Raw genomic sequence first — 71,606 nt, 5'->3', positions numbered from 1 at the left:
GTAGTAAAATAACACGAAGCTATTCTTTCCGTTCGATCCATCATAGAGTTCGTACTAGAATAACACCTTAAGATACATATCAACCAAGACCCTAATGTCACCTAGATACTCCATTGTCACCTCAAGTATCCGTGGGCATGATTATACGATATGCATCACATAATCTCAGAATCATCTATTCAACCAACAAATAGAACTTCAAAGAGTGCCCCAAAGTTTCTACCGGAGAGTCAAAACGTGTGCCAACCCCTATGCATAGGTTCCCAATGTCACAAACCCACAAGTTGATCACAGCAAATAGACACGTGCAAGACATACATCAAGTGTTCTCAAATACTCAATTCGATAAGATAACTCCAAAGGGGAAACTCAATTCATTACAAGAGGGAGAGGGGGAAGAACATCATAAGATCCAACTATAGTAGCAAAGCCCATGGTACATCGAGATCAAGACATCTCAAGAACACGAGAGAGAGAGATCAAACACATAGCTACTGGTACATACCCTCAGCCCCGAGGGAGAACTACTCCCTCCTCGTCATGGAGATCGTCGGGATGATGAAGATGGCCACCGGAGATGGATTCCCCCTCCGGCAGGGTGCTGGAACGGGCTCCAGATTGGTTTTTGGTGGCTACAGAGGCTTGCGGTGGCGGAACTCCCGATCTAGGTTTCTTTTCGGGGGTTTCTGAATTTATAGGAATTTATGGCGGTGGAATTACGTCGGTTGGGCCCACGAGGAGGTCACAAGCCTGGTAGGCGCCGCCTAGGGGGGTGGTGGCAGCGTGAGGGCTTGTGACTCCCTCGTGGCTCTTCTGGCCTTCTTCCAAAGCTTCGAGGGTCTCTTTTGGTCCAAAAAATCATCGTAAAGTTTCATTCCATTTGGACTCCGTCTGAAAAAGGGTCAAAAACACGGAAAAAACAGAAACTGGCACTTGGCACTGAGTTAATAGGTTAGTCCCAAAAAAGATATAAAATAGCATATTCATGCATATAAAACATCCAAAGTTGACAAGATAATAGCATGGAACCATCAAAAATTATAGATACGTTGGAGACGTATCATGGCGCACCCGCAATCCAACGGCCAGGTGGAAAGGGCAAATGGCCTGATCCTGGCTGGCATCAAGCCAAGACTGGTGCCGCCACTAGTTAGGTCAGCCGGCTGCTGGATCAAAGAGCTGCCGGTTGTGTTGTGGAGCCTCCACACCACGCCGAACCGGTCAACCGGCTTCATACCATTCTTCCTGGTATATGGGTCCGAGGCAGTCATCCGCACGGATGTTGAGCTCAACTCTCCTCGGGTCACCCTGTACACGGAGACGGAAGCGGAGGAGGCAAGAGAAGATGGAGTCGATCTACTCGAACAGGCATGGGAGCTGGCTTTGAGCCGGACGGCTATATATCAACAGAAGCTAAGGTACTACCATGGCAAGAAGATCAGGCCCCTCTCTTTTAGAGAGGGGGACTTGGTGGTCAGAAGAATCCAGCAAACAGCCGGCCAACACAAGCTCTCCTCCCCGTGGGAGGGACCTTTCATCGTCAGCAGGGAGTTGCATAACAGTGCATACTATCTGATAGACGCCCAGAAGCCAAGGAAGCGCAAGAGAGATGACTCCGGCCAAGAAACGGAGCATCCATGGAACGCGACATTGCTTCGCCCGTTCTATTGCTAGAACACAAGAGAAAAAATCATGTACGTATGTATGTTCTTCCCTTTTTGGGACTTTTAATGAATGCAATGGGTTTTTCAAGTTGGTGCTTGAGGCACACCTCTTTCGGATTCATCGCAAGAGTTATTCACTCGTTTGTGAGTTCCCCGATCTGGCTCTACGAGCTCGGGGGCTTGCTAGCCAGCCCGAACAACTTCCTTAGTTGTAGGTGAAAGTATAGTGTATGCCAGGTCGAACCCTTACCGCCTCGCACAAGCTACAGTCCGGCTCCCAGTTGTCCGTCGAACGAGACCGTGGTAGGGAAGGCAGGTTACATGAAAAGTTCGACTACAAAGAAGGTTGCCGGCTTGGGTCGGTTTGATCGCTTTCGATCTTACTTTCTAGCCGGCCTCTGCTGGCTCGCTTTTGAGTCTAAGAGTCTCGATGGCTTCGAAAAATCTAGATCTAATGTTTTAAAAGGTAGAAGCCCCGTCCCAGTCACAGACCGGCTCCCGGCTGGCGGGGCGGATGCTAGAAAAAACAAAGGAGTTGGATGAAAAGGAGCCAAAAGGGAATAGAAAGATAAAAATGCGAGTCAGCAAGCACAACGCTAACAAATACAATGTAGAATAAGATAGCATATATCACATTTAAAGCATTCAAAGGCCCACGACCGAAGTTCATTACAATAAAAACACCCCTAGTGGGTGGAACTGTTGGACTGACAACAAAATGAAGAGAAAAAACGAAAAGGGCAAGCTAGTGGGTGGCGGCTCCGTCTGTGGCCCCAGCAGTAGCTCCTGAAGTGGTGGCTTCACCATCGCCGGCTACGCCTGAGGTAGAAACGCCGTCTCCGCCTCGGGCACCTCCGGCACCGTCCTTCATGGTCGAGTCCGCGTAGGCCTCGCTGCTGGAGTCGGCGACTTCCTCCTCAAGGGCCGCCTCGGCAGAGCTGCCTTCGACGTTGTAGGGCTGCAGATGGAACAGGTCCTCAGGGACCACGTTGCCGTCTGCGTCACGCTCCAAGCCAAATTCGTCCCGGGCGGCGAAGGAGGCGATGCTGCTAGCTCTCACCTGTAGCTGGTCCTCCAGGGCCACCAGCTCCCCCTCCGAGTTGGCGCGTTGTGCTGCGAGCTTGCCCAAGTCCAGGTTTTGATACCAGGACTTGGCCAGGCGGAGTGCCATGTATGCTCCAGCGCACGCGGCTGATGCGCGCCAGGCGTCGAGGCGAGAGTTGTCGGCCTCAAGCCCGCGGGATAGCCGGCTCATGGACGCCGGCTCCACCGCATCATGCCACAGCGCCTTCACCATCTCCAATCTCGTGCCTTGGAGCCGCTCCAGGGAGCGCGCCAGCTCGTGCAGGCAGGCCTTGGCGCCAGTGGCTATCTCCTCCATGGACCAGCCGGCGTTGGCGTCCACTTCTTCGCCAGCGGCACGACGCTCTTCACGGCTGGTCTCTACAGCCGTTTCTACTGCCTCCCGTGTCCCGGGGAAGAACCCTTGGGGATGGGGTGTGGTATGAAGGGGGGTAGGGGAAACGCCAGCAAAAATGAAGATCAAATCAAGACAAAAAAGACTCATGGTTGAAGTGGATGCCAGTTTCACGGGCCTCCTCTAGGGCCTCGCGATCCCGTGCCGTGCTCTCTTGAGCCAGGAGGGTGAGCTCGCCCAGGAGGGCCTGGGCCGCCTCGGTCTCCTTCGCCCGATGAGCCCGCACCTCGGTCAAGACAACGTCCTTCTCCTTCAGGGCGGCGTCCTTACGCTTCGCCTTCTCAAGATGGACCTTCTCTAGGCGCTCCAGATCGGCGGTGTGGGAGGAATCCTTCTACTGCAGGGCGGCACACAGCTGCTCCAACTCCGCTTGGTGAGCCGCCTCACGGTCCTTCTTCTCTGTCTGGAGAAGATCCAGTTGTAGGTGGAGCTGCTTGTCCGCCTCGCGCAGTGCATCTCGCTCCGAGACGGTTGCGTCCAGCCGGCTCTGAAGGTCACCGGCTCAGCCTTCGTCCCCCTGGATCCGGACCAGCAGCGTGTTGTACGCCTGCACCTGGGCGTCATGGAGTTCCTACGAATATCACAAGCAAAGAATGAGATTCGGCCTGGCTAACTCTGAGTCGGCCCAATTCTCGGGGGCTACACCTAGTGGGTGCGCTGGCGCGCCCCCACTAAAAAAGAAACTACGAGCAAGCAACAATGAGATTCGGCCCGGCTAACTCTCAGCCGGCCCGATTCTCGGGGGCTACACCCAGTGGGTGCGCAGGCGCGCCCCCACTGATGCAAGAACAAGGAGGAAAAGCCAAATCGAAGCAAATGAAAAGAAAAAGGCTTGAAAACTTATTGTGGTTCGTCCCTCGAGGCGATCCAAGTCGCATTTGGCCATCACGGCCGCATGCGACACCTTCTCGCGGCTGCGGGAGAATTCTGCCACCAGCACCGGGATGCCGCTGAGTTCGGTGCCTCGGACACAGCTGCACGTTCGGCGTTCGCCACGCGCCGGTTCTTCATGGGCCGGCTCTCGAAGATAGGGCCGACTCTGGGCACGGACGGGCCGCTATTGGCTACGAGTATGGTGCCGTCTCTCGACAGTGGGCCCACAGCTGGCTCCCTGGACCTCTTGGTCGGCGCCATCTCCGCGGCCGGAGGTGGACTTGCCGCTTCCTATACCTCCATCATCGTCTCCGGCGCCTCCATTGTCATCTTCGGCGCGCAGTCTACATCAGCTTCAGGCGCGTCGGGGATCACATCAAGATCTGCTGGCGTGGAGGGTGCCGGCTCGGCGGTCTTGGCTGTCCTAGCCCCCTTGGTGCGGTTCAGAGCCGGCTTGCTAGCCGGATTCTCCACGCGTGTCCCCAAGGCGGAGTCGTGCCTCGTCTTTTACCGCCTCTCCTTGGCGGGCTTCTCAGCCCAGCTGGGTTGGGGTTGGGTTTCGGCCATCTTCCGAGCCACTTCCTCCCATCGGTTGTTCGAATCCTCGCCCAGCACCTTCTTGGCAGCGTCAGCAGCAGCCCAGGTGGCTCGCTCGGCGGCGGAGGCAGTATCCTCCTCCACTTCTTCGGCATCCCTACCAAATTCAAACCAATAAGGGAATAACCTTCACGCAAGAATCCAAAATGGGGGGAAGATGACCCCCGACCCAGCGACGACGGGCACTGGCCTCGTGCCGACGGTGGCTCGCTGTTTCTTAGCGCCGCCACCTCGACCTCCGACCGGAGGTCCTATTGCGGCGTGCTTGGGAGCCGGCTTGGCAGCGGCGACCCTCTTGCCCTTCTGCCGGGCCGCCTCTCCCTGCGTCGCCGTCTCGCTAGCGTTTCGACGAGCTCGTGTCAAGTGAAGGCTGGAGACCTCCTCCAGATCTTCTTGGTCCTCCCCGAAGGTTGCATCGTGCAGAGGAGGTGGCGTTTTGTCATCATCCGTCCAATCAAGAAGAGTAGACTTAAGATGCTCAACAGGCGGCTCAGAGCCCTTCGACTCCACTGCGTCTTCCATGTCCGCGGAGGTAGATACCCGTGGCTCCACCAGTCCTTCATCCTCTATTTCAGTCAGGTGTGACGCATCCACATCGGCCGCCAGCGGCTGATAATTTTGCAGGCGCTCAAACAGTTGGAGGGCGGAGTCGGCATCCGGCTCAGAAAGCGAAAGGTGCATACAAGATAAGAAAAGAAGATCTCGGGAAACGCTTACCACCGGAGCCGGATGGTTTCGATCATGGGGGGCCATGCCCCATTCCCACTCTCCGCCCTCGTCCATGTTGGCGGATGAGATCAGGTTCACGTTCCGGGCCACCGCGTCGGCTCGAAAATTCTTGGTGGAGAGACGGCAGGGGTCGTGCCGGCTGTTGGGGAACGTTGCATGGGAAACAAAAATTTCCTATGCACACGAAGACCTATCATGGAGATGTTCATCTACGAGAGGAGATTAGATCCACATACCCTTGTATATCGCTAAGCGGGAAGCGTTAAGAAACTTGGTTGATGTAGTGGTACAACTTCGTGATTCAAATCACCGTCGTCCCACGATCCGTCCCATGATCCATTCCGATCTAGCGCCAAACCGACGACACCTCTGCGTTCAGCACACGTACAACTGGATGACGATCTCGGCCTTCTTGATCCAGCAAAAGAGACGGAGAAGTAGATGAGTTCTCCGACAGCGTGACGGCGCGCCGGTGGTGGTGATGATCTACTCCTACAGGGCTCCGTCCGAGCTTCGTAGAAATCCGATCTAGAGGAAGAACTACGTGGTATAGGTTTGAGTTGCACGTGGAAAAGTTGTGTCTCAAAAAGCCCTAAACCACCAATATATATAGGAGGAGGGGAGGGGCTAGCATTGGGGCTCAAGGGAGCCCCAAGGGCGCCGACCGAGTGGGAGGAGGTGGACTCCCACCCCAATTCGGTTTGGGGGAAGGAGTCCCCTCCTTCCTTCCCACCTCCCTCTTTCCTTGTTTTTTCTTTTCTTTTGGTTTTTTCCACCTGTGGCGCCATGGCCCTCTTGGGCTGGCCTCACCAGCCCACTAAGGGATGGTGAGCCACCCTAGGGTCACTGGTCTCACTCCCGGGTGGGTGGGCCCCTCCAGGCGAATACCCGAAACCCATTCGTCACTCTCGGTAATGCCCGAAAACTTTCTGGTGACCAAATGAAACCATCCTATATATCAATCTTCATTTACAGACCATTCCAGAAACCCTCGCAACGTCTGTGATCTCATCCAGGACTCCGAATAACCTTTGGTCACCAACACATATAACTCAACTATACTAAAACATCATCGAACCTTAAGTGTGCAGACCCTGCGGGTTCGAGAACTATGCAGACATGACCTGAGACACTCCTCGGTCAATATCCAATAGCGGGACCTGGATGTCCATATTGGATCCTACATATTCTACGAAGATCTTATCGGTTGAACCTCTATGCCAAGGATTCATATAATCCCTTATATCATTCCCTTTCTCTTTCGGTATGTTACTTGCCCGAGATTTGATCGTCGGTATCCGTATACCTATTTCAATCTCGTTACCGGCAAGTCTCTTTACTTGTTCCATAATACAAGATCCCGTGAATTACAGTTGAGTCACATTGCTTGCAAGGCTTGTATGTGATGTTGTATTACCGAGTGGGCCCCGAGATACCTCTCCGTCACACGGGGTGACAAACCCAGTCTTGATCCATGCTAACTCAACGGACACCTTCGGAGATACCTGTAGAGCATCTTTATAGTCACCCAGTAACATTGTGACATTTGATACACACAAGGTATTCCTCTGGTGTCAGTGAGTTACATGATCTCATGGTCATAGGAATGAATACTTGACACACAGAAAACAATAGCAATAAAATGACACGATCACATGCTACGTTCATAGTTTGGGTCTAGTCCATCACATGATTCTCCTAATGATGTGATCCAGTTATCAAGTGACAACACTTGCGTATGGTCAGAAAACCTTAACCATTGTTGATCAACTGGCTAGCCAACTAGAGGCTTGCTAGGGACATTGTTTTGTCTATGTATCCACACATGTATCTATGCTTTCATTCAATACAATTATAGCATGGATAATAAACGGTTATCTTGAAAGAGAAAATATAATAATAACTATTTTATCATTGCCTCTAGGGCATATTTCCAACACTGGCCGCCCATCTGGCATATCAGATGCGGCCGCCACTTCAGAGGCAGGACCCGGTATGATACCATGGTGGCGAGCAGGTCACGGGCCAAAAGGCCCCAAATCTTCAAGTTGTCGAGGTGGGCGCATATTTGCGCCACCTCGACGATTGGCTTCGGAAGCGTCGCCTTCCAGTTCAGCTTCACCGTCGGTGGAGTGATGGCGAAGGGGGGCAGGTTGATGTAGTCGTGGGAGGGGTCGACGTTCTTCATATAGAAGAACCCCCTTTGCCACATCTTGATGAAATCCTGCAGCGACAGCTGCGGGAAGCTGGACGTCGTCCGGTGGTGCACCAGCGCGACGCCGCAAGGGGTCATCGGCTTGGGGCCTGAATGGTCCGCCACCGCGGACTTGTCCATCTTTACAGACTGTTGCTTGAAGAAGAAGAACTTCTGCCAGAGGTCCAAGCGGGGTTCGATCCCCATGAACCCCTCGCATAGGAAGACGAAGGCAGCAAGCTGGAGGATGGCGTTGGGCGCCAGGTGATGCAGCTGCAAGCCGAAGAAAGTAAGGAAGCGAGCGAAGAAGTCACTCACCGGAAGGCCGAAGCTGCGATAGAAGTGTTCCTCGAACAATATCACCTCGCCCTTTCCGGGGGTCGGGGCAGCTTCGGCGCCGGGCACCCGCGTCGCCATGAGGTTTGCTAGAGGCAGCACGCGGCGGTGGCGGAGCGCTTCGATGTTCTCATCGCTAACATCGCTGCCCACCCAAGCGCCTCGGAACTGTCCCTTCTTAGGGGCGCCGCTGGACATGGTGGGTGGCGGCGAAGACTGAGACTGAACCCTGGCGGCGGCCGGCGGCGAAGGCGAAGCACGGCTCTTATTTCTCTGGCTCAGGGAAGGAAGGGGCGTTTGTGCAGGGCGGGAAGGGGGCGAATGGCCTCCTCGACGCCCCCGCACCCCATTTAAACCCCCATGAGAGATCGTGGGGTGGGGATCTGGTGCGCATGACTCCCACCTCTTCCGATTATTACGGGGGCATTTATGCCCCACGGAACCCAACCGTCGTAGAAGCAATCCGCAGAGGATCCGCGCACGCGAGGGCCCAGGAGGCGTCGTGGCGGGACCCAGGGCGCATGCCCCATCCCTTCACCTGTACAGTTAATCATAATGACGGGCCCGGGCCTGGCACGTGGCACAACAGCGCTGCCTGCGGCGAAGCCGATGCGTCTGTTGGAAGCCAGTCGGCTTCCGACCTAGCGCCTCCTACAACAGGCAACCTATGAAGAGCATCATCAAGGAACTCAAGCCGGCGAGGCCTTCCGCGTTGAGGCGGCGGACCTCCCCTGCTTCGGGGACTACCGGCGGGGGGATAACCCCGAGGTAGGCTCATCGAGCCTACTCCTTTGCATCCAAGAGTAAAGAGAAGCATCAGCTTCTTCTAGATGGGAAACTCCTCTTGGCCGACTGGGGAGCTCCTGTCGGCTAGGGGTGAGACGGCAGCCCCTCCTGGCCAGCTGAGGAGCTCCGCCCGGCCAGGGACGAGACGACAATCCCTCCTGGCCGGCTGGGAAGCGCCTGTCGGCTAGGAGCGAGACGACAACTTCAAGGCCGGCTAGCGAGGTTGCTAGCCGGCTAGGTAGCCCTAGTCACATCCAACCCTAGGCTGGGACTAGGCTCTATGAATAAAGGTGAATACACGTCAGCACAGGTACAAGATTGGGGCGCACGGCAGATACAGTGTCAAAGGCCATGCCGTTGACCTAGGCCGACTCCGATCCGTCAAACCAGCAAAGTATAGGCCCATCAGCACCCACTCCATTACCAAGCTTGGCGTGGTAATAGTGGAGACGGTCGTACTGGCAACCCATGACGAATCTCGCAAGACGACACCGGACGTACTACACGTGTCCTACGTCAGCCTTACGTGAGAGCTCCATTGGCTGGTCAGCGGGTTCCATGGCCAGATGGGACCTCGCAGCTGACGGGCCCCTCCAATGACAAGACCAGACTGCTGTGGGTCCCCTTGCTAGCTGGCGAGGCTTCCAGGCGGCCCCCTCCTTTGTACCTTTATCCATATTGTAGGTCGGTGGGTTCGTCTATAAAACCCCCCGACCCCCCTTCACGCAGAGGGTCGGTCAACTGCTCACACACACACCCATACAGGAGAGGTAGACGCGAGCCGGCGGCTCCTTCCTCCTGTGTCGAATAGCTCAAGGAGCACACTGTAATCCCTTTGGTGCATCAACCATTCCGGCAGGACTAGGGGTGTTATCTCTACGGAGAGCCCTGAACCTGGGTACATCGTGTGTCTCTCTCGCTTGTACCAATCCCGTTCCCGGAGCCCGCCGGTGTCCTTACGTTTCCCACCACTCATATTTAGCCTACCCATGGCTGATGTCGTGAGTAAACACTGACAGATAGCACATGTGTGATGTGGATCTTTGTGATAGCCCGAGACCGACATTCCAGAAGATTCCCTTTTATTCCGTTCTCGTCGTGTGGTTCGTTTGTGTGTTGCATGAATCATCGCATCATTCGCATCATCTGCATTGCATCGGCATCCCGTCGCCGCCCGTTTTCAAAAGTTGCGTCCGTTATTAGTTATCGGTTCTCTCCGTGTTCGTCGTTGCCCGTTCTCAGCCCGGCCACACTCGCACGCGCCCGCGGCAGCGTTTAAATCTTGTTTTTAAAAGTGTGTATAAAACTTTCTCTAATTGGGTTTAAACTTGACGTGCGGATTTATTTAGATATAGGTAGGCCGACTGCCAATTTTCGTCGCAATCGGAGTTCGTCTGGTACCTGAACGGTCGACCGTAGCGGCACCGTCTTTTGTTATTCGTCGGACGTGTTTCGATGTTTTAAAACTCGTTGTTGGGTCGCCCGTTTTCCCTCTCGTCTCCGGCTAGCCACTCTACACACCCACTTAGCCGTCCCCGCGTGCGAAACCGTTCTATTCCGACCGCGCGGTTGAAACCGGGGCGAAATTCGGCTAAACCTACCCCCCATGGTTATAAATAGACCCCATGCCATTTTAGACAACAAACCCTCTCTCTCCCTCGTTTTCCGCGCCCACCAAATCCTAGCCGCCACCTCAGCCCTCTCTCTCCTCCTCAACACACCAGGCCCGCCGAGCACAGATCGGGCCCAGGCGAGCCCACCCAGCGCCGCCGCCGCCTCGGAGCCAGTGCCCGCGCCTCCCTGCTCCCGAGCGTCTCCCTGTCGCGCCGCTTCGCGCCACCGCGGGCCAGATCCACCGCGGGCCCCGCATCTCACGTCGCGCCTTGTGCCCCGCTGGTCGCCGCTGCCTCCCCGCGCCCCCCTGCCAGCCGTCGGACCTGCAGCTTCGCCGCTAACCATCACGAGGAGGGCCAGCCCTGCCTCCCGCGCCCAGATCCGATCGGGGGCGCTCGCAGTGCTCGCTAGCCTCGCCCCGTGGGTCTGCTCTAGCCAACCGAGCCAAGCCCAGTGCCATCGCTCGGCCCAGCTCCAACCGCGCCAGGCCTAGCGTCTCCCGCTCGCCCGCGCTGGCCAGGTGGGCCGCCGCCCAGTGCGAGCGCACCGCAGTGCCCAGTCGCCTCCAGGCCGGCCTCGTCCAGCGCCTCCCAGGGCCCATCACCGACTTGGGCTCAGCCCACAAGGTGAGCTCCCACCGGAGCCTAACCCTCGCCCGTGCGCATTATAATTATCCTATGCGATGCCCCATTCGGCCCATGTAGTAGTTTTGGCATGTTTAGTATTTTAGGATTTTTCTCTGTGAATTACTATTTTTAGGGAATATTCGATATTTTCAAACGCCCGTAACTTTTATTTCGTGTATCGGATCGGAACGAGTTATATATCAAACTTGATTAATTTTTCGTGTAGATTCATAATTTGCAACTTGCATGCATGTTTGTAGTGATTGGACTGGCCATATGCCTAGTTTTGCATGCTGTCCTATTAGGGGATTATCCCGTATTTATTTTCGTGTGTGTCTGGATTGCTCAAATCCCGTAGTTTAAATGCTCATGTTTTTAGGGACCTTTTGCCATGTATTTTAGAATAGTTGTTTGTATTTTTGCATGTAGGTTCCGTCGCTAGTTTATTATATCGTGTTTAGGACATAATCTCGCATATACGTGTGGCGATATTTTTGTGTTGCAACCCCTCATGTTATACATGTTTTCGGGGTAGAAAAATCCATAGAATTTAACTGTGTATTTAGTTTTAGCCTTTGAGCAAATTAGTGCGTGTGATATTTTGCCATGTTGCCCTTTTGTTTACTTTGTGGGATTTAATCCGTGCATAATATGAACGAGTTGTCAACATGAGATATGTCCTTGGGTCTGTAGGCTAGCCCCTAGTAATTTTGTTTGCAATAGAAATCCATGTTTAGGTGTTGTTTGCTTGTTCTCAACATGCTAGAAAATAATGTTGTTTTGGAGATGTTGGAATATTTCTAAGTCTGAAATCTGTTATATTTTGTTGCTGTCTTGTCATGATTTTATCTGGTGATCTATAGCTCTTTTGAGGTTGGTGCAATGGAGTTAGTTGTAGTCCTTAAGATTCTCTAGCATGCTGTCAATTTTCATGTCATTTGGTGCCCTATAGCATATAATTTTTCTGCTGTCAATATGCCTTCAGATCGAAAACTGCACTGTCATAAACTGATATTTTCACTAAGTCTGAAACTGTGCGTGAGATGCCATTTTGTGAGTTCTTTTCCTAGTGATCCATGCTTCCATGCTAGATGTTATTAGTTGTATGTTGTAGTGCTCTTGACCTCTATTGCCTCATGCCTTGTTTGAGCATTTGGGATTTGTGTAGCTAGTTGTTCGAGGGTGTACAAAATGCTATGTGGCTGATTTTGGCAGATTATGTCTATTTCTTGTTTAGCTCGTATGTGTTGAACCGTTGCTCGGTTTTGATCGTGTCCTATATGAAACTTGCTTAGAATCTTGTGTAGTTTCATATTATCTTGCTGTTTGTATGTCTTGGGATGCTTGTGACTGTCGTTGCACACCTATTGCATTCATGCCATCATATCTTGCGGTGTTTGTATCTTTTGAACCGTAGCTCCGTTGGAGATGTTCTCTATGTGTAAATTGATTGGAACGACGCGTAGAATCACGTGAACCTATTTATTTTGCTGCTTAACAAGCATTTAAACATGTTAGTTCAGATCTGGACAGAATTATAAATTAACGTGTGGGGTCAGCTCGGAGATGCTATACGTCGTTTCCGACCTCATTTAAAATGCCTAGATAGGTAGTTTAATTACGCTTCACGTCTTGCCATGTTTAACCACATTTAATATTGTTGTGTAAATAATCGGGAAAGAACTAAATAATTCGTATGTGGAGTTTCGTCAATATGCAACTCGTTGCATGTTGAACTTCACTTAATGTGTAGTGTTTGATTGTTGTGAATTGACATGCCATGTCTTGCATATATTCAACTGATCATGCATCATATGTGGATTGCATATTGTCGTGCATGTGCCATGGTGAATATCTGTGTCGATGCTTGTTTTCGGTTTGCTTCGTCTCGATAGAGTTCCGCAAGCGTGTCGGAGAGTGAGGACCGTTCGACTACATCGGTTCGTCTGCTTCACGGAGTCATTCTACTTCCAAGCGGGATCTCAGGCAAGATGACCATTTCCCCAGATACCATTACTATCATCGCCATGCTAGTTTTATTGTTTCTGTCGCTATGTCTCGTTGCCTACCACACGTTAAATATCAGCCTCCCCAACATTGCCATGAAAACCTTCAACCTGTTCACAACCTAGCAAACTACTGATTGACTATGTTACCGCTTGCTTAACCATGTGTTAGCGTTGCTAGTTGCAGGTGCAGTTGCTTCCATGTGATAACTTGGGTTCCTTGTTATATCACCCTATTAATGCTATTTAATTAAATGCACCTGTATACTTGGTAAAAGGTGGAAGGCTCGGCCTTTATAGCCTGGTGTTTTGTTCCACCTTTGCCCCCTTAGTTTCGGCTACCGGTGTTAACTTCCATAATTGAGCGCTCCTAACATGATCGGGGTTGTTATGGGGACCCCTTGATAATTCGTTTTAGATTAAACCTGGTCTGGCAAGGCCCAACTTTGGTTTTCATTCGCCTAATAACCTAATAAAATTGCATAGGGACTTTCGGGACCCCGAGGATAATTAATCAACCCTCGGGCCAGTGCTTCGCATGAGTGTTGGTCCACCCACCTAGCAGTCAGCGGTGCCACCTTGGGGCAACTCAAGCGTTTGGCTACGTCCACTATGCATAGACGGTGTGTCCTGAGAATGAGATACGCGGCTCCTATCGGGTTCGTCGACACACCGGGTGGCCTTGCTAGATTAGTTTTACCTTTTACGAGATATCTTGTGCATCGGGATTCCGGTGATGCTTTGGGTAATCTCAGAGTTTAGGTTTTCCACTAAGGAGTCCGACGAGATCACGAGCTTCGTGATCGAGGATTTCTATGCGGCTTGTGGTAATTTATGATGGACTAGTTCAAGCACCCCTGCAGGGTTAAATCTTTAGGAAAGCCATGCTCGCGGTTATGTGGCAACGTGGAAACTTTGTTTAATACTAGTTCTAGATAACTTGAAGTTAACTTGATTAAAATATGCCAACTGAGTGCGTAACCGTAATTGTCTCTTTCACGAGTTCCCTCTCCGAAGGAGGACACGGTAGGGTTATGTTTGATGTAAGTAGGTGTTCAGGATCATTCATTTGATCATCAGTAGTTCACGTCCGTTATGCGTAGATCTTCCCCCTCTTATTTCTTGTATTCGTAAGTTAGCCACCTCATATACTGCTTAGTCGCTTGCTGCAGCCTCACCACTTAACCATACCTCACCTATTAAGATTTCCTAGTCTTGATACCTTTGCAGATGAGATTGCTGAGTCCCCTGTGGCTCACAGATTACTAAAACACCAGTTGCAGGTACAGGTAAAGGTTACTTGACGCGAGCGCGTTGATTGTTCGTTTGGAGTTTCTTCTTCTTCTTCATCGATCTAGGATGGGTTCCAGGCCGGCAGCCTGGGATAGCAAGGATGGACGTCGTTCTTTTCTCGTTTGTTTTCGTCTGTAGTCAGACCGTGCTCTTCTTCGTGTTGTTTATGTATTGTACTGATGATACTCTGATGTAGCTTGTGGCGAGTGTAAGCCAATTCCATATATCTCATCTTTTCAGTACATGTACTTGTAACGATATCCATTCTTGCGAAATGACGAGATGCGCTTCTATCCCTGACGAGGCCCTCGTGCCAAATTAAGGATATGATCGCATTTTGGGCGTGACAATCTTGTTCTTCTAGTTAATTTCAATTGTTTTTTTAGTTCCTGCGTGTTCTTCTTCTTGATCCCTCTAGATAGAATGTGCATAGTCAGGGCTTTGCCCTAGATCAAAATTATCCTCGTTACCGGCGTTGTTCTCTTTTCTTGTTTTCGTATCCATGTATCCCCGTGGTCATTATCACGCTCGTGTCTAGCCAACGATAATGGATATTGTAATAACGAGTGGAACCATAGAGTATATCTCCATTGCCAGAGGAGCAAATCCTAGTCTTGAATCATCAAGCACCTTGACATACTTTTCCAGTGTACCTGTAAGCTAGCATTATGATATCCCTATTACCGAAAATGATTGGCAACCCAAAGCAAGCATCTTGTATGAAGGTTTACGATGTTCTCATGGTCTAAGGATGCTAGTAAATGGAGGAGCTCCTCCATGTCTTCATTTTTGGGAATGAGGAGGAGGAGGAGCCCACAAATCCTATGGCCCCTATTGGGAGCAAATTGATCTCGCCCTGGATTTGGATGCTCAAATGAATGAAAGCATGGAGGAGAAGATTTGGGTACCCACGCCCCCGCCCACTGATGACCCACAAGTATAGGGGATCAATCGTAGTCCTTTCGATAAGTAAGAGTGTCGAACCCAACGAGGAGCAGAAGGCTCTGATAAACGGATTTCAGCAAGGTAATAACTGCAAGCACTGAAAGTAGCGGTAACAAGTGATTGTGTAGCGAGGTGAAACGTAGCAAGCAAAAATAAACAAGTAACAAGTAGTAGCAACGGTGCAGCAAGTGGCCCAATCCCTTTTGTAGCAAGGGACAAGCCTGAACAAAGTCTTATAGGAGGAAAAATGCTCCCGAGGACACATGGGAATTTCTGTCAAGCTAGTTTCATCATGTTCATAGGATTCACGTTCGTTACCTTGATAGTTTGATATGTGGGTGGACCGGTGCTTGGGTACTGCCCTTACTTGGACAAGCATCCCACTTATGATTAACCTCTCTCGCAAGCATCCGCAACTACAAAAGAAGAATTAAGACAACGTCTAACCATATCATTAAACTAGTGGAACCAAATCAGCCCCTTACGAAGCAACGCATAGACTCGGGTTTAAGCTTCTGTCACTCCAGCAACCCATCATCTACTTACTACTCCCCAATGCCTTCCTCTAGGCCCAAATATGGTGAAGTGTTATGTATTCGACGTTCACATAACACCACTAGAGGAAAAGACAACATACATCATATCAAAATACCGAACGGATATCAAATTCACATGACTATTATCAGCATGACTTATCCCATGTCCTCAGGAACAAAAGTAACTACTCAGAAAGCATAATCATAATCATGATCAGAGGTGTAATGAATAGCATCAAGGATCTGAACATAAACTCTTCCACCAAGTAATCCAACTAGCATCAACTACAAAGAGTAATCAACACTACTAGCAACCTTACAAGTACCAATCGAAGTCGTGAGACAGAGATTGATTACAAGAGATGAACTAGGGATTGGAGAGGAGATGGTGCTGATGAAGATGTTGATGAAGATGCCTCCCCTCCGACGAGAGGAGTGTTGGTGATGACGATGGCGACAATTTCCCCCTCCGGGAGAGAAGTTTCCCCGGCAGGATCGTCCTGCCGGAGCTCTAGATTGGATCTGCTCAAGTTCCACCTCGTGGCGGCGGCGAAACCATGAAAAAGGTCCCGAATGATTTTTTCTGGAACGAAACCCTTCATATAGCAAAAGAGGGGGCTAGTGGGCCGTCAGGGAGCCCACAAGCTTGCCCTCCGCCACCAGGGGGTGGCGGTGGCAGGGCTTGTGGCGCCCTGGTGGCCCCCCTCCGGTACTTCTTTCGCCCAGTATTTTTTATATAATACCAAAAAATTCCACGTAACTTTTTAGGGCATTTGGAGATGTGCAGAATAGTGGACTAAGATTTGCTCCTTTTCTAGTCCAGAATTCCAGTTGCCTGAATTCTCCCTCTTCAAATAAACCTTGCAAAATTTCTCTAATAAAAGACGCTAGACTCCTAGTCAGGAGGAAGCCATCCACGTCGCCCCCTATAGTGCTATGAATAGTGCTTGCCACTGGCTTGTCACCACGTGTAAATTCCGTGCCCCGCCGGGGGCATTTTCGTCATTTCATGCGTAGACGTATAAAAGCCAGCCCCCCAATCCACAGCACCCCAGCCCCCTCCCTCCTCCCTCCATCCCTCGTCGGCCGCCACGCTCCCTCCCCCTCCTCTCCTCCCCTCCCATCTGCCTCTCCGACCCGGGGGACCCCGGCCTGGATCCGCTCGCCGACGCGCCGCAGGACCCGCATGGCCTCACCACCCGCCGCCGCCGCCGGGGCTGCCGCGTGCACCGCTAGCTCGCCTCCTCCCCACCAATCCCTCATCCTCGCCACCAACCCTAGCCATTCCTCCCTGCCACCTCTCCTTCACTATCCATCCTCTCCATCCGTTGTCGCCGCCATCCCGCCACACATATCTCTCCTCCTCATGCATCCTCTCTCCTCGTCACATCTGGTCCGACGAGAATGCGACGACGGCGACGGCGGCATCTCCTGACGACGGCAGTGGGGTGGGCAAGGTTGCAAGGCGACGACCCGAGGCAGCGATGCAGGAGAAGCTCGGGGGCCTCATGGGTTGGGGAGATGGCTTGGGGTCCTCATTGATTGGTGAGATGGAGGCCACCTAAGTTTCTTTGATCGGTCTGTGATCTGGTCAAGGCCACGGCAGCGTGGGCGAGGGCAGAGGTGAGCGACCCTCTGCAGCCGCGCACGTCGACACGTAGAAGGCGTGACACTCCTTCCACCTTTGCTTCTCCTCTTCCCCCTTCGCTTCTCACTCCTTTCCGATCTAGGTTGCCCACCTGGTCCTGGTCCACATCTTTTTTTCTCTCAGTTTGTACTGCTTGATTCTTTGGTTCTCTAATAATTTTATTTTGATTCCTCAATTGTTAGTTACTTGTGGAGGGTATAAGAAGAATTTTGAGGAAGAGTTTGATCAAGAAGACCAAGGTGAATTATATCTCTCTTGGATATAGTCACACTTGTTCCTGCATTTTGCTGTTTGATTTTCCTGTGTAATAAAACACATGACATGTTTTTGTACTCCTCTTACCCACTAAGCGAAGCTATGTTTGTAAATGAAAGTCTCAAAAGTTTTTGTTTCTACCTTTTGGTCTGATAGATTAGTACATGGTGTTGGTCATGTGAACAGAGGATGTCCGTTCTCCTTCTGATAGATGAGTAAATGGAATTATTATGTACAGATGAGCCTTCCAAGCTGAATATTTGAGTGCTCTTCTTGTTCTAAAAAAAATAGTTCACAAGAGAGGGTTGACACCTGGAGCTGTTTGGCATCAAATTTAGAAGATACACATCCTAAGATTGAAACAATGCTACCTGAACCAAAGGGTTGTACACCCACCATTATTAATATTCCATACTATTTGTGTTCTTCATATCCCAATAATTTATTCGGTCTTGCTTTTGACATAAAAACACAAGTATTGACTTCCTTCTCCACCACATGCAAAGAGAAAATGAGGTCGAATCCCAACACTGGAAGGTTCTTGCCTTCTTGGCACCAAATCATCGAAGGGGATGTGTTGTTGTACATGAGGTGTTAATAAAGTTTCGCATTCTTCGTTTTGTTGGATTTAATGTGTTGGGTTTCCATGTATGATGTATTTATTTTTCTTCGATTTCTCTGGTGTTTTTGGTCCAAATTGATCACGCAGGGCCTAGGATTTTGTCAAGTTTTTTGTCAGGTTATTCTATGTATAGGACTGTGCTTCTATGTGTTGTTTCCTTCAAGCTGTCATTGAAACAGAAGATGAAGGGTGTCTTCGTGATTAGTAGACCAGTGTGTGATGCCGCCTGCTGTAGTTATATTGCTACACATATATGGGCAAGAAATGCAAGTATTGTGGTTCTGATGATGTTTGAGTGTATCTTGTGTATGTGCAGATAAGAAGCCATGTTCAGAAGTGTTTTATAGATGTCCTGTAGGCTTTCTAGACATACACGTTGTTCCAGTCTCTATCGGCTTCCCCAATCTTGAAGGTAATAATATGATTCTTTATATTGTTTGGCCAAATTAAGAAGTGAACTTTTGCTCCGTATTTACTCGTTGTTTGTCCTGTAAACTCTAAGCTTTCTAGGCGTACATGTGCATGTGTATTTATGAGTTACTAATTAATATGATGCTTTTAGTCTATCATGCTTCCATTATCAGGCTTGATACGCGGGTTATGTATAAAGACACCATCTAAGTATCTCCTTGCATTGGTATGCCTGAACCATAATGTTATAAGGGTCGATAAAACATGACACCTAACTATAATTGTTTTAATGCTTGGTTTTGCTTTGGCTATTTGCACCAGTTGTACAAGAAGCCTCTGTTTTTATTCCACATACCCAAGGACAATATATTTTTGTTCAACTACAATATTTCAAATGGAAAAACACAAACTTTTTTTGAATGGTAACTAATTAGACCCGACCATGAGGGAGCCAAGAGATTGTTGCATGGCAGCATCCCCCTTGCATAGGTACACGCTCCCTCGCTGCCTTTCCCAGTTTCACTCACTGTCAGAGCGAGAACACTATGTTTTTGTGGGGTTTTTTCTGGAAACAGAGACAACATATCTCGATGCGAAATGGTTCAACCCTCGGGTTTTAATGTTGTATGTTTAGCCATTATTAGGTATATGAAAAAGTATTTCGCTACCACCATGCTTCTATTCTGCATGTTCTTTTTGTCATAGGATGCATGTCACATCATTAGTACTCCTTCCGTTCCAAAATATTTGTCCTTTTAGAGATTAAACTACGGACTACATACGGAGCAAAATGAGTGAACTTACACTCTAAATTATGTCTATATACATTTGTATGTAGTCCATAGTGAAATCTTTAGAAAGACAAATATTTAGGAAGAGAAGGAGTATTAAGTATGAGGTAGGGGTTTTAGGCCTTTAGGTGGATCTCAAGGTCTCATTGAGATTTATGGATCGTAGTACCAGCACATGGGAGGGTCTGATTGTTGGTAGCAACCAGTGAGAGAGAGAAAACATTTAATAGAGATGCACGTGTGCTCGTATTAATGTGACCATGTTTATGTATATGTGTGCCATTTTTTCGTAAATTTGTCGGTTTGCAATTTATCTTTTGTCGAGGCAAAAGAAACGATATGTGTGGGAGAACTAATGTATTTTAGGGTGATGTCTTAATTGCAGGTCAAAAAAGATTTTGAATGTATATGACGAAATGAAGGCCAACAATATCGAAACCTCTTCTACAAGAACCAAACACACCTACAATGAAGAGTTGTTTAAACGATGAAATCATGTTCAATATTGATGGAACATGTAGTGATGGCTCTACCTAATATCACCACCTTCATGTCTTTCCTGTTGACATCAGATACAGGACTCTGCTAGGGGTTAAGAGACCAACTCTATCTATACAATGCATCACTACTAAAATAGCTTGCTTTAGAAAGCCAATGTAGGCTATCAAGTGATTTCATAGCTTTATTTTGAGCTATCATGCTACCATGTAATGAAATATATAACGCCGTGTGCCTAGGTGTCTATTAAATTGGCTCTAAATCACTCTCCTTTTCATGGCCTGAATGCTCGGCTCGCTCTCGCTTTTTGCGCCATGGGCGCAACGGGTCATCTAGTAAGAGAGAAAAGGCATAAATATGGTACCACAAAGTAATAAAACAGCCCATAAAGCAATAAATATCAACATGAAAGCATGATGCAAAATGGACGTATCAACTCCCCCAAGCTTAGACCTCGCTTGTCCTCAAGCGAAAACCAAGTTCCATAAACATGTCCACATGTTGAGGGACGAAGGTGTCGATAAAACATAATACGGACATAAGGGCATCATGATCACACATAGAACAGCAATACATCATAAAGATTCTTATGGGAAAGTAACAATTCCTTCACAAAGCAAAGCATGAAGCAAAAACCTTACCGAGAAGTAACCAACAACAGTCCAAAGTCATTGAAGCAATTGCAATTTATCACAACATCAGAAAGAGTCAAGTAAGAGCTTGTAAGGCAAATCCACATACTCAATCATCTCTTTTGTTTCCACAATTGTTACAACTCACGTGGTACTCATGGTGTCAAAGTTTCAGCTGGACACAGAGGAAGATAGGGTCTTATAGTTTTGCCTCCCAACCATTTACCTCAAGGGTAAAGTCAACAATAATAAAGCATAAGTACTCAACTCCAAGTTGATATATGAATATAGATCTTTCCCAAGCATGTGACGGTGGCCAAGACAAAGGCAAAATAGGGAATCGGTGAAGATCACCATGACTCTTACAAGGGCAAAAAGTAAAGGTACAAGATAGGCCCTTCGCAGAGGAAGCAGAGGTTGTCATGCGCTTTTGACGTTTGAATGTGTGTCCTCTTAGTGCGGAGGAACGCCACTTTATATTGCCTCCTGTGATAAAGAACTTTATTATGCAGTCTATCGCTTCTACGTCTTCATCATCACAGGTTCGTACAAAGCTTATTTTCCACACACTAATAGATCATACATATTAGAGAGCAATTTTTATTGCTTGCACCGATGACAACTTACTTGAAGGATCTTATTCAATCCATAGGTAGGTATGGTGGACTCTCATGGCAAAACTGGGTTGAAGGTTTATGGATGCACAAGTAGTATCTCTACTTGGTGCGGGAGTTTTGGCTAATATGAGGTGGAAGCAATTGTCACATGCTAAGGGATCTCTAATCATATAACATTGTTTCGAACCAAGCAAACACAATTCATTATGTTGTCTTCCTTGTCCAACATCTACTCCTAAGCATGTAATAGTTTGGTGAGTGCTCACAATTGTAAAAAGTGTCTACGATGATATATTTTTATGTGAACCTCTCTTTCCTTATTACTTCTTATTAATTGCAACAATGACTGAGGTCTATGTTGATTTATTCTCAACAAGTTTCAATCATCATACTTGTCATAAGTGAAGTTATCACTTTCCATAAGATCGTCTCATGATCTTTCATGCTATCGTTCTTTTCAAACTATTGATCATGGCACAAGGCAAATCCCTTGACTAAGAAACTCTTTATTATATAGCTCGTAAGCTCGAATACATCGGGGGAGAGGCAAAAGCAAAAGACTCAAACTAAACACTAAAGACTTATTCCTCTAAGAGAAGAAATAAAAACTGAAAAGGAAAGAACTAAAACAAAGGTAAAAGCAAAAGATATAAAGGTGATACGATACCAAGGCAACTCCCCCAAGCTTGGCAGAAGCCAAGGGGATTGCCCATACCAATGCTTAGTTGTCTTCCTTTGATGGTGATGGTGGTGGAGTTGTTGGAGTAGTCTGACCCTTCGTCTTCCAAGGCATAGGTGCTCCATCATGGCAGGATGAACGAGTCGCCGGAATCCTCAAATCTGCAGCCAACCTTATTGATTTAAATTTGTACTCATACTCACAGTTTTGGTTCTGCGGGTCATAGACCTGACCCTGAAGTTGATCAACCCTGTCATAGAGCCTGGAGAGGTGTTTCCCAATGTCAATGGAATCCATCTTGTGATTGCTAGTGAACTCCGTGATCATCATGTGGTTGGCGTTGAGTCCACGCTCCACCATCCCATGGCACTTGAAGACTTGTTGCTCCATTGCTTCGAGCCTCGTCTCCACGCTTTCGGTCTTCTTAGGCCCCTCAACATCACGGATGTGCAACATCCCCTCGCTCATCTTGGTAGATTGAGGGTGTTTCAGCACTTCCGTGAGGTAGGGATTGATGACCTTCTAGAAGATCTTGTCCTTAGGAGCGTTTGGGGAAGTCATGATGATCTAAATCTATCACAGAAACAGGCTCGAAACGAAAACAGAGGAAAACTCCGTGATACGAAGATCAAAACCTTCGGGCGAATATATATATTGATTTTTTCTGGACCAGAAGGAGTGCTCCGCAAGAAAACGGAGTCCGGGAGGCACACGAGGTGCCCACAAGCTTGCCCTCCGCCACCAGGGGGTAGGGGCGGTGGCAGGGCTTGTGACCGCCTCCTGCGCTCTCCGGACTGCTTTTTATTTTTCTAATTTTCCAAAAATTCCAAAACGGAGGAAATTTCCTATTGGAAAAGCATCGGAGTCCAATTTCTTACCGAAACAGATACCTCTTCGTTTTCAGGGTCTGAAACAGGCTGATAAACATCCCTTATGTACTCCTCTGGAGTTATGACATTGATGATATTGGTCTCAACATTTATGGGAGTACCAGATATGTAATGCTTGATTCTTTGCCCATTTACCACTCTAGGAAAATTTCCTTCCGTGTTATTGATTTTGATGGCACCGGAACGATATACTTTCTCGATAACATAAGGACCTTCCCATTTAGAGAGAAGCTTGCCTGCAAAGAATCTCAAACGAGAATTGTATAGCAAGACATAATCACCTACATTGAACTCTCGTTTCTGTATTCGTTTGTCGTGCCATCTCTTAACCTTTTCCTTGAACAACTTGGCATTCTCATATGCCTAGGCTCTCCATTCATCTAACGAGCTGATATCAAACAACCGCTTCTCACCGGCAAGTTTGAAATCAAAGTTGAGCTCTTTGATTGCCCAATAAGCTTTGTGTTCCAGCTCAAGAGGTAAATGATAGGCCTTATCGTAAACCATTTTATACGGTGACATGCCCATGGGATTCTTATAAGCAGTCCTATAAGCCCATAGTACATCGTCAAGTTTGCTAGACCAGTTCTTTCGAGATCTATTGACGGTCTTTTGTAGGATCAACTTGATCTCCCTATTACTCAACTCCACTTGATCACTAGACTGAGGATGATAAGGAGATGCAACTCTATGGTTGACATCATACTTAGCGAGCATCTTGCGGAAAACACCATGAATGAAGTGTGAACCATCATCAGTCATCAAATATCTAGGGACTCCAATTCTTGGGAAAATGACTTCTTTAAGCATCTTAATAGAGGTGTGGTGAACAACATTTTTAGTGGGGATAGCTTCTACCCACTTAGTAACGTAATCCACAGCAACTAAGATGTGAGTGTACCCATTGGAACTCGGGAAGGGTCCCATATAATCAAAGCCCCAGACATCAAATGGTTCAATGACAAGTGAATAGTTCATAGGCATTTCCTGACGCTTACTGATATTCCCTATTCTTTGGCATTCGTCACAATACAAGACAAACTTACGGGCATCCTTGAAGAGAGTGGGCCAATAGAAACCCGATTGCAATACCTTATGGGCAGTTCTATCTCCAGCATGGTGTCCTCCGTAGGCTTCGGAATGACACTTCTGCAAGATCTGTCCTTGTTCATGTTCAGGTACACAACGTCTAATAACACCATCTACTCCTTCCTTATAAAGGTGAGGATCATCCCAAAAGTAGTGTCTCAAATAAAAGAAGAATTTCTTCTTTTGCTGATAGGTGAAACTGGGTGGTATGTATTTGGCTACGATATAATTTGCATAATCAGCATACCACGGTGCACTATGTGAAGTGCGGATGACATTTAATTGCTCATCAGGAAAGCTGTCATCAATAGGTAGTGGGTCATCAAGGACATTCTCTAGCCTAGACAAGTTATCTGCTACAGGGTTATCAACACCCTTTCGGTCAATGACGTGTAAATCAAATTCCTGTAGCAGGAGAACCCATCTGATCAGCCTAGGCTTAGCGTCCTTCTTCTCCATAAGGTACTTAATAACAACATGATCAGAGTGAATAGTGACTTTGGAGTCAACTATATAAGATCTGAACTTTTCACATGCAAACACGACTGCTAAAAACTCCTTTTCCGTAGTGGCATAGTTTTTTTGGGCACTGTCTAGAGTTTTACTAGCGTAGTGAATTACATTCAACTTCTTGTCAACTCTTTATCCTAGAACAGCACCAACAGCATAATCACTAGCATCACACATGATTTCAAAGGGCAAGTTCCAGTCAGGTGGTTGAACAATATGTGTGGTTATCAAAGCCTTCTTAAGTATTTTGAAAGCTTCCTCGCAATCCTCATCAAAAACAAAAGGAACATCCTTCTGCAAGAGGTTGGTAAGAGGCCTAGAAATCTTAGAGAAGTCTTTAATGAACCTTCTATAGAAACCATAATGACCTAGGAAACTTCGTATACCTCTGATATCTGTGGGGCAAGGCATTTTATCAATTGCATCAACCTTAGCCTTATCAACTTCAATGCCTCTCTCAGAAATTTTGTGTCCTAAGACGATACCTTCGTTAACCATAAAGTGGCACTTTTCCCAATTCAAGACGAGGTTGGTATCTTCGCATCTATGTAAGACTCGATCAAGGTTGCTGAGGCAATCGTCAAAGGAAGACCCGTAAACGGAGAAGTCATCCATGAAAACCTCGACAATCTTTTCACAAAAGTCAGAGAATATAGCCATCATACATCTTTGAAAAGTGGCAGGTGCATTGCATAAGCCAAAAGGCATACGTCTATAAGCAAAGGTACCGAAGGGGCAGGTGAAAGTGGTTTTCTCTTGATGAGATTGTGCAACAGGTATTTGCGAGAAACCTGAATAACCGTCTAGAAAGCAGAAGTGTGTGTGTTTTGATAGCCTTTCTAGCATTTGGTCGATAAACGGCAAAGGATAACGATCTTTCCTGGTTGCCTTGTTCAGTTTCCGGAAGTCTATCACCATCCTATAGCCAGTAATAATCCTTTGTGGGATTAGTTCATCTTTATCATTAGGAACGACGGTGATACCTCCCTTCTTAGGTACGCAATGTACTGGACTTACCCAATCACTATGAGCAACAGGATAAATGATTCCTGCTTCCAGAAGCTTTAATATTTCTTTTCTAACGACCTCTTTCATCTTAGGATTTAATCTCCTTTGATGACGAGCAACTGGTTTAAAGTCAGGATCGGTTTTAATCTTGTGCTAACATAGAGTGGGACTAATACCCTTAAGATCATCAAGAGTATATCCAATAGCAGCACGGTGCTTCCTCAGAGTTCTTAGTAACTTCTTCTCTTCTTGCTCTGAGAGAAGGGCACTAATAATGACATGATATATCTCCTTCTCATCAAGATAGGCATACTTAAGAGTATCATGCAACTGTTTAAGCTCAAAAACAGGATCACCCTTTGGTGGGGGAGGATCTCCAAGCAGTTCAACAGGCAGATTATTCTTGAGAATAGGATATTGTTCTAAGACAATTTTATCTATCTCATCTCTCTCCTCCATATGCATATCATTTTCATGCTCAAGCAGATATTGCTCTAAAGGATCCGTAGGAGGTACGGCAATAGAGGCAAGAGCAATAATTTCATCTCTACCAGACGACTCTTTTTCATGGGGTTGTCTTCCAAACTTAGAGAAGTTAAATTCATGAGACACACCCTCGAAACTAACTGTGACAGTCTGCTTAATGCAATCAATGTGAGCATTGACAGTGTTGAGAAAGGGTCTACCAAATATGATGGGACAAAAGCTATCTTGTGCAGTACCAAGGACAAGGAAATCAGTAGGATACTTCGTCTTACAACACATGACTTCTACGTCTCTCACAATTCCCAGAGGGCAGATAGTGTCTCTATTAGCTAGCGTAATAGTGACTTCAATGGGTTCTAACTCAACAGGTGCAATCTCATCTTTGACTTCATCATATAGAGAACGGGGTATTGCACTAACACTAGCTCCCATATCACATAAACCATGGTAACATTGATCTCCTATCTTGACAGAAACAACGGGCAGGCCAACTACAGGTCCGTATTTGTCCTTCACGTGCGGTTTAGCAATTCTAGCGGAGTCCTCATAGAATTTGATAACATGCCCGTCTATGTCTTCGGTTAAGAGATCTTTGATAATAGCAACACTAGGTTCAACTCTAATCTCCTCAGGGGGTGCAAGTGGTCTAATGTAACCCCTACGTATCACAGTTCGAGCTTTAGAATAATCCTTTATCCTAGCAAGGTATGGTGGTTTCTCAGTGTAAGCACAAGGAACAACAGGATCACAAAAAGCAATGACTTTCTCCTCAACTAGATTGGTTTTGGCTATGTTGCTTTCTACATGAGGATGATATTTAAACCACTTCTCTTTGGGAAGATCAACATGAGCAGCAAAAGATTCACAAAGAGAAGCTACTATCTCAGAGTCATGTCCATACTTAGCGCTAAAATCTCTAAAAGTGTTTGTCTCAACAAAAGATTTAACGCAATCAAACTGGAAATTCATACCTGACTCCTTACCTTCCTCCAGCTCCCAATCTTCAGAGTTGCGTTTGATTCTCTCCAATAAATTCCACTTGTGATCAATATCCTTCTTCATAAAAGAACCGGTACAAGAAGTGTCAAGCATGGTACGATCTTCATGAGAAAGCCGAGCATAAAAGTTTTGGGTGACGATTTCTCTCGAGAGCTCATGATTGGGGCATGAATATAGCATTGATTTAAGCCTCCCCCAAGCTTGAGGTATGCTTTCCCTGTCACAAGGCCAAAAGTTATAAATAAAGTTCCGATCACGATGTACTAAATGCATAGGATATAACTTTTGATGAAATTCCAATTTCAACCGATTGTAGCCCCATGATCCAGTATCATCACATAGCCTATACCATGTCAACGCCTTATCCTTCAAAGATAAAGGAAATACTTTCTTCTTTACCTCATCCTCGGGCAAACTTGCAAGCTTAAATAAACCACAAACTTCATCTACATAGATCAGATGCAAGTCTAGATGTGAAGATCCATCTCCTGTAAAAGGATTAGCCAGCAGTTTCTCAAGCATACCCAAAGGAATTTCATAAAATATATTTTCAGTAGGTACCTCAGGTTGAGGAACAACTCCACGTGCTTCCGTTCGTGGTGAAGATACCCCGAACAAACTCCTCAAAGGAACAGTTTCCATAGTGACAAGTGACAATAAATTTTAGCACAGTATATAAATGTTTCCTTACCAATTTCCACTTACCAGAAAAGAGTCTAGTATAGGGGATCAATCGTAGTCCTTTCGATAAGTAAGAGTGTCGAACCCAATGAGGAGCAGAAGGCTCTGATAAACGGATTTCAGCAAGGTAATAACTGCAAGCACTGAAAGTAGCGGTAACAAGTGATTGTGTAGCGAGGTGAAACGTAGCAAGCAAAAATAAACAAGTAACAAGTAGTAGCAACAGTGCAGCAAGTGGCCCAATCCCTTTTGTAGCAAGGGACAAGCCTGAACAAAGTCTTATAGGAGGAAAAACGCTCCTGAGGACACATGGGAATTTCTGTCATGCTAGTTTCATCATGTTCATAGGATTCACGTTCGTTACCTTGATAGTTTGATATGTGGGTGGACCAGCGCTTGGGTACTGCCCTTACTTGGACAAGCATCCCACTTATGATTAACCTCTCTCGCAAGCATCCGCAACTACAAAAGAAGAATTAAGACAACGTCTAACCATAGCATTAAACTAGTGGATCCAAATCAGCCCCTTACGAAGCAACGCATAGACTCGGGTTTAAGCTTCTGTCACTCCAGCAACCCATCATCTACTTACTACTCCCCAATGCCTTCCTCTAGGCCCAAATATGGTGAAGTGTTATGTATTCGACGTTCACATAACACCACTAGAGGAAAAGACAACATACATCATATCAAAATACCGAACCGATATCAAATTCACATGACTATTATCAGCATGACTTATCCCATGTCCTCAGGAACAAAAGTAACTACTCAGAAAGCATAATCATAATCATGATCAGAGGTGTAATGAATAGCATCAAGGATCTGAACATAAACTCTTCCACCAAGTAATCCAACTAGCATCAACTACAAAGAGTAATCAACACTACTAGCAACCTTACAAGTACCAATCGAAGTCGTGAGACAGAGATTGATTACAAGAGATGAACTAGGGATTGGAGAGGAGATGGTGCTGATGAAGATGTTGATGAAGATGCCTCCCCTCCGACGAGAGGAGTGTTGGTGATGACGATGGCGATGATTTCCCCCTCCGGGAGAGAAGTTTCCCCGGCAGGATCGTCCTGCCGGAGCTCTAGATTGGATCTGCTCAAGTTCCACCTCGTGGCGGCGGCGAAACCACGAAAAAGCTCCTGAATGATTTTTTCTGGAACAAAACCCTTCATATAGCAAAAGAGGGGGCTAGTGGGCCGTCAGGGAGCCCACAAGCTTGCCCTCCGCCACCAGGGGGTGGCGGTGGCAGGGCTTGTGGCGCCGTGGTGGCCCCCCTCCGGTACTTCTTTCGCCCAGTATTTTTTATATAATCCCAAAAAATTCCACCTAACTTTTCAAGGCATTTGGAGATGTGCAGAATAGTGGACTAAGATTTGCTCCTTTTATAGTCCAGAATTCCAGCTACCTGAATTCTCCCTCTTCAAATAAACCTTGCAAAATAAGAGAGAAAAGGCATAAATATGGTACCACAAAGTAATAAAACAGCCCATAAAGCAATAAATATCAACATGAAAGCATGATGCAAAATGGACGTATCACCCACCGTCGTGAATAAATGTTTGGCATGGGAAAACACAACTGAGGTGCATTTCCAAGCTATCCACGCCAACATTCCCGCATTCTATGTAGGGGTGATAGTGGCGGTGATGGTGGCCATGATGGTGGTCATGGCCACGGCAGTAGGAGTGGTCATGCCCATGGTTGTGGCGGTGGTCGTGGCCGCAACTAGACAGTAGGCATGGTCGTGACCATGTGGCATATAGTTTAACTAATTAGTATAGTTTATCTAATTATTAGGTGTCTTGTGAGTGTAAGTCACATTGCAAATAATATATTTTCCCCGATTATAACAATGAAAGCAAAGCTTCTAAACCTTTTATATGAGTTCAATCTAAACTCTTTGGGAAAGAACCTAAATCAAGTGACAGTTGGGTCCTACTTGTATGATAAATATTTTTGAACAATTTGCAGGAGCACTGCCTTTTCATTAGGAGGAGGGAAAAATATACATGTTGGAATTTTTAATCAGATACATGCTATAAGCCAAACAAAACACACCCTAACATCGCATGCAAGCTACCTGGTATGGTATATTCTTGGTCGGAAATCCAAGTCCATCTGCCTTAAGCCCTCGAAGATGACATGAGCCACCTCGATGTACGTCATACATGTGTCATTGAAGATGTGATGGTTTCACTCCTTTCAGGCATTCCACATTATGTAGATTAGGTAGCCGTTGAGATGCCTCTTTTAGTCGACATCCAAATGCTAAAAACATCCCTTCCAACATGCATTTAGCAAGGGTAAGGTGGATGCCATTTATGAAGCAAAATGCCCGCCCACTTCGGAGATCACCAGTAGGCAGGCCACATAAGTGAATGTGCATCCAAACAAAGGTGGGTGGCGGTCTCTGAGGTCCTAAGGCAGAGATGACAGACATGATCATGTGGCCAACCTCTAACTGCCACACGGTCGGTCGTGAGGATCTTGTTGTGGAGAACGATCCAAGAGAAATGGATACACTCGAGCTCTATATGGGCTCGCTAAATCTTGTTGGCCGAGAATCTTGAACGAGAGCCAATAAATTGTGATGTGTAGGCGGAGCTAGCCGGATATTCCCCGTTGACTTGTCAGTTTCAAGAAATGGATTCTCACCTTTGTGGGTGAAGGGCCATCGATGAAATGATGGTTGTCGAATCAATGAACTTCCCTAACTGACCATGCCTTCTTAATCTAGCCACTAAATGAATGTAGTTATCATTTAGAAATGCTCCGGCTAGGGCATACATAGGGCCCGTCGCGACTACGCTACCCCGTCCCATGTCGCCTGCCTCGCTGGCCTACCGCCGCTGAATTGAAGAATCTCTGACGGCTACGGCTATCCTAAATGACTTCCCCGACAAGTTCTACAACGGCTAGGCTTCTTCCTAGCCTAGACCCGCGTCAGAGTTAAGGGAGGCGCGCCACGTCGCTCGCCCAACGACCGTGAGGCTTGACCGTTCTTCCCACCGTGTGAAGCCGCTGGCTCGCGGCACTAAGCTCCCGCCTTCTTCTGCGCCGATGTGCGGCCATCTCCTCTACCGAGCAGTCGCAGCCTCCCGTACCCACTAGTAGGTTTGAGTGCAGAAAATATACGGTCGTACAGCAGCTACAGCGTGGCCGCCGACCGATTTTGCATCTCTAGTTTGCATTTTCTATCAGAGTTGTTTTTTTTACATCCTCGTTTTGCATCATTTGTTGGAGTTGACCTTTATAAAGATGCAAAAACATTTTTTAAAATGTAAAATTTTATATCTCATGTTTTACATTTTTAAGTTTACATCTTTTATTGAAGAGGCTCTAAGAAAAATTAGCGGACAAGAGGCGGGTCTCTCGAGCCAAAAGCCACTGCAAAAAAGAGTAGCACATCAGACATCAGTGCTTAACACATGTGCCCGAATAATATTTTCTGATATATTGAACAATAATACAAATTCTATGTTTTTAATCGTTCACAGAAGTTATCTTTCCTATTTTATTTATAAAGATTGAAGTTGGTGGTGAGTTTATATATGAGTCCAACATCCTTTTCATATAATCATATACACACATCTCCATATGTAAAACTAACAACCTTCCAAGCGACATATAAACAAATGTATTTTACTCGCGATGTGGGATTTATCATAGATAAACAAATACACTACTTTCATGTGAGACCAACATTTTTGTAAATGGCACAAATAAGAAAGACAAAATTGTGACTTCAACTCAAAATCGATCTTGGTTTTAGTTGTCTTCCCAACCAATTATGGTCATTTGAAATTCTCCGACGCCGCATGTCTCTCGTCGTATTTTTTGCTATCTTTTCTAATGTAAATCAGGTAGCGGTTGTAAACGACACTAATGTAATTTCACCATCTGTAAGCTAATGGTTCTGTGGCAACGCACGAACATCATGCTAGTAAGAAGAAGAAAACTGGCGGTGAGAAACCAAGCGGGGCCACACCCCTTAGAGCATCTTCATCCGTTCGCCCCGCCAAGGGCTTGAAATAGTGCCACTTGGGAACGAACCGGTGATATATTCGATAGGGGGAGGGGGAGGGGCTCGACTTCTCAGCCGACCCCCCAAGTTCGCCTCAGCCGGCGAGTTTGGCCCAAATTCGGCACACTTTGGCACAGATTCAACAAAAACTATTTTTTACCATATAGTTTATCACATAAATCAATATAAATCAAATAGTTCAACGAAGCAAGCTCATAATTCGAACACAAATTAAAAACCATCGAACTAGGCGTTGCCCTTGAGCCTCCTAGGTGCTCCACCAGATCGTGTTGTAGTTCTTGATAAACCTGTGGGTCTCGGATCTCTTGATGCACATTGAGGAAGGCGGTCCATGTTGCCAGTACCTAGTGATCAACAATTACAAGAGGACCCTGCCTGAAATATGATTTAGTGTCAAACACTGGCTCTTCCTGCCCACTCTCAATGATCATGTTGTGCAAGATGACACATCAATTCATTACCTCCCACATGTGAGATTTTGACTAGGTCAGAGCGGGATACCGGACAAAAGCAAATCAAGCTTGGAGCAGACCAAATGTCCGCTCGACATTCTTCCTGCAAACCTCCTCACACTTAGCAAAGTGTGACTTCTTGCCTCCTCGCACAGAGTTTGAGATAGTCTTCACAAATGTGTATCATCTTGGATAGATGCCATCTTCTAGATAGCATCCCTTATTGTAGCGGCGCCCATTAACCTCAAAGTTCACCAGATGAGCATGACCTTCAACAAGCTTGGCAAAGACATTCGAGCACTTCAGTATGTTGATGTCACTGTGAGTTCCTGGCATACCAAAGAAGGAGCGCCAAATTCAAAGGTCATGTGTGGCCACTGCCTCAAGTACCGCATTGCAATCTCCTTTGGCGTTTTTGTACATTCCCTGCCAAGCAAATGTACAGTTTTTCCATGCCCAATGCATGCAGTCAATGCTTCCAAGCATTCCAGGAAATCCTCTTGCTGCATTCTGTGCTAGGATCTGAGAAGTATCTTCATCATTGGGTGATCGCAAGTATCGTGGTCCAAACACTGTCACCACTGCCCTGCAAAACTTGTACAAATACTCAATGGTGGTGGATTCAGCCATGCGTCCATAGTCTTTTTGTGTATCACCGAGAGCTTTGTATGCAAGCATCCTCGTAGCTGTCATACACTTCTGGAGTGAGGAGAATCCAACTGTGTCATTGCAATCCTTCTTGCAAATGAAATAGTTGTCGAACTCCCGGATGGTATTCACAATCCGGAGGAAGAGCTTCCGGCTCATTCGATAACGGCGTCGAAATACTTTCTCGCCATGTAGAGGAGCGTCGGCGAAGTAGTCAGTGTAGAACAAACAATAATCGTCCATTCGATGCCTTTGCTTGCTCTTACGACGACCCGACGCCGAGCCACCTCACTGCGGCTTTGCATTGTTCGCGAACAGGCCGGCCAGAGTTGTGAGGATCATGAGGTGCTCTTCGCCCTTGGTGCCAGCCTCGGCTTCCTCCTTCACCAGAGCCACGAACGCCTCCTCCTCGTCGGAATCCATTGACGAACACGCAAATCATGGAACACCTGGCGGGCGTGGTGGGTTGGCAGCCGTCGGTATCCCCATGTTGCGTGGTCGTCGGTGCTGTGGAAGCTCGCGCAGGAACGTGATGGAGGCCTTCGCAACGAAACCCTCTCTTTACTGTAGGGAAATGACCTTTCTAGCGGCGGAGTGGTGGCTGCGTGTGGGTGGGGGCGGCATCGAGATCGACATGACGGCGAAAGGGGAAGTGGCGTCCTGTGGCGCGCGGGTCGAATCTGGGTGGGGAAAGGGCGTTTCTCGCTTGATAGTGATGGCCCACGCGCCACTTTTCCTTCCGTCGAAGCTCCCGAAGTGCCCAGTGCGCTGGGTTTAGCTTGGGATCGTCGGCTCAAAAAAAATTCAACGTCGTGAGAGCTATTGTTTTTTTCCAACACCAACGATAAAAAAAGGCGTCCTCGGGTGCGTGTTGGGGATGCGGCTGGACATGGTCTTATCACCACACCACGCACCTTCCGTCGGCCTCGATTTCCACTTCCAGCCGCGAACGCCTCGTCGTCGTCGGAATTCATTGATGAACACGCAAATCGCCGAACACCTAGCGAACATGGTGGGTGGGCAGCAGTCAGTATCCCCACTTGCATGGTCGTCGGAGCCGTGGAAAGCTCGCCCATGAATTGGATGGAGGCTGTCGCGATGAAACCCTCTCTTTCCTGTGGGGGAAATGGCCTTTCTAGCGGCGGAGCAGTGGCTGTGGGCAGATGGACGATGCCGGGATCGACATGGCGGCGAAAGGGGAAGTGACGTCCTGTGGCGCCCAGGTCGAATCTGGTAAGGGAAAATGTGTTTCTCGCCTCACAGTGATGGCCCACACGCCATTTTTGCTTTCGTCGAAGCCCCAATTATCCCAATACGCTGGGTTCGGTCTCGGATCACCGATTCAAAAAATAAATCCAACGGATGAAATTCGACATCGTCAGATGCTACTGGGTTTTCTTTTCGATGTTGGCCATAAAAAAGAGGCGTCCTTTGCGCTTGTTGGGGGTGCGGCTCGAAATGCTCTTATCACCACACCATCACCTTCCGTCCTTCCCATTTCGGTTTGAGTTTCAAATCTCTCTGTCTCACGCGCACCGTTAGGGCCGCCCCTCCCTCCGAAACCCTAACCCTAGCCACCACCAACGCGCTCCCTCCCTCCCTCCCTCGATCCTCATGTCCGATTCCGAAGCGTCCCCGCCGCCCGCGGTTGCGGTTGCGGCGGTGGAGGCGGCGGCGGGCGAGAACTCCCCGTCTCCGGCGGTGAGCACCGGCCCGCCCATCGTCCGATCTCAGTGCCTGCGGTCTGGTTTCTGATCGTTTGCCTCGTTTTGCAGAGGAGTGAGGAGTTGCTGCCGGTGGCGGAGAAGATCTCGGTGAGGATCCCCTTTCCTAGAGGCACTAGTATTTCTTTCTAAAGTTTTCTTATATTAGGAAAGGGGATCCTCGCATTTTTTTTGTTTGTGTGACATTTGTGAGCATGAAGACGCGGGACAGAAAAACCAAGTGCAACTAGAACGTCACATGTTAATTATAGGTGTTACTGGTTGGATTACCAGCTAAGCATATCAGTATGGTGGTCGTAACCATGCTTGCTGTAAATGCTTGCACCATCTAATCCTATGGAACAAGTTTCCATTCCCGACCTACGCCATGTTTGAGAAGTCATTACGAACATACCCATAATTAGTTATTTTACTTGCATTCCTACATACTATGCTCCTGAATTCCACCAAAGCCGAGAACAACATCCATACTCTCCACTTCGTTAGGGCACAACCCCAACTTCGGTGGATTAGGCATACTAAACAATGGCTTCATCGTCAAAGTTACAGACCATGCTTCTAGAATTCAGAAGATTTGGACTTCAGTGATTAAGATTAAAAAAAATCATGTGTTCAATCTTCAATGAAAATTTTAATGTAAATAATGTTCAAGAACCAGTTTCATCTGAATCATTGTGGGGCGTAACCTTCTTCTGTGTTGAGAGCTGAATCCTGGACCTCCCTATTATAGGATTCGTGGATGAACAATTCTAGTTCTGATATATAGGTATGTAGCATTTTGTCTGTTTGTCAATACGTACTGTATACCAATCTCATAATAGTTCAGTAAGTGGTTACCAAGCTATGTTATTTTACCTATAAACTGTCCCAAGTCCCTTGTTTCTGATTATATTAAATCTACCATTGCTCTTCAATTCGGCATTGTCCTTTTGTGCTGATATGTTTATAAACAATGTTTGCATGATATGTTTATAAACAATGTTTGCGTTCTAAGATTCTAAGAGAAAGAAGGAAATGAACCTTTTTATGTTTTTGAATAACAGGAATTAAATGAATCACAGTCAGAGCTTTTGGGAAGACTTCGAGGACTTAAGGAGGTATGCTGAAATATTGCAAAAAATATATATCTTTATTCTTCTTTTCATGCATATTTCTTAGTTTATTTAATGAATGTTTTGCTTTGATAGATAGTTCCCATTTGATCCATATCATGGTATCTGTACGCACAAATTTCATCTTACCATTTGGAGGGCATGCCTCAATGAGCCCGGGCTCACCAGAAATAGAAAAGAAATGACATCTTTGTGGTTTTTACTTGTAATACCTAAATCATGAAATAGTATGAACATGGTTATATTTTCAGGGCAAAGCCCTTAAATGCATAATAGGCTTGTTTGCTTTTTGGTACAGTTTGCACATTATTTCATTGCTTCAGTTGGAATTGTTAATCTCAGAACTGCTTTGTTTATAATTGTCTTGTTTCTTTTTTTTTAGGATTTGCAGAGTTGGAGAAACAATTTAGACACCCAAGTGCAGAAATACAAAACTGTGAGTTTCTGCACACTTCACTTGATGCTATGCTCTATATTAAGAATTTGTTTTTTTGAATTTACGTATATTCTTTCTTGTATCCCGAGAATTATTGTATTGATTATCGACACATTATTTGCAGAACGGTTGTCATATTTTAGTGATTGGATGATAGTTTGCTTTGTTTTTGGGTTTGGGTTCTATAAAACATGCAACGGGATAATGAAGGATTATAGTTCATTTGGTCAGAAAGTTTCTACATGTGTTCATACTTCCAAACAATACAACCTTCTTTGAATCAATGCAAACTAACTATAAGCTAGCACTCGTTGAATACCAACTTATTATCATTCTATGTCTTGCAGGAAATCTCGGATATCAAAACTGCACTTAATAGTGAAATTGACCAGCTGAAATCAGTAAGGACATGTCCCCATATTCTGTAAAAAGGTTTAATTATTAATCTCTTAATTTTTGTACCTTTGGCAAACTGCTTTATCTCCTTTGCCCCTACCAGGATTTCCAAGAACTGAGAACCACCCTTAAGAAGCAACAGGAAGATGTGACTATCAGCTTGAAGAATTTGGGGGTAATTACCTTTTTTCCATTCATGATGGCGTAATTTTTTTGTTGAACAATGCTGTCTAGCTTCTTTGTTCAATGTCTGCTTCGTTTTCTTTCAGCTAGAAGATGCTACCGAAAATGATGGGAACAAAGGAAGTGGGGAGGAAAATACAAGTGAGGGTGCATTAGCAAACATGGGGAACCTGAAAGTAAGTATTTTTCTGGCTTACATTATCTGCTCAAACATTAACTATCCTGTCAATATATATTTGGATATATAATTCATTGCAACCATGCAATATTAATTACTTGCGTTCTAGTAATGATTAGGTTGCTCAAACATTAACTATCCTGTCAATATATATTTGGATATATAATTCATTGCAACCATGCAATATTAATTACTTGCGTTCTAGTAATGATTAGGTTGCACAATTCATGGATACATAGGTAGTTGCAAGTATATGAGCAGCACTTGTGTCCTATTAGTGGTTATATTAGCACTTCGTTAAATGCTAATTTTTTTGTGACACGGTTTCTTAACCTGTCCCCCTCCCCTCTCTTTTTTCAGTTGGAGGATAATCCAGAAAATAATGATGAAAGCAGCACGGTTGAGGAGGAAAATAATGTGAGTATTTACTTATTGCACGGCTAGCGGCTAAAGCAGACTGGCAATGATTGATTTTGTACCTCTTGTTGAATTCCAGAACCTGCCCACGTTTCTGAACAATCGAGAATGTCGAGAACTATAAACCCAAGTCCTGAAATTTAGCATGAAATCTTCTACTAACGTAGCCTGATCTTTTCGGAGGACCCACAACTACTTAGTTCTTTTTTGGAACCACTGAGCACGTGCAAAGTAGGTATGCTAGCACCAGTACCAGGAAAACAAGTAGATTTAAGTGACATTATGATGGAACTATACATGCTCGGATGATGGTCTAGTATTACTTCACTTGACCTTTTCCATTCCCGATGGCAGTCGGAGGCCCCTGAAGAAGATGATGCGGCAGGCAAAGAAGCTACCAACACAGAAGATGGCACGGCGGGCGAAGAAGGTACCAAGACAGAAGATGGCACGGCGGGCGAAGAAGGTACCAAGACAGAAGATGGCATGGTGGGCGAAGAAGGTACCAAGATGGAGAATCCAAGCGACGAATAAATCAGCGCATGAACGGAAAGTAGAAATGGCGCCACTTCTTTGGTGGCCCCGCTGTAGAAACTTAAAGAGCAGTGGTAGATCGGTTCCTCTACAAGGGACGGCCCATGCTCTGTGTGATCATCTGGTCGTGTAGCCGTGGTCTTTCTTGAACGCTGCTGCGATGAGTGGGCTCCAGCACTCAGGAATTGTTGCAACCTGTTTAACTACCTTATTAATGTAAGAGCGTCCACATGAAAATTTCATCGTTTTTGCTTGTGCTGGGATGTTTTGCTGACATGAAGTACCTGCGGGAGAATGAGTTGTTGGCATGGAAGAAACTTGTATAGAAATGTCTTCTTAATGCGTTATGAAACGGACTGCACTCTGCGAGGTCTTTAGTGATCTACATGCTCTTATATTTCTTTATGAAGGGAGTGAGTACATCACTGACTCTTTTTTCAGTTGGGTGGACACTGAGGGCCTCTTTGATTTGAAGGATTTTGAAAACGCAGGAACAGGAAAAATAGAGGGTTGGAGTGACATTTCCATTTGAACCCTATAGGATTAGGAAGGAGTGTTTGATGCCACAGGAAAAAACAAAGGAATTGTAAAAAAAGTTTGGAGTGGATGTTTGATTTCCTATGAAATGTAGTATAAAAGATTCCATAGGAAAAATTCCTATTGGATCTAATCCTATGAATCAAAGGACCAATGTAGAAAAAATTCCTAAGGATTTCAATCCTCCAAAAATTCTATAGAATTCCTTTGAATCAAAGGAGCCCTGAATGGTTGTCATTTGGATACTGTTGAGTACTAGAAACCTGAGACTAACACAGGGATGCTATGATTCAGCTGTAATTATTTTATTTTATTTTTTGCGAGCCTATCTTGATGTTGAATTTATGCCAATTGATTCGCTGCCTAGCATGCTGATAGGAGCACTGTGGAAACTAATAGCCGGAGCCTTGGTGATTCGCTGTAGGAATGAATGCTAGACCATACGATGCACCCCGTTTGTTGCCCTGGTTAGAGCATCTCCAACAGCTGCGTTAAACAAGCGTCGCGTCGTAAATTTATCCATTTTAATGCGCACGCAATCGGCAGAGTGTCTCCAACGGGCGCGCGATAACCACGCGTGTGGCATATAGAGTTAGGCGCGCGGTTCGAATCGTCATGGTACGCTGCATATTTGGGGCGTCCGCTTCCGCGCGCGACACACACGAGAGCTCGCGCCGCACTCTCTCCACCGCGCCACCTTTGCCCCGCACGCGCCGGCGCCGACGAACTGACCCGATGGACGCGCGCGTCGGCCCCTCCTCACCCCATCCTACAGCCGCGAAGCCGTCGCCGCCGCCGCAAACCATAACGCTGGGAGCGTTGCCTCCGCTAGAGCTCCTCCGAGCATCAGCCTCGCGCGTGACCTCTTCATGCCGCCACGGATGACCTCGACGGCGGGCATTGTCGCGCCGGCGCCGACGCCCGCCGTGATGAAGCCACCTGCACCCCCCTCGAAGGCGCGGCCGAAGAAGGGCAAGACATCTGCGAAGAAGAACAAGGCGGCGGACGGCTCCGGCACCTCGAAGGCGTCAAGAAAGAAGCTTGCAGGGCGTGTGAGGGGCGAGGCGGCTATCGAAGCGCCGGCGAGCTCACTTGTTGAGCCGGCGGCCGACGCGCACAATGTGTTCGACGATATGCCCAAAGGTAGAAAATTTCCTCAACTTTTTTTTCTTGTTATTTTTTGAATGCATACATATAGATAGCTTATTTGCATTGTTCTATATACTTTGTAGTGTCAAAGACCATGCATACATGTCAACTATAGGTGTTGGCTTCAACAATTCGCATTGGTCTCAAACCAATGACATGCATTTCGAAGACCATGAGTTGGAGGTGGACGAGGATGGTGAGGGCATTGTCGGCGCACCGAAAGGAAGAGGAGGCAACTACGTCAACGAAGAAGACGTCGTGCTATGCAAAACTTGGTTGGATGTGTCGAGGGATCCATCCGTTGGAGGTGATCAAAGTAGAGATTCTTATTGGCTCCGGATGAAAGAACACTTTGATCTTCGCAATGTGAGTGGAATTGACCGCTCCGCACGATCGCTTCGCTTCCGGTGGTCGACCATCAACAAGGATTGTCAACAATAGGCGGCCGCACAAAAAGCGGTTGAGAAGTTGAACCCAAGCGGCACCAATGATGTCGATAGGGTAAGTGTCATTTCATCATTCCTCGTGTTCATCATCATGCTTATTGTTGGTGTTTCTTGTGCTAACTTGTTTTGTTTTTATGTAGTTAAATATTGCACAAAACTTGTTCAAAGGAGAGGAGAGGAGGACCAAGAAGGGGAAGATAAAGAAAGGAAGGCCATTTAGCTACGAAGTATTGAAGGATGATGAGAAATGAAAGAAGCGTGAGGATATTGATGATTTGGATTTGAGCAAAAAACGCAAGCGAACAATTGATTTGGAAGATGATGATGAGGAGGATGCATCAAGTGAAGAAGGCAAGAGAAGCCCCACACAAAACTCGGTTTCATACTCGAAGCCCAAACGACCGGATGGCACCAAGAAAGACGCAAAAGAAAAGAAGAAGAGGAAATGAGATGATGAGCTCAAAAATGCTATGGAAGCAATTGTCAACGCAAGAAAAGAAGCCAACGAGGCGAGGAAAATGGCAAGGAACCAAGATGCCGCGGCCGAGGAGAGGAGGTTGGCGGCCGAGGAGAGGAAAGCGGCATTGGAGGAGAGGAAGGTGGGCATGGAGGAGCGATCTAAATTGTTGAAATGGGAGAAGCACTTGTTTTTCTTGGACACATATTTGTTCAGTGATGTGCAAAAGAAGTATGTCAATCTTGTCCGTGAAGAAGTCTTGATCCAAAAAAAACCATGATTCGCACAATGGGTAGTGGTGGCCTTGGCGGCATGGGTGGCGGTGGCCTTGGGGCGTGGGTGACATTGGTGCCATGGGTGGCTTTGGAGCCACCATGGGCGGCATGGGTTTCATGGGTGGCTTTAGAGTTACCATGGAGACCATGGAAGGCATGAGTGGCTTCGGACCACCTCCGGGCGGCTTGGACGGCATGGGTGGCATGGGTGGCATGAGTTTTGCGTCTCTCATTAGCGGCATGGGTGCACCTCCGGACGCCGGTGTGCCACCTTCCCACGATCTTGGCAACACCTTCCGAGCTTCACGTGATGAAGATGCGACACACAACAATGGAGAGAAGGAGGAAGAATTGTCTTCGGCGGAGTTGGATGAATCGGAGGAAGATGATGATGAAGACGAGGACGAGGTTTGATTGTTGTGCCTTTCGTTTGTGTCATGAACTTGGTTTGTATTTTAAACTTCGTTGAATGATGTTGTGGGCATGAACTTTTGGGCACGAATTTGGTTGAATGATGTTTGTGATTCAAATTATATGTCATGTGTTTTGTGTTAATGTGTGAAATTTGTGTTCAAAATGAACAAATGTCAATGTCGGCTGCTCGCGCGCGCTGTATTTTAGTGCGTTGCTGGAGCTGTGCGTGTTGAATTTTAACGCGGCTGCTGCATACGCGCCGCGTTAAACCTGCCGATGACCTGCCCGGCTGAACTCGATCGTGAATTCGTGATCATGGTCTGGTACTGGGGTCAGTCAGGTCCAGCGGCAAAGCAAAACTGCTGTGCCCCATCCATCCCGGCCATCCACTGCTGTGCCATCAGTCTATCACCTCTGCGCTCTTTCTTCGTTTCGTTTCGTTTCCTTTCCAGATAAGGCTATATATCCCCAGCGACCCCTCCGCCTCCTCCTCAGCGCTCCCTCTCCTCACCACGGCCACCGCGGGAGCTCGCCGTCGCCCCGACGAGGTAACGCCGTTGTTCCCACGAAAATCCGTGCTGCCTGGCCGGCCGCTATACCGCGTAGCTAGCTCGTCGGTGACACTAATGCGGCCAGCGCCGTCGTCTATGTCTCTCGCCTCCCGCCCTCTCAACCACCTCCTTTGCTATCGCTTGCGCGGGACGTGTTTGTGGGTATGCCTGCGCCGACTGCCGACGGCCGTCTTGCTTCGGAGCACTGCAGCCCGCTTTCCCTCCAAATCGATAAGTTGTATTGTAGGGTAGCAGTACTCGCTCTGTGCATAGGCACTGGAATGCTGGACAGGATGCTCTCCATATTTAAAATCCACTGCAATAGTTGCTTGCGCCAAATTTTCTTGGGTCCGGTGTACTGCATATGCATGTTCGCAGTTCTCAACTGATGCTCTTTAGCAGTATCTCTTATCATGTATTGCTCTTTGTTCGTCAGATTATTTTGCTCTTCTTGCTTGGTGCTGAAACGAGTCTCTGTCCTCGTGCAGGGTTCTGAAGGAATCAAGTTTCCGATACAGCTCCCCTGAATTCAGCATGACGCCGGTGGTTCATTGCTCTGTTGGCACCATCAGCCTGTTCCACATAGGCAGCTTCAGGCCCGGCCGAGAAATACAGATAAGAAGGTTCCGTGGTTCAGAGAGGTATTCAAGAGTCACATCGCAGTCGCGCCATGGGCTGCTGCAGCCACAGACACCATTCCACCTGATCAGCATGTACAAAAGAAGCTGGTCCTCTGCCAACAACAGGCTGAGGACCTTGTCAGCAGCAGCTGTTGAGACTGATGTTGCGGTGGAGGGTTCATCATCTTCGTCAGGAGAAACTTCCGGCGAAACCTCCGAGGCCGCACCTGCCGCTGCTGAAACCACTGGGCAGGCTGTGGCTAGCACGACCCCGGCTTCCTCCCCTCCCAAGTTAGGTCGCAACCCACGTAAGAGCGAGATGCCGCCGTTGAAGGATGGTGATCTTGTTCCTGGTGTGTCCTTTACCGGGAAAGTCAGGTCTATCAAGCCATTTGGAGTCTTTGTTGACATTGGAGCATTCACTGAAGGCCTTGTTCATATCTCCCGAGTAAGCGATGGTTTTGTCGAAGATATATCTACCCTCTTCACTGTTGGGCAAGAGGTGTCAGTGAAATTAGTGGAAGTAAATAAAGAAACGAGGCGCATCTCCTTGACAATGCGGACAGGTGGAGATTATGTCAAGGAAGCACCTACAGCTCCAAGCGGTGGGAGGAGCCCAACTGCAGCTGCGCCTAGAAGCTCACCAAGGCAAACAAAGGATTTCAAGAAGATAGACGAGTCAAAGTATGCACGAGGACAATCTCTGACTGGCACTGTGAAAAATACAACAAGAACGGGGTCATTTGTGACACTGCCTGATGGAGAAGAAGGATTCCTCCCAAGGGAAGAGGAAGCAGCGGCACTGTTTACCCTTATCGGGCATTCCGCGCTGGAAGTTGGTCAAGAGGTAACGGTGAAAGTATTGAATGTAGCACGAGGCCAGGTCACATTGACAATGAAGGGGGGAGAAGATGATGAAGACGAGTTGTCGTCGTTAAACACCAACCTGAAGCAGGGATGGTCCAGAGGGACCAACGCTTTCGAGTTAGCTTTCCGTAGGAGCAAGGAAATCTCTGCATTCTTGGACCAGAGGGAAAAGGTTACTGCTCCAGAAGTGAAAACAGAAGTTGAGACTGAGACTTCAGTTTCAACTTCTGGGGTTGAAAGCACAGTTGACGACAAGCTCGTTGAGTCTCCTACTGAAGTTGAAAGCAAAGAGGATAGCTCTTCAACAGAAGCTGTCACTGGTGCCGTTGAGCCTCCTACAGTTTCTGCTACTGAAGTTGAAAGCAAAGAGGAGGACAGCGCTTCAACAGAAGCTGTCACTGGCGCCGCTGAGCCTCCTACAGTTTCTGCTATTGAAGTTGAAAGCAAAGAGGAGGGTAGCTCTTCAACAGAAGCTGCCACTGGCGCCGTTGAGGAAATCACTCCTCTTGATAAGGCTGAGGAGCCAGAAGAATCAGTGCCGGAGGTTCCTGCAACTGCAAGTAGTGAGTCTGCTGTGGTAACTGAGGAAGTAGCAGCCCCGGATGAGAAAACCACAGAGGTTTCTGCTACTGGAGCTGCAGAAGCAAGCATAACCACAGGTCAGCAGTAATTTTTGTCGACCAGATCTTATCTGCAAAAGGCCCTGATATGTAGTAATTTGATCAGTCACGTCCTGTCTGCGAAAGGCTCTTCAAGCAACTCTACCTAATTAGGAAGAGTATTAGGATAGATTGCATGTAAACTGTTCAAGCAACTCCTTTTGCCAGTTCTTTTTATATTTCTTCTTGTGGTATTGTTCCTTACGTTGGTAAATGACCCAAGAAACAATGCACTTAATTTTTTTCCTCGCTAGCTCAAAGTTTTGAGTTGATCGAATAAGGCTCAATATGTACAATCCAGATATCACCTCACCCGCCACTGTACAGTTTTGAACTATGGAGGATAAACCTCGGCATGATACTTTGGTTTGGCTTCAGTTTTTGCAACATCGCATTAGGGGGCTTTCTTCCTCTTCTGCATTTGCATAGCTTGGGTCTGATTTTTGTTTTGTTTCATGTGGCAACTACACTTTTTCCTACAAATTTGTTGACAGCATTGAAAGTCTTTAAGTTTGCTGTTTAATATTCCAAGATGGCATAAAGGGATTTCCTGATGACGTGCAACTATGTCTCGTAAATGCATTTAGAAAGTGATTGCCTGATACAAATTGTGATTTTCAAATATCAATCAGAACTTACTGTAAAATGAGACACCAGTACGTGGTCCTAAAGCTTTTATGGATGCAGTGTAAGTTAACAGGTGCACTAATTCTTCTAATTAACACCTCCATTATTTGCAATTTCATTTTGTTCCTTCTTTTACAAACATACTTGTCCCTGCATTTTCTGCATCACAGTTCACTGCATATTGCACTTTGTTGATGAACTGAAAGATTTTGATGGTTCTTTTCTGCATCTGTGCAGCAACTATTTCTCCTGCTCTTGTCAAGCAGTTACGTGATGCAACTGGAGCAGGCATGATGGACTGCAAAAAGGCTCTTGCTGAATCGAGTGGTGACATTGATAAAGCTCAGGAATTCCTCCGGAAGAAAGGGCTGGCTGCTGCTGACAAGAGGGCTGGAAGAGCCACTGCGGAGGGAAGAATTGGTTCTTACATACATGACAGCAGAATCGGTATCCTTATTGAATTGAACTGTGAGACTGACTTTGTATCACGAGGTGACATCTTTAAGGAGTTGGTCGATGATCTTGCCATGCAAGCTGCTGCTTGCCCTCAAGTAAATTACATTTCCATTGACGATGTCCCTGAGGAGGTTGTGAAGAAGGAGACGGAGTTGGAGATGCAGAGGGAGGACTTGCTCTCGAAGCCTGAGCAGATCCGTGCTAAGATTGTTGAGGGCCGAGTAAAGAAGAGGCTTGGAGAATTTGCCTTGCTTGAGCAACCATTCATCAAGAATGATAAGGTCACAGCCGGTGAATGGGTGAAGCAAACTATTGCTACAATTGGAGAGAACATGAAGGTGAGGAGGTTTGTTCGGTACAACCTGGGAGAAGGGTTGGAGAAAAGAAGCCAGGATTTTGCTGCTGAAGTTGCAGCCCAGACAGCCGCGAAGCCACCACCAGCTGCTCCTGTGAAGGATGACAAGCCCGATGAATCGGCTGAAGCCGCAGAGAAGTAATATTCCTCTCAGAATCTCATGTTGCTCATATGTGCTGTTTATGTTTCTTGGGGTGTGCATAATATGTGCACCAGAATGTTTTTACTGCCTTGGCATTTCTGATTTCAAACTGCATAGATCTTTCAATCTATATACTTATAACATACCTATGTTTCCAGGAAACCAGCTGTGGCAATTTCAGCTGCATTGGTAAAGCAACTCCGAGATGAAACTGGCGCTGGTATGATGGACTGCAAGAAAGCGCTGGCTGAGACTGGGGGTGACCTTCAGGGTGCTCAGGAGTTCCTCAGGAAAAAGGGCCTCTCGTCCGCAGACAAGAAGTCGTCTCGCCTAACCGCTGAAGGCCTGATTGGATCGTACATCCACGACAACCGCATAGGATGCATGATTGAAATCAACTCTGAGACCGACTTCGTGGCTCGCAATGAGAAATTCAAGGAGCTGGTGAATGACCTCGCAATGCAAGTGGTGGCATGCCCGCAGGTCGAATATGTCTCAATGGACGACATACCAGAGAGTATTGTCAGCAAGGAGAAGGAGATTGAGATGCAGAGGGAGGACCTGCAGTCAAAACCCGAGAACATCAGGGAGAAGATCGTGGAAGGGCGGATATCGAAGAGGCTCGGCGTGATGGCCCTCCTGGAGCAGCCCTTCATCAAGGATGACAGCAAGACGGTGAAGGATCTCGTGAAGGAGACGATCGCTGGTCTGGGGGAGAACATCAAGGTACGGAGGTTTGTCAGGTATACCCTCGGCGAAAACTGATAAATGAGACAGTGACCTCCGTCACAATCCCTGACATCAGGAGTTGGGCACATTTTGATTCATCATGATGCATAGCTGTTGCTAGTTTGTACTCAGTTGTACTCGGTTCCATGTATAATTTTGTATCACCTGTTACTATCGTTCCTGGTTCCAAACCACACGCTTTTTTGCACACCTTCAATGTAGATGACAAGAGAGATCAATATATTGTCCATGAAAGGATTACGGCAAATTAAATTGGTATCTGGTTCCATGTTTTAATTCAGAGTTCTTGCTGAAGCCAGAAGACAGATGGTACTATATGGAAACATAGGTCGAAATGTCATACTGCAATTGCAGATTACATGTGAAAAATAGTACAAGGCTTATGCTGTGTGCCCAGTTGCTCAAAACTATGACAATGGGTACTCATGATTAATGTTACAGTGTGATCTACACAGGCTCAGCAGTATCCCTAAGATTTACATGCTACAAACAAGATGTTTCACTACATTTTCATGTGAGTCACAGGAGCTTCCACATCCAGCGCAATTCAAACAGCCCGCATGCTCTCCCGCTCAATGTTAAAGTCCAAACCATCAATCCAACCTAGCAGCTCGGGGAGAAGATTGCCCACCAAGAGACACAGAAGCTAGAGATGATGCCCAGACTCTCGTGTTTATGGCTCCAACCATGAGCCTCCATTTGCTCCACAACTTCCTTACATCCACGGCATGGGGCACACATTCGAGCAGCTGGGTCAATTTGGCAAGCACTCCAAAGTTGGCGTGCCGAAAGTATTGGGTCCACAAGCCTTTGATGCAGGCGAAGAACTTTGGGAAGAAGAACAAAAATATCCTTAGGCAAATAAAGAGGATGCTGAATGCTAGGTAGGGCTCGCTCTTCACTGATTCGCTGACTGAACCATTCCACAGCTTCGCATACTGTGTGCTTCTTCCGGTTGTGTTCCACTTCCGCGGACCAAGATATGCAACTGGTTCTTGTCCTGCATCGAACAGAGTCTCTGTTAAGCCCGAATGAGAGTACCACCACGTACTTCCTATTATTCTATGAATTTAGTAAGATCATCGAAGTGTGACCAGCTAATGATAATGCAGTATCCGATCTAACAACCATACTGGTTAGTTTATAGTAAAATTATGACAATTACATCTGTGCACATTTAACATCCATATAATCGTATTGCCATTTCTCCTCCAGAGAATTGCTGTCGCCATCTTATCCATAGAACTACTATTCCCGTCTTTCGAGTTGTGCCAATAGAGCACAGGCTGCTTGGACAGCAAGATAATTAATATTTCATACTAAAACAGTGGTGTACCACACCACCCATTTATTTGCTAATCACATCAGGATATCAGGTGGGCCACAAATCAGTGAATGCATGATGAACATTGAGAAACCTACCAGTAACAGCAGAGTAAAAGTTGACCAGTGAGTTGAGATCTTTAGCAACAAGAGGCCAGAACGCATATGACTCATGAGCTATTAGTATAGAAGGAAGGCTGCGGACACCATATCTTGATAAAACTCTGCAAATCATAAGGAAGTATTAGTTAAGGCCATCGGTCATATTAATGGGTAAGAAAGGATGAGAGGAACACCACTACGCATAAGGCTCTTACGTTGGCATCACGTTGGACTGTTCTACAGCCAAGTGCTTAATATGTGGATACATTGAGCTAAGATCGTCGAAGATTGGTCTCATTCTATGAGAGAAAGGGCACCATGATGCATAGAAGAGGACAGCAGTGTACTCCTTTCCACCCAATTCTCTGATAAGTTCCTCCCCATTAACCTGCAAAGTTTTTCAAGGTGAGGTTCATATTAAGCCCGACATGGACTAAAGAACTCAGCTTCATAAACAGATGCTTTTGGCAGTCTACGTTGCCAATTATCCGCACTACAGCAAATTGACTAGAGAGCAGAGACTACATGGAACTGCTATGACATAAAACCATCATATTGGACGATCCATACTGAACAAGTAGGCTTAACACATCTTGGTTCTATCAGGTGGGCAGTCCGTTGATACGTTTAAACCACTTAGCCCAGACGGCGCCGTCTCATTGGCAGGCAATCCCTTGAGGCATTTAAACCTCTTAGCACAGTGAACCTTAGAACCATCTCATTAAATTAGTAACCAAGCTCAGTAATAGCAAGAAATAAACATCTCCCTAGCCAGAGCTATCCAAAACCTTAGCATCCCAAACGCTCAATGGTACTCCATGAAGTTTTGGATATTAATCCACTACTACACAAGTATCTTGTACGTTCTAATTCACTACTGCACGAAGTTTTAATTTACTCACAGAATGAACTGCCAAGCACTGGTACCATAAGCACAATAAGTTACAGAAATGAGGACACTGATCCACTCAATGACACCGAAACAACACACGGTATCTAGCTGAATTGCCCCTAAATTGGCATCTTGAAGGCTTGAACCGATGAAAGATGCCAACGCATTCCAAACAAATTTATCTCGAGCGCAATATTTGTGGGAAAAAAATTGATGCAGGATAAGAGCTAGACTAGACACCCAACTGAACCTTCATACTCCCGCGTTGACTAATACCCAATCAGCTCGCACAAAAAAATAATAATGAAACAGAACGGTTTATTTCGCCCCATATGAAATTGCAGGGAAATCGCCTAACCAAATCAAAAGGATAGAACAGAACCCCATCATGATAAACGTCAAGTTTTTGCCCCAAGAATTGCAAAGTGAATTCGCTCAATTTACTTCTGAAACTTGTAAAACAACAAAACAAACTTCTTGGCACCTAAATAGCATCAAGATTAAGGAACTGGACCTTAATTAAATTGTGTGACAGACGAATCGACGGACGAACAGGAATTCACGGGAGAAGAGAGATCAACGAAGAACCGTACGAACGAATCTCCGGATTCATCCACACAATAAATGCGCAGGTACACCCAAAAAAAGCAAACAATCTGTAGCCAACCAAACAGCCCGGAGCTATGGTGGGAGACACGCACCTCCTTGGCCAGCTGTCCCTCCGTCGAGGTGCGGCAGGTTCCCCGGAGCCCCTGGAGGAACGGCGGCGGCCTCTCCTCCGGCCTCGGGCACCGACCAGAGTGTACCGCCGTGAGCGGGTACGCGGACACCTGCAACGGCGCCGGGAGCTGGAGGAGCACGAGGAGGAGGAGAGGGGCGGCGAGGAGGCGGCCGGCCATGGCGAGAGGGGGAGGAGAGGAGTGGGAGGAGGACGCGTCGTGAGATTTCTTGGTTGTTTTTGGAGGTCGAGAAAGAAAGTGTACTGGTAACAAATTTGGAGGGTGTTTCCAGGAAAGAGCAGATTCGGGCTTTCGGAGGGCTGGAATGGAAAGCGTAGTTTAACCCTAACCGCTTTATTTAACTTGTGTTGCTCTTTTTTTCTTTTCTTTTTTTCAACTTGTTGTTTATTCTGCTGCTTGAATTGTTCTTCCAAGCTTTGATGAATTTCCCTCGCATCTTCCCTTCTTTTTCGTTTTCCTTGAGCGATCAATGCTGAGATTATTGATAATGCATTTTGATCCAGAGGGAGCATCGCAAGAAGTATGAACTAGGTGGTTGACTAGTGAAGTGTTGTGGAGCACGCGAGGTGAGAAGTACAAAAAGGACGGGGATGCTTTTACAACATTATTCTCTAAAAATTATCATGAATGCGTAAATTAGGATGAGTCACATGTAAATGTTAACTAAGAAACTCTGATATCTTTGATGTCGCTCCTCGATCTGTGATTTTTTGTAGAATTAGAACCGAACATATGAGTTTGCACGAGCGCACGCGAGGGGGGGGGGGGAGATGATCCTTTGCGGTGCTGCTAGATTGGTTGCTTGTGACTAGTGATTGGAAGATTATATTCTCGCGATGTTCGCTTGCGGATAGAACTTAAGCTAGGATCCAACCATTGTCCTCTCTAGGTGTCCTCTAGGGAGGAGGAGAAGTAGCTTGCGAGGCATTTCTTCATTGAAGATCATTGGTTGGTCCAACCGGTTTTTGTAGAATTGGGCGAAGGCTCGACCCTTGCACCGCTGCAGCCTTTGTGTGATGAGTTGGATGAGTGGCAACCTTGTATCAGTCAGTTGTGGCATCATCTTTGAGGCTGAGCGCGAACGTGGGTAGCAGTCTTAAGCATAGGAAAGAAACCATCGTGCAGAGGTTATGGGCACGACCTTAAGTCATACTTGTCGGACCTTTCATCCGTAGAATGGGCACAAAGGCACAAGATTAAAGACTAACTAACCTTTCCCACCTGTTACGAGGAGTTATACTAGCAACAAAGGGGAGGACAACAATGGATTCTAGAGGGGGATGCGAGCACCACATTTTTTCATGTTATCGCTAATGGGAGGTAATGTATGATTATGGCTCTCCAGATGGGTGACACATTCATCTCTCGGGGTCTCGCGCTCCGGCACCACATCTATGATTTCTACCGCGAGTTCCTAGGGGTCTTGGAGCCAGGAAGGGACCATATCTCACACAGGGGTTGTGTGTGTGTGTGGGGGGGTCGTAGGAGGACAATAGTTTGGTGCCACCCTTATTTCTCACGGAGATCATGAAATCCCTCGAGGAATGTGAGATGGACACGACCCCGCGCCGAGACAGTTTTCCCCTGATTTTCTACAAGAAAATTATAGTCCATGGTGGGTCCCCAAATTTTTAGGTTGATTGATGACTTCATGTAAAGTCTTATCGATATTGAGGGGCTTAACTATGGGGTATAGCATTACCCCCTAAAGTGAATGGGGCTGACAACATTTGGTAGTTTAGGCCATGATGATCCATAAGTATAGGGTATCAATCGTAGTCCTTTTGATAAGCAAGAGTGTCGAACCCAACGAGGAGGAGAAGGAAATGATAAGCAGTTCCAACAAGGTATTCTCTACAAGTGCTATGGGTAATAGTGATAAGTAGTTTTGTAGCAAGATAATTTGTAACAAGTGACAAGTATCAATAGTAACAAGTATGTAGTGAGATAGCGGGATCCTTTTATAGCAAAGGACGGGCATGAAAGTACTCTTATATGAGGCAAGCGCTCCCGAGGACACATGGGAATTTCTGTCTAGTCATGTTCATCATGTTGAATTGATTCATGTTCGTTACTTTGATAATTTGATATGTGGGTGGACCGGTGCTAAGGCGTTGTTCTTACTTGAACAAGCAACCCACTTATGATTACCCTTCTCTGGCAAGAATCCACAACTACGAAAGAAGATTAAGATAAATCTAACCATAGCATGAAACACGTGGTTCCAAATCAGGCCCTCGTGAAGCAACACATAAACTGGGGTTTAAGCTTCTGTCACTCTCGCAACCCATCATCTACTTGTTACTCCTCAATGCCTTCCCTTAGGCCCATAACATGGTGAAGTGTCGTGTAGTCGACGTTCACACAACACCCCTAAGAGAAGCAACAACATACACATCGTCAAAATATCAAACGAATACCAATTTCACATGATTATTTATAACAAGACTTCTCTCATGTCCTCAGGAACAATAGTAACTACTCACACCTCATCAACATGTTCAAGATAAAAGGTATAATAATGGTAATCAAGGATCTGAACATAATATCTTTCACCAAGTAAACCAAGTAGCATCAGTTACAAGATGTAATCAACACTACTAGTAACCCACATGTACCAATTTGAGGTTTTGAGACAAAGATTGAATACAAGAGATGAACTGGGGTTTGGAGATGAGATGGTGCTGGTGAAGATGTTGATGAATATTTATCCTCCCATGAAGGAAGAAGCATTGGTGATGACGATGGCTTCGATTTCCCCCTCCCGACGGGAAGTTTCCCCGGCATAATCTCTCTACCGGAGAACAAAAGGGCCTCTGCCCAGGTTTCCGCCTCGAGATGGCGGCGCTTCGTCCCGAAAGTATCCTTATGATTTTTCTAGGGTAAAACACGCAATATAGGAGAAGAGGGGCGTTGGAGACCTATTGGGGCCTCATAAGGCATCAGGGCGCGCCCACGGGGGGTGGGAGCACCCTGTTGGCTTGTGGACAACAGGTGGCCCCCTCTAGTATATTTTGTGTTGGGGAACGTCGCATGGGAAACAAAAAATTTCCTACGCGCACGAAGACCTATCATGGTGATGTCCATCTACGAGAGGGGATGAGTGATCTACGTACCCTTGTAGACCGTACAGCACAAGCGTTAGTGAACGCGGTTGATGTAGTGGAACGTCCTCACGTCCCTCGATCCGCCCCGCGAACAATCCCGCGATCAGTCCCACGATCTAGTACCGAACGGACGACACCTCCGCGTTCAGCACACGTACAGCTCGACGATGATCTCGGCCTTCTTGATCCAGCAAGAGAGACGGAGAGGTAGAAGAGTTCTCCGGCAGCGTGACGGCGCTCCGGAGGTTGGTGATGATCTCGTCTCAGCAGGGCTCCGCCCGAGCTCCGCAGAAACGCGATCTAGAGGAAAAACCGTGGAGGTATGTGGTCGGGCTGCCGTGGAAAAGTCGTCTCAAATCAGCCCTAAAACCTCCGTATATATAGGTGGGAGAGAGGGGACCTTGCCTTGGGGCTCAAGGAGCCCCAAGGGGGTCGGCCGAGCCAAAGGGGGGAAGGACTCCCCCCCCAAACCGAGTCCTACTTGGTTTGGTGGGTGGAGTCCCTCTTTCCTTTCCCACCTCCTCCTTTTTTTTCTTTTTCTCTTTGATTTTTCTTCCAATGCGCATAGGGCCCTTTTGGGCTGTCCCACCAGCCCACTAAGGGCTGGCGCGCCACCCTCAAGGCCTATGGGCTTCCCCGGGGTGGGTTGCCCCCCCGGTGAACTCCCGGAACCCATTCGTCATTCCCGGTACATTCCCTGTAACTCCGAAAACCTTCCGGTAATCAAATGAGGTCATCCTATATATCAATCTTTGTTTCCGAACCATTCCGGAAACCCTCGTGACGTCCGTGATCTCATCCGGGACTCCGAACAACATTCGGTAACCAACCATATAACTCAAATACGCATAAAACAACGTCGAACCTTAAGTGTGCAGACCCTGCGGGTTCGAGAACTATGTAGACATGACCCGAGAGACTCCTCGGTCAATATCCAATAGCGGGACCTGGATGCCCATATTGGATCCTACATATTCTACGAAGATCTTATCGTTTGAACCTCAGTGCCAAGGATTCATATAATCCCGTATGTCATTCCCTTTGTCCTTCGGTATGTTACTTGCCCGAGATTCGATCGTCAGTATCCGCATACCTATTTCAATCTCGTTTACCGGCAAGTCTCTTTACTCGTTCCGTAATACAAGATCCCGCAACTTACACTAAGTCACATTGCTTGCAAGGCTTATGTGTGATGTTGTATTACCGAGTGGGCCCCGAGATACCTCTCCGTCACACGGAGTGACAAATCCCAGTCTTGATCCATACTAACTCAACGAACACCTTCGGAGATACCTGTAGAGCATCTTTATAGTCATCCAGTTACGTTGCGACGTTTGATACACATAAAGTATTCCTCCGGTGTTAGTGAGTTATATGATCTCATGGTCATAGGAACAAATACTTGACACGCAGAAAACAGTAGCAACAAAATGACACGATCAACATGCTACGTCTATTAGTTTGGGTCTAGTCCATCACATGATTCTCCTAATGACGTGATCCAGTTATCAAGCAACAACACCTTGTTCATAATCAGAAGACACTGACTATCTTTGATCAACTGGCTAGCCAACTAGAGGCTTGCTAGGGACAGTGTTTTGTCTATGTATCCACACATGTAAATGAGTCTTCATTCAATACAATTATAGCATGGATAATAAACGATTATCTTGATACAAGAATTATAATAATAACTATATTTATTATTGCCTCTAGGGCATAATTCCAACAGTCTCCCACTTGCACTAGAGTCAATAATCTAGCCCTCACATCATCATGCGAATTACATTGTAATAAATCTAACACCCATACAGTTCTGGTGTTGATCATGCTTTGGTCGTGGAAGAGGTTTAGTCAGCGGGTCTGCTACATTCAGATCCGTGTGCACTTTGCATATATTTACGTCCTGTCCTTCGACGTACTCGCGGATGAGGTTGAAGCGTCATTTGATGTGTCTGGACTTCTTGTGAAACCGTGGTTCCTTTGCTAAGGCAATGGCACCCGTGTTGTCACTGAACAAGGTTATTGGATACAGTGCGCTTGGCACCACTCCAAGATCCGTCATGAACTGCTTCATCCAGACACCCTCCTTAGCTGCCTCCAAGGCAGCCATGTACTCCGCTTCACATGTAGAATCTGCTACGACGCTTTGCTTGGAACTGCACCAGCTTACCGCACCCCCATTAAGAATAAATACGTATCCAGTTTGCGACTTAGAGTCGTCCGGATCTGTGTCAAAGCTTGCATCGACGTAACCTTTTACGGCGAGCTCTTCGTCACCTCCATACACGAGAAGCATCTCCTTAGTCCTTTTCAGGTACTTCAGGATATTCTTGACCGCTGTCCAGTGATCCACTCCCGGATTACTCTGGAACCTACCTGCCATACTTATGGCCAGGCTAACATCCGGTCTAGTGCACAACATTGCATACATGATAGAACCTATGGCTGAAGCATAGGGGACGGAACGCATATGCTCTCTATCTTCATCAGTTGCTGGGCACTGAGTCTTACTCAATCTCGTACCTTGTAAAACTGGCAAGAACCCCTTCTTGGACTGTTCCATTTTGAACCTCTTCAAAACTTTATCAAGGTATGTGCTTTGTGAAAGTCCTATCAGGCGTTTTGATCTATCCCTATAGATTTTAATGCCTAGAATGTAAGCAGCTTCTCCTAGGTCCTTCATAGAGAAACTTTTATTCAAGTAATCCTTTATGCTCTCCAAAAACTCTACGTTGTTTCCAATCAGCAATATGTCATCCACATATAATATTAGAAACGCCACAGAGCTCCCACTCACTTTCTTGTAAATACAAGATTCTCCAACCACTTGTATAAACCCAAATGCTTTGATCACCTCATCAAAGCGTTTGTTCCAACTCCGAGATGCTTGCACCAGTCCATAAATGGATCGCTGGAGCTTGCACACCTTGTTAGCATTCTTAGGATCGACAAAACCTTCGGGTTGCATCAGATACAATTCTTCCTTAAGGAAACCGTTAAGGAACGCCGTTTTGACATCCATCTGCCAAATTTCATAATCGAAAAATGCAGCTATTGCTAACATGATTCTGACAGACTTAAGCATCGCTACGGGTGAGAATGTCTCATCGTAGTCAACTCCTTGAACTTGTGAAAAACCCTTTGCCACAAGTCGAGCTTTATAAACGGTCAAATTGCCGTCAGCGTCCGTCTTCCTCTTAAAGATCCATTTGTTCTGAATAGCCTTGCGGCCCTCAGGCAGTACCTCCAAAGTCCACACTTTGTTCTCATACATGGATCCTATATCGGACTTCATGGCTTCTAGCCATTTGTTGGAATCTGGGCCCACCATTGCTTCTTCATAATTTGCAGGTTCATTGTTGTCCAACAACATGATTGAAAAGACGGGATTACCGTACCACTCTGGAGTAGCACGTGGTCTCGTCGACCTGCGTGGTTCGACAGAAACTTGAGCCGGAGTTTCATGATCATCATCATTAACTTCCTCCTCATCCGGCATCGCAACGACAGAGGTTTGCCCTTGCCCTGCGCCACCATCCAGAGGGATGAGAGGTTCGACAACCTCGTCAAGTTCTATCTTCCTCCCACTCAATTCTCTCGAGAGAAACTCCTTCTCGAGAAAAGCTCCGTTTTTAGCAACAAACACTTTGCCCTCAGATTTGAGATAGAAGGTGTACCCAACTGTCTCTTTTGGGTAACCTATGAAGATGCACTTTTCCGCTTTGGGTTCCAGCTTTTCAGGCTAAAGCTTTTTGACATAAGCATCACATCCCCAAACTTTAAGAAACGACAACTTTGGCCTTTTTCCATACCACAGTTCGTATGGTGTCGTCTCAACGGATTTTGATGGTGCCCTATTTAAAGTGAATGCAGCTGTTTCTAATGCATAACCCCAAAACGATAACGGCAAATCGGTAAGAGACATCATAGATCGCACCATCTCTAATAAAGTACGATTACGACGTTCGGACACACCATTACGCTGTGGTGTTCCAGGCGGTGTCAACTGTGAAACAATTCCACATTGTCTTAAGTGAGCACCAAACTCGAAACTCAGATATTCACCCCCATGATCAGACCGTAGGAACTTGATCTTCTTGTTACGATGATTTTCAACTTCACTCTGAAATTGCTTGAACTTTTCAAATGTTTCAGACTTGTGCTTCATCAAGTAGACATAACCATATCTACTCAAATCGTCAGTGAAGGTGAGAAAATAACGATATCCGCCGCGTGCCTCCATGCTCATCGGACCACACACAACGGTATGTATGATTTCCGACAAGTCATTTGCATGCTCCATTGTTCCGGAGAACGGAGTCTTAGTCATCTTGCCCATGAGGCATGGTTCACACGTGTCAAGTGAATCAAAGTCAAGTGACTCCAAAAGTCCATCAGCATGGAGTTTCTTCATGCGCTTTACACCAATATGACCTAAGCGGCAGTGCCACAAAAATATGGCGCTATCATTGTTAACTCTAACTCTTTTGGTCTCAATGTTATGTATGTGTGTATCGCTATCAAGATTCAATATGAACAATCCTCTCACATTGGGTGCATGACCATAAAAGATGTTACTCATAGAAATAGAACAACCATTATTCTCCGACTTAAAAGAGTAACCGTCTCGCAATAAACAAGATCCAAATATAATGTTCATGCTCAACGCAGGCACTAAATAACAATGATTTAAGTTCATAACTAATCCTGATGGTAACTGAAGTGAAACTGTGCCGACGATGATTGCATCAACCTTGGAACCATTTCCTACGCGCATCGTCACTTCATCTTTCGCCAGCCTTCATCTATTCCGCAGTTCCTGTTTCGAGTTGCAAATATGAGCAACAGAACCGATATCGAATACCCAGGCACTACTACGAGAGCCGGTTAAGTACACATCAATAACTTGTATATCAAATATACCTGATTTTTCTTTGGCCGCCTTCTTATCTGTCAGATACTTGGGGCAATTGCGCTTCCAGTGACCCACACCCTTGCAATAGTAACACTCTGTTTCAGGCTTAGGTCCAGCTTTGGGTTTCTTCGTCGGATTCGCAACAGGCTTTCCGCTCTTCTTTGAATTACCCTTCTTGCCTTTGCCGTTTCTCTTGAAACTAGTGGTCTTATTCACCATCAACACTTGATGCTCTTTACGGAGTTCAGACTCTGCGACTTTCAGCATCGCAAACAACTCGCCGGGAGACTTGTTCATCCCTTGCATGTTGTAGTTCAACACAAAACCTTTATAGCTTGGCGGCAGTGATTGAAGGATTCTGTCAGTGATAGCCTCTTGCGGGAGTTCAATCCCCAGCTCAGCTAGACAGTTTGAGTACCCAAACATTTTGAGCACATGTTCACTGACAGACGAGTTTTCCTCCATCTTGCAAGCATAGAATTTATCGGAGGTCTCATACCTCTCGATCCAGGCGTTCTTCTGAAAGATAAACTTCAACTCCAGGAACATCTCAAATGCTCCATGACGCTCAAAGCGACGTTGAAGTCCCGGTTCTAAGCCATACAAGACTGCACATTGAACTACTGAGTAGTCCTCCTTACGTGCTAACCAAGCGTTCTTAACATCTTGATCAGCCGTAGCGGGTGGTTCATCTCCTAGCGCAGCATTAAGGACATAATCCTTCTTCCCAGCTTGTAAGATTAGCTTAAGATTACGAGCCCAGTCTACAAAGTTGCTTCCATCATCTTTCAACTTAGCTTTCTCTAGGAACGTATTAAAATTCAGGGTGACTGTTGCGTGAGCCATGATCTACAACACAAATATATTCAAAGTGGACTTAGACTATGTTCAAGATAATTAGAGTTTAACTTAATCAAATTATTCGCTAAACTCCCACTCAAAAAGTACATCTCTCTAGTCATTTGAGTGGTTCATGATCCACTTACACTAGCTCAAGTCCGATCATCACGTGAGTTGAGTATAGTTTCAGTGGTAAGCATCCCTATGCTAATCATATCATCTATATGATTCATGATCGACCTTTCGGTCTCATGTGTTCCGAGGCCATGTCTGCACATGCTAGGCTCGTCAAGCTTAACCCGAGTGTTCCGCGTGTGCAACTGTTTTGCACCCGTTGTATGTGAACGTTGAGTCTATCACACCCGATCATCATGTGGTGTCTCGAAACGACGAACTGTAGCAACGGTGCACAGTCGGGGAGAACACAATTTCGTCTTGAAATTTTAGTGAGAGATCACCTCATAATGCTACCGTCGTTCTAAGCAAAATAAGGTGCATAAAAGGATTAACATCACATGCAATTCATAAGTGACATGATATGGCCATCATCACGTGCTTCTTGATCTCCATCACCAAAGCACCGGCACGATCTTCTTGTCACCGGCGCCACACCATGATCTCCATCAACGTGTTGCCATCGGGGTTGTCGTTCTACTCATGCTATTACTACTAAAGCTACATCCTAGCAAAATAGTAAACACATCTGCAAGCACAAACATTAGTATAAAGACAACCCTATGGCTCCTGCCGGTTGCCGTACCATCGACGTGCAAGTCGATATTATCTATTACATCATGATCATCTCATACATCCAATATATCACATCACATCGTTGGCCATATCACATCACAAGCATACCCTGCAAAAACAAGTTAGACGTCCTCTAATTTTGTTGTTGCATGTTTTACGTGGTGACCATGGGTATCTAGTAGGATCGCATCTTACTTACGCAAACACCACAACGGAGATATATGAGTTGCTATTTAATCTCATCCAAGGACCTCCTCGGTCAAATCCGATTCAACTAAAGTTGGAGAAACCGACACTTGCTAGTCATCTTTGAGCAACGGGGTTACTCGTAGCGATGAAACCAATCTCTCGTAAGCGTACGAGTAATGTCGGTCCAAGCCGCTTCAATCCAACAATACCGCGGAATCAAGAAAAGACTAAGGAGGGCAGCAAAACACACATCACCGCCCACAAAAACTTTTGTGTTCTACTTGAGAAGACATCTACGCATGAACCTAGCTCATGATGCCACTGTTGGGGAACGTCGCATGGGAAACAAAAATTTTCCTACGCGCACGAAGACCTATCATGGTGATGTCCATCTACGAGAGGGGATGAGTGATCTACGTACCCTTGTAGACCGTACAACAGAAGCTTTAGTGAACGCGGTTGATGTAGTGGAACGTCCTCACGTCCCTCGATCCGCCCCGCGAATAATCCCGCGATCAGTCCCACGATCTAGTACCGAACGGACGGCACCTCCGCGTTCAGCACACGTACATCTCGACGATGATCTCGGCCTTCTTGATCCAGCAAGAGAGACGGAGAAGTAGAATAGTTCTCCGGCAGCATGACGGCGCTCCGGAGGTTGGTGATGATCTCGTCTCAGCAGGGCTCCGCCCGAGCTCCGCAGAAACGCGATCTAGAGAAAAAACCGTGGAGGTATGTGGTCGGGCTGCCGTGGAAAAGTCGTCTCAAATCAGCCCTAAAACCTCCGTATATATAGGTGGGAGAGAGGGGACCTTGCCTTGGGTCTCAAGGAGCCCCAAGGGGGTCGGCCGAGCCAAAGGGGGGAAGGACTCCCCCCCAAACCGAGTCCTACTTGGTTTGGTGGGTGGAGTCCCTCTTTCCTTTCCCACCTCCTCCTTTTTTTTTCTTTTCTCTTTGATTTTTCTTCCAATGCGCATAGGGCCCTTTTGGCTGTCCCACCAGCCCACTAAGGGCTGGTGCGCCACCCTCAAGGCCTATGGGCTTCCCCGGGGTGGGTTGCCCCCCCCGGTGAACTCCCGGAACCCATTCGTCATTCCCGGTACATTCCCGGTAACTCCGAAAACCATCCGGTAATCAAATGAGGTCATCCTATATATCAATCTTCGTTTCCGGACCATTCCGGAAACCCTCGTGACGTCCGTGATCTCCTATGGGACTCCGAGCAACATTCAGTAACCAACCATATAACTCAAATACGCATAAAACAACGTCGAACCTTAAGTGTGCAGACCCTGCGGGTTCGAGAACTATGTAGACATGACCCGAGAGACTCCTCGGTCAATATCCAATAGCGGGACCTGGATGCCCATATTGGATCCTACATATTCTACGAAGATCTTATCGTTTGAACCTCAGTGCCAAGGATTCATATAATCCTGTATGTCATTCCCTTTGTCCTTCGGTATGTTACTTGCCCGAGATTCGATCGTCGGTATCCGCATACCTATTTCAATCTCGTTTACTGGCAAGTCTCTTTACTCGTTCCGTAATACAAGATCCCGCAACTTACACTAAGTCACATTGCTTGCAAGGCTTATGTGTGATGTTGTATTACCGAGTGGGCCCAGAGATACCTCTCCGTCACATGGAGTGACAGATCCCAGTCTTGATCCATACTAACTCAACAAACACCTTCGGAGATACCTGTAGAGCATCTTTATAGTCACCCAGTTACGTTGCGACGTTTGATACACACAAAGTATTCCTCCGGTGTTAGTGAGTTATATGATCTCATGGTCATAGGAACAAATACTTGACACATAGAAAACAGTAGCAACAAAATGACACGATCAACATGCTACGTCTATTAGTTTGGGTCTAGTCCATCACGTGATTCTCCTAATGACGTGATCCAGTTATCAAGCAACAACACCTTGTTCATAATCAGAAGACACTGACTATCTTTGATCAACTGGCTAGCCAACTAGAGGCTTGCTAGGGACAGTGTTTTGTCTATGTATCCACACATGTAAATGAGTCTTCATTCAATACAATTATAGCATGGATAATAAACGATTATCTTGATACAGGAATTATAATAATAACTATATTTATTATTGTCTCTAGGGCATAATTCCAACATTTTGTCCCAATAATTTTTAAACGTTCCATACAAATTCTTTGTGAAGTTTCAGGGCATTTGGAGTCTAGTGATTTTTTAGCCTTTTTCTTGGTTTTCAGGTCAAGAATTCCAGTTTCCAGTAATTTCCCTCTTTGGGATGTACCTTGCACATTCAGAGATAAATGACATAAGAATTATATCATAATGAGGAATAAGGGATAATAATATCATAAATACAAATAAGAATTTATGATGCAAAATGGACATACCAACTCCCCCAAGCTTAGACCATGCTTGTCCTCAAATGAAAGCCGAACTCGATAATAATGACCACATTAGTTGAGAGAGAGGTGTTGATAAAAAAAAGAATACGAGCATGAGACCATTATGAATATTATCATGGCAACAAGTTCTTTCATCATATAGCTTCTCATAAACGAGTAACAATCTATTCACAATTATTGAAGTATGAAGCACAAACTTTACTCGCAAACAAAAAACTATGTTCTTAGTCACCGAGACAATCATAATTCATCATATTTCAAAGGAGAGTCTATGTAAGTTCTTTCATATTAGCAAGGTCACATACTTTCATATTAGTATCATTTAGTATTCTACGATTGCTCACTCTCATTGCATATTTTTGGAGCTAATTTTTCATTGTACACATAGGAAGATAGGAGATTTATTGTTTTGCCACCAACTTATTTACCTCAAGGATAATGTCAACAATAATGATTCATGATCTCCTACATTCAACTGGATATATCTATATATCTGGATCTATCCCCAACACATGATGCTTGCCAATTAGAGAGTGAATAGGTTGGAATAAGGATAAACTTTATTGACTTTTGCACAAAAGTAGACTCATAAAGATAAAAGATAGGCCCTTCGCGGAGGGAAGCAGAGGTTGTCATGCACTTTTAAGTTGGATGTGCAAACTCTTAATACAAAGGAACATCACTTTATATTGCCCCTTATGATAGCAAACTTTATTATGCACTCTGTCGTTTTTATTCTTTTGCCATCACAAGATTGTACAAAGCTTATTTTCCCTTACAATAAAAGATCATACATGTTTAGTAGCAATTTGTATTGCTTGATGCATCGATGAAAACTTACTTGAAGGGTCTTACTCAATCGATAGGTAGATATGGTGGACTCTCACTGCAAGAGACGTGTTTAAGGGTTATGGATGCATAAGTAGTATCTCTACTTAGTGCGGATTTTTTTGGTTATCAAAATATTTAAAGCAAGCACCCCATGTTATAGGATCCATGACAAAATAACTTCTATGTGAATGTAAACTATCATGATCATTATGTTGTCTTCCATGTCCAACATCAACACTTGCTCATTATATAATATTTGGTGGGGGCTAACAATCATAAAAGATGTCCAAGATAGTGTATTTATATGTGTATCTCCTCTCCTATATCATAATCTTGCATAGATTGTATCAATAACTAATGTTATGTCTGTTTATTCCCAAAAACTTTTATCACTTATACTTTTTCTATGTGAAGTCATTACTCCTCATGGGATTAGCATATGATCTTTTTATTTCTTTTATTTCAGTGCTATGATGATAGATGCATGAGAGTAAAGCACATGAACTCAACTAATATTTATTATATAACTCTCACACCCGGTTACAAGGATAGATAGATCTCAAAGCAAAAATTCTAAGCAAAGCAAATCTGAAATTTTATTTCTTTAAATCACGATAACTAAGGATCAAACTAAGATAGACAGTAATGATAAAAGTGATGGTGATACGATACCGGGGCACCTCCCTCAAGCTTGGAACAAGCTAGGGGTAGTGCCCATACCCATGTACTCAAACGTCCTTCTTGGGTGATGGTGGTGATGAAGTAATCCTTTTTACGATGATACTCCTTAGGATATAGATCTCCTCATTAAGCTTGTCAACTTCTCGTCTAAGGTCCAGATTCTCCTTGCGAAGTTTGTTGGTTATGATCATCGTTCCCTTCATCAAAGGGTGGGCTTTACTGGAGGAGGCCGCGGTAGTGTTTTCCTACGTACGATGATAACCCACAAGTGTAGGGGATAATTTGTAGCTTTTTTTGATAAGTAAGAGTGTCGAACCCAACGAGGAGCTAAAGGTAGAACAAATATTCCCTCAAGTTCTATCAACCACCGATACAACTCTAGCACACTTATTTTTTGCTTTACCTAAAACAAGAATAAAACTAGAAGTACTTTGCATTATCCAATGATGTGTGACGACCCTATGATGTCTGAGTAGAGTTTTTTTGTCCTACGAGTTAATTGTGACATTATGTTATTGATATGAATTGTTTGTTTATATGGTCCTATCGTAAGGTGCTTTTCGTGAGGTGCACACGTGAAATATTCGCGCTGGAGGGTTTGCAATATGTTCATGATTCGCTTATAGTGTGAGGCTAGAGTGACAGAAGCTTACACCCGAGGAAGGGAGTTGTGCACGTATGAGAGTAATGAGGACTTGATGTTTAATGCTATGGTTGGGTTTACCTTAATGATTTCTAGTAGTTGCGGATGCTTGCTAGAAGTCCAATCATAAGTGCATATGATCTAAGTACGGAAAGTGTGTTAGCGTATGCCTCTCCCTCATTGCATATGATAAGTATCTATCATGTTATATTCAATTGCCTATGGACAATCTTTCTCTTGCGATACACAATTTTTTTCTACTAAACAATTTATTTTCTTTTTATTTTTTAAAAGAGCAACTAAATTTTATTTCCATGCTCTTTATTACCTTGCAAAACTATCTATCACACCTACTAAGTACTTCTAGTTTCTTTGCCGCAAAGTAGTTTCATACTTGTTCTAGGTAAAGTAAGCGCTACCGTGCGTAGAGTTATATTGGTGGTCGATAGAACTTCAGATATTATTAATTCTACCTTTAGCTCCTCGTTGGGTTCGATACTCTTACTTTTCGAAAAAGGCTACAAATGATCCCCTACACTTGTGGGTTATCAAGACCTTTTTCTGGCACCGTTGCCGGGGAGCAATAGCGTAGTGGTTGATATTCTCATGTGTGCTTCTTTGCTTTGTTACTAAGTAAATTTTATTTTTTGTTATTAGTTGTTTTCTATCTTTAGTTATTGGTAGGAAACGCAAAAAACCAAAAAAAAGATGTACTTGCTAACCCAGTGGTTGCGGAACCACGCAAAACGTATCCTTCTATTGAAGCTTAGTTGGGTCATCTTTGACCCCTTTGTGCTCATGTTGAAAACCCAACTAGCTTAGTTGAGGGAAAACCATTAAATGAGCATTCTTATTATGTGCGACATCTCTTATCTCAAAAGGGGAAACTCTTGTGGCATCAAATTAATACTTGGTGTTGCTATGCTTGGAATTTATAAGAAATATATGATTTTACTTGTAGTTCTGAAGAAACTAAAAAACACCTTCCTTACCAATGTGTGTTTAATGATAATGAAATATTATCTTCATATGCGAAGGAGGCCTATTGTTATTATGATGTTGAACAAACTAAAGAATTTGTTGCTTTTAAGGGTGCTTATGAAATTTCTACTTTGATTGAAAAGTATGATGCTACTCTTTACAAATCTGAAAATTTTGCCGTACATAAATATTACAATGAAAACTGTGCTTCTAATGCCTACACTACTGTAATTAGAGAATTTGTCGTCAGTCAATTCTTTGTTGTTTGCCAGCTGACAACAAAGAAGGTCTTTGACTTCAGGTTTCAAAAAACACATGACAAATAATGAACTCATGGCAAAGATGTTATTTGCCATCAGTGCATTCTTTGCCGTCTGCTGACAGACGACAAAGAGCCCAAAGGTAGACGGCAAAAAGCCCACCTAGCCTCCACTGGACTATGGACCTAGCTAGGTTCAACAGACTGACTGTATGCCGTCCGCTAGATCTTTGTCGTCCGCTAGAAAACAACAAAGAGGGTGCCTACCTCTAACGGTCGTCTCCCCCACCATCTTTCTCTCTCTCTCCCCTCTCCCCTCTCTCTCCACCCACACAGCACACCTCTCCCTCGATCCCCTTCCCCCACCACTGCACCTCCTCCCTCGCCGCGACGGACCTCCTCTCTGCATCCACCCCTCCCGACGCTGCCCAACATCGCTGCCAGCCAAATCCACCGCCGTCCCCTGCACCCACCCCGCCCCCTTGCCCCTGAGCCCGCCCCCACCGCCATGGCCCAGCCTGGCTGCCCCCGCCGCCCCGGTGCCCCCGCCCTTGTAGCTCAGGCACCCCCGCCGCCCCAGGCGCCCCGGTGCCCCTGCCGCCACCTAAGCCCAGCCACCCACCCCACCTCCGGCGACTACCTTTTTCTGTTTTTTTATCTAATTAAATTAGTAATTAGCTAGCTACTATTAGTTAGGTTAGTTAATTAGGTTAGAAAAAAGGGAAATGGAAAAGAAGAAGAAGAATAAAATGAGAATAAAAAGAAGAAAATAAGAAAATTAGAAGGAAAAGAAGAAGAAAAGAAGAAGGAAAAAAGGAAAAAGGAAAAGGGAAAAAGAAAAGAAGAACAGAAGAAAAGTAGAAGGAAAATAAGAATAAAAAGAGGAGAAGAAGAGAAGAAGAAGAGGAAAAATAATAATAATAATAATAGTAATAATAATAATAATAATAAGAAGAAGAAGAGGAGAAGAAAACAGAAGAAGAAGAAGAAGAAGAAAAAGAGGAGAAGAGGAGAACAAGAAGAGGAAAAATTAAAAGAAGGAAGAAGAAGAAGAAGAGGAGGAGGAGGAGGATAAGAAAAGAAGAGAAGAGGATAAGAGGAGGAGAAGAATAGGAAAAAGAAAAAGAAGTAAGAAGAAGAAGAAAAGGAATAAGAAGAGGAGAAGAACGGAAGAAGAAGAAGAAGAAGAAGGAGAAAAAGAGGAGAAGAGGAGGAAAAATAGAAGAAGAGGAGAAATAAGAAGACAAAGAGGAGAAGATGAGAAGAAGAAGAGGAGAAGAAGAGGATAAAGAAGAAGAAGAGGAGAAGAATTGCTGGTAGGTTGGATTCTAGGATGTGATGGTTGTAGAGGATTGCTGATGACCCACAAGTGTAGGGGATCTATCGTACTCCTTTCGATAAGTAAGAGTGTCGAACCCAACGAGGAGCAGAAGGATCTGACAAGTGGTTTTCAGCAAGGTATTCTCTGCAAGCACTGAAATTATCGGTAACAGATAGTTGTGTGATAAGATGATTCGTAGCAAGTAACAAGTAACAAAGGTGCAGCAAAGTGGCCCAATCCCTTTTGTAGCAAGGGACAAGCCTGGACAAACTCTTATAGGAGGTAAAGCGCTCCCGAGGACACATGGGAATTTCTGTCAAGCTAGTTTTCATCATGTTCATATGATTTGCGTTTGCTACTTTGATAGTTTGATATGTGGGTGGACTGGTGCTTGGGTGCTGCCCTTACTTGGACAAACATCCCACTTATGATTAACCCCTCTCGCAAGCATCCGCAACTACGAAAGAAGAATTAAGACAAAGTCTAACCATAGCATTAAACTAGTGGATCCAAATCAGCCCCTTACGAAGCAACGCATAAACTAGGGTTTAAGCTTCTGTCACTCTAGCAACCCATCATCTACTTATTACTTCCCAATGCCTTCCTCTAGGATCAAATAATGGTGAAGTCTTATGTAGTCGATGTTCACATAACACCACTAGAGGAAAAACAACATACAACGCATCAAAATATCAAACGAATACCAAATTCACATGACTACTTACAGCAAGACTTATTCCATGTCCTCAGGAACAAAAGTGACTACTTACAAAGCATAATAATATTCATGACCAGAGAGGTATTGAATAGCATCAAGGATCTGAACATATAATCTTCCACCAAGTAATCCAACTAGCATCAACTACAAAGAGTAATTAACACTACTGGCAACCTTACAAGTACCAATCGAAGTCGCGAGACGAAGATTGGTTACAAGAGATGAACTAGGGTTTGGAGATGAGATGGTGCTGATGAAGATGTTGATGGTGACGAGTCCCCTCCGATGAGAGGAGCGTTGGTGATGACGATGGTGACGATTTCCCCCTTCGGGAGGGAAGTTTCCCTGGCAGGACGGCCCTGCCGGAGCTCTAGATTGGTTCTGCTCAAGTTCTGCCTCGTGGCGGCAGCGATTCCTCCCGAAAGCCTCCTCTCGATTTTTTCTGGAACAAAACCCTCCTTATAGCAAAAGATGGTAGCTAGAGGGCCAACAGGGAGCCCACAAGCCCCCTAGGCGCGGCCAGGGGGGTAGATCGCGCCCAGCAGGCTTGTGGCCTCCTGGTGGCTCCCCTTTGGTACTTCATCCGCCCGATATTTTTTATAAATTCCAAAATAATTCCTCGTTGATTTTCACGGCTTTTGGAGTTGCGTAGAATAGGTATCTCAAACTTGCTCCTTTTTCACGCAAGAATTCCAACTGCCGACATTCTCCCTCTTCATGTAAACCTTGTAAAATAAGAGAGAAAAGGCATAAATATTGTACCGTGAAGTGTAATAACAACCCATAAAGCGATAAATATCAACATAAAAGCATGATGCAAAATGGACATATCAACTCCCCCAAGCTTAGACTTCGCTTGTCCTCAAGCGAAAACCAAGATCAATAAATATGCCCACATGTTTAGAGAGAGAGGTGTAGACAAAACAAGATATGGACATGCCGACATCATGATCATAATTAGAACAACAATATCATCATATAATTTCTCATGCTAAAGTTACAATTCCTTCACAAAGTAAAGTATGGATCAAGAACCTTATTGAGAATTAACAACCAATAGCCTTTAGTCATTGAAGCAATTGCAATTTCTCATAACATCGGAAAGAGTCAAATAAGATCTTGTAAAGCAAATCCACATACTCAATCATCCTTTTGTCTTCTACAATTGCTACAACTCACGTGGTACTCATGAGATCAAAGTTTCAGTCGGACACAGAGAAAGATAGGGGCTTATAGTTTCGCCTCCCAACTATTTACCTCAAGGGTAATGTCAACAATAACAATTCATGAATACTTACTTCCAAGTTGACATATGAATATAGATCTTTCCCTAGCATATGACGTTAGCCAAGATAAAGGCGAAATAAGGGATTGGTTTAGATCACCATGATTCTTTCAAGGCCAAAAAGTAAAGGTACAAGATAGGCCCTTCGCAGAGGGAATCAGAGGTTGTCATGCGCTTTTGGTGTTGGGATGTGTGTCCTCTTAGTGTGAAGGAACGTCACTTTATATTGCCTCCTGTGATAAAGAACTTTATTATGCAGTCTGTCGCTTTTATGTCTTCCTCATCACAGGTTCGTACAAAGCTTATTTTCCACACACTAATAGATCATACATATTTAGGGAGCAATTTTTATTGCTTGCACCGATGACAACTTACTTGAGGGATCTTATTCAATCCATAGGTAGGTATGGTGGACTCTCATGGCAAAACTGGGTTGAAGGTTTATGGATGCACAAGTAGTATCTCTACTTGGTATGGAAGTTTTGGCTGATAAGGGGTGGAAGCAAGCGTCACATGCTAAGGGATCTCTAGTCATATAACATTGCTCTTAACCAAGCAAACATAATTCATTATGTTGTCTTCCTTGTCCAACATCTACTTCTAAGCATATAATAGTTTAGTGAGTGTTCACAATCATAGATGGTGTCCAAGATGATATATTTATATGTGAACCTCTCTTTCTTTATTACTTCCTATTAATTGCAGCAATGACCAAGGTCTACATTTGTCCACCCACAACAAGTTTCAATCAACATTCTTTTTATATGTGGAGCCATCACTTCCCATAAGATCATTACATGATCTTTCATGCTTTTGTTATTTTATCATTCTTTTCTTTAGATCATGGCATAAAGCAAGGCCCTTAACTAAAACACTCTTTATTATATGACTCACGAACTCGAATACATCGGGGGTGACACAAAGCAAAACTCAAGCCTAAAACACTAAGAACTTTATTCTACTAGAGAAAGATAAAACCAAAAAGGATCGAACTAAGAAAAGGTAAAGGCAAAAGATGTGACGGTGATACGATACCGGGGCAACTCCCCCAAGCTTGGCACAAGCCAAGGAGATTGCCCATACCCGTGCTTAATTGTCTTCCTTCGGAGGTGATGGTGGTGGAGTTGTTGCAACCTGGGTTTGATCCTCCATCTTCCAAGGCATAGGTGCTCCATCATGGAAAGATGATCTAGTCTCCGGAATCCTCAAATCTGCAGCCAACCGTATTGATTTAAATCTATACTCATACTCACAGTTTTGGTTCTGCAGGTCATAGATCTGGGCTTGGAGGTGATCAATTCTGTCATAGAGCCTGGAGAGGTGTTTCCCAATATCATTGGCATCAATCTTGTGCTTGTTGGTGAACTCCGTGATCATCATGTGGTTGGCGTTGAGTCCACGTTCCACCATCCCTTGGCACTTGAAGACTTGCTGCTCCATTGCTTCGAGCCTCGCCTCCACGCTTCCGGTCTTCTTGGCCCCCTCAACATAACGGATGTGCAACACCCCTCACACATGTCGATAGATTGAGGGTGTTGCAGCACTCCCGCGAGGTAGGGATTGATGACCTTCTCGAAGAACTTGTCCTTCAGAGCTTTTGGGAACGCCATAGCGATCTAGATCTGTCTGCACAACAGCTTGAAACTAAAACAGAGGAAAATTGCGCGATACGAGGGTCAGACCTTTCGGGAGAATATATAATGATTTTTTCCCCACCAGAAGGAGTACTCCGCAAGAAAACGGAGTCCGGGAGGCACACGAGGTGGTCACAAGCCCCCCACGCGCGGTCAGGGGGGTTGCCCGCGCCTGGCAGGCTTGTCGCCTCCTCGTGCGCTTTCCGGACTACTTTAAAATTTTCTATTTTTGTAAAAATTCCAAAACGGAGAAAAAATCCTATTGGAAAAGTTTTGGAGTCGGTTTACTTACCGAATCACATACCTCTTCGTTTTCAGAGTCTGAAACAGGCTGATAAATATCCCTTATGTACTCCTCCGGAGTTATGGTATGGATAATATTGCTTTCAACATTTATGGGAGTACGTGAGATATAATGCTTGATTCTTTGCCCATTTACCACTCTCGGAAAATTACCTTCCGTGTTGTTGATCTTGATGGCACCGGAACGATATACTTCCTCAAGAATGTAAGGACCTTCCCATTTAGAGAGAAGCTTTCCTGCAAAAAATCTTAAACGAGAATTATATAGCAAGACATAATCACCTACATTGAACTCACATTTTTGTATCCTTTTATCATGCCACCTCTTAACCTTTTCTTTGAACAACTTGGCATTTTCATATGCCTGGGCTCTCCATTCATCAAGTGAGCTAATATCAAATAACCTCTTCTCACCAACAAGTTTGAAATCAAAGTTGAGCTCTTTGATTGCCCAATAAGCCTTATGCTCTAGGTCAAGAGGTAAATGACATGCTTTACCGTAAACCATTTTGTACGGAGACATGCCCATGGGATTCTTATAAGCAGTTCTATAAGCCCACAGTGCATCATCAAGCTTCTTAGACCAATTCTTTCTAGACCTATTAACAGTCTTTTGCCGAATTAGTTTAATCTCTCTATTACTTAGCTCCACTTGACCACTGGACTGAGGGTGACAGGGAGATGCAATTCTACGATTGACATCATACTTAGCAAGCGTTTTACGGAAAGCACGATGAATAAAATGTGAACCACCATCGGTCATTAGATATCTAGGGACTCCAAATCTAGGGAAAATAACTTCTTTAAGCATCCTGATAGAAGTGTTGTGATCAGCACTACTAGTTGGGATAGCTTCCACCCACTTAGTAACGTACTCAACAACGACTAGGATATGAGTATACCCGTTGGATTTTGGAAAAGGTCCCATATAATCAAAACCCCAAACATCAAATGGTTCAATGACAAGTGAATAATTCATAGGCATTTCGTGACTTTTACTGATATTACCTATTCTTTGACATTCGTCACAAGACATGACAAACTTACGGGCATCCTTAAAGAGAGTGGGCCAATAGAAACCTGATTGCAATACCTTGTGTGCAGTTCTATCTCCCGCATGGTGTCCTCCGTAAGCCTCGGAGTGACACTTCTGTAGGATTTGTCCCTGTTCATGTTCAGGTACACAACGTCTAATAACACCATCCACTCCTTCCTTATAAAGGTGAGGATCATCCCAAAAGTAATGTCTCAAATCAAAGAAGAATTTGTTCTTTTGCTGGTATGTGAAACGAGGTGGTATATATTTGGCAACGATATAATTTGCATAATCAACATACCACGATGTACTAGGTGGAGCATTGATGACATTCAATTGCTCATCAGGAAAGCTATCATCAATAGGTTGTGGGTCATCGAGAACATTCTCTAGCCTAGACAAGTTATCTGCTACGGGGTTCTCAACACACTTCCTATCAACAACATGCAAATCAAATTCTTGTAGCAAGAGAACCCATCTGATAAGTCTAGGTTTAGCATCTTTCTTTTCCATAAGATACTTAATAGCAGCATGATCAGTCTGAATAGTCACCTTGGAATCAACAATGTAAAATCTGAACTTTTCACATGCAAACACGACTGCTAAAAATTCCTTTTCAGTAGTAGCATAGTTTCTTTAGGCACTGTCTAGAGTTTTACTAGCATAATGAATAACATTCAACTTCTTATCAACTCTTTTTCCTAGAACAGCAC

General features: G+C 45.6%; 3 protein-coding genes across 4 annotated transcripts; 2 read left to right on the top strand and 1 right to left on the bottom strand.

Moving 5' to 3' along the window:
- The first annotated feature begins 34,100 nt into the window (after positions 1 to 34,100).
- LOC123395520 lies at positions 34,101 to 37,866 on the top strand. Of its 2 annotated transcripts, XM_045090520.1 has the most exons (10): positions 34,101 to 34,350; positions 34,425 to 34,463; positions 35,417 to 35,470; positions 35,868 to 35,921; positions 36,269 to 36,322; positions 36,421 to 36,492; positions 36,587 to 36,676; positions 37,039 to 37,095; positions 37,450 to 37,561; positions 37,598 to 37,866. In XM_045090520.1, the coding sequence occupies exons 1-10, from the start codon at positions 34,264 to 34,266 to the stop codon at positions 37,627 to 37,629; spliced, it is 651 nt and encodes a 216-aa protein (XP_044946455.1). In that variant the 5' UTR covers positions 34,101 to 34,263; the 3' UTR covers positions 37,630 to 37,866. The 2 variants fall into 2 exon arrangements, with proteins under 2 accessions (XP_044946455.1, XP_044946454.1); XM_045090519.1 differs by having other exon boundaries at positions 37,450 to 37,866.
- A 3,398-nt stretch (positions 37,867 to 41,264) lies between these two features.
- On the top strand, positions 41,265 to 46,181 carry LOC123397951 (polyprotein of EF-Ts, chloroplastic). Its single transcript, XM_045092461.1, has 4 exons — positions 41,265 to 41,455; positions 41,947 to 43,604; positions 44,469 to 45,180; positions 45,343 to 46,181. The coding sequence occupies exons 2-4, from the start codon at positions 41,993 to 41,995 to the stop codon at positions 45,947 to 45,949; spliced, it is 2,931 nt and encodes a 976-aa protein (XP_044948396.1). The 5' UTR covers positions 41,265 to 41,455; positions 41,947 to 41,992; the 3' UTR covers positions 45,950 to 46,181.
- A 39-nt stretch (positions 46,182 to 46,220) lies between these two features.
- Positions 46,221 to 49,234, bottom strand: LOC123397952 (5'-adenylylsulfate reductase-like 6). The gene is made up of 4 exons (XM_045092462.1): positions 48,953 to 49,234; positions 47,575 to 47,747; positions 47,357 to 47,481; positions 46,221 to 46,934 (listed from the first exon to the last, which is right to left on the bottom strand). The coding sequence occupies exons 1-4, from the start codon at positions 49,148 to 49,150 to the stop codon at positions 46,528 to 46,530; spliced, it is 903 nt and encodes a 300-aa protein (XP_044948397.1). The 5' UTR covers positions 49,151 to 49,234; the 3' UTR covers positions 46,221 to 46,527.
- Positions 49,235 to 71,606: the final 22,372 nt, after the last annotated feature.

Source organism: Hordeum vulgare, chromosome 5H, assembly GCF_904849725.1.
Source record: "Hordeum vulgare subsp. vulgare chromosome 5H, MorexV3_pseudomolecules_assembly, whole genome shotgun sequence".
NCBI classification, from domain to species: domain Eukaryota; kingdom Viridiplantae; phylum Streptophyta; class Magnoliopsida; order Poales; family Poaceae; genus Hordeum; species Hordeum vulgare.
The sequence above is the reverse complement of the archived record's forward strand: the minus strand, read 5'-3'. Positions and strand labels throughout refer to the sequence as shown.

Excerpts from the sequence above, each read along its gene's own strand:
- LOC123395520 (XM_045090519.1), top strand. The coding sequence starts at position 34,264 with ATGTCCGATTCCGAAGCGTCCCCGCCGCCCGCGGTTGCGGTTGCGGCG. Across the intron at positions 36,323-36,420 it reads AAATTGACCAGCTGAAATCA|GATTTCCAAGAACTGAGAAC; the intron begins GTAAGGACATGT and ends TGCCCCTACCAG. Across the intron at positions 36,493-36,586 it reads TCAGCTTGAAGAATTTGGGG|CTAGAAGATGCTACCGAAAA; the intron begins GTAATTACCTTT and ends GTTTTCTTTCAG.
- LOC123397952 (XM_045092462.1), bottom strand. The coding sequence starts at position 49,150 with ATGGCCGGCCGCCTCCTCGCCGCCCCTCTCCTCCTCCTCGTGCTCCTC. Across the intron at positions 47,748-48,952 it reads AGGGACAGCTGGCCAAGGAG|GTTAATGGGGAGGAACTTAT; the intron begins GTGCGTGTCTCC and ends AAAACTTTGCAG. Across the intron at positions 46,935-47,356 it reads CTTTTACTCTGCTGTTACTG|GACAAGAACCAGTTGCATAT; the intron begins GTAGGTTTCTCA and ends TGTTCGATGCAG.
- LOC123397951 (XM_045092461.1), top strand. The coding sequence starts at position 41,993 with ATGACGCCGGTGGTTCATTGCTCTGTTGGCACCATCAGCCTGTTCCAC. Across the intron at positions 43,605-44,468 it reads AGAAGCAAGCATAACCACAG|CAACTATTTCTCCTGCTCTT; the intron begins GTCAGCAGTAAT and ends GCATCTGTGCAG. Across the intron at positions 45,181-45,342 it reads TCGGCTGAAGCCGCAGAGAA|GAAACCAGCTGTGGCAATTT; the intron begins GTAATATTCCTC and ends CTATGTTTCCAG.